The sequence below is a fragment of the Motacilla alba genome, chromosome 28 (genome assembly GCF_015832195.1).
Source record: "Motacilla alba alba isolate MOTALB_02 chromosome 28, Motacilla_alba_V1.0_pri, whole genome shotgun sequence".
Taxonomy (NCBI): Eukaryota; Metazoa; Chordata; class Aves; order Passeriformes; family Motacillidae; genus Motacilla; species Motacilla alba.
The window spans coordinates 4411351-4478561 of NC_052043.1; the positions used below are offsets into that span (position 1 = coordinate 4411351).

The window sequence follows — 67211 nt, forward strand, 5'->3', positions numbered from 1 at the left end:
GGGAGCGTCCCCGCCGCAACGCCGCCGGTGCCCCGGGCGAGGGGAGGAGGCAGAGGAGGAGGAGGAGGAGGCGGGGGCGGCGGCGATGGGGCCGGGGCGCTGCGGGCTGCGAGGAGGAGCCGTGCCCGGCCGGAGTGGGGCTGCGCCGGGGGGGCGCGGGGGGGATGCCCGCGCTGCTCTGCCGTAGGCGCCGCCCGCCCGCCCCGCTCCCGGGCTTTATTTTTAATTTCTTTTTAATATTTTTTTTTTTAATTATTAGAAAAAAAAAATTTTTTTTTTTTTGCTTGCCTTCCAAAAATACCCATCGCACCCCCCCCGCCATCCCCCAGCCCCGCCACCCCCGCAGCGCATAAGGCCGGGCCGGGCGCGGGCTCCGCGCTCCCGCCGCCCGTCACCGCCGCCCCGCGCCCCCCGCCCGCAGCCCGGCCCCCCCCCGGAGCATGGCCCCCGGCAGCGCGACGGAGCCGGAGCGAGGGTGACCGCCCGCGGGGGACACTGTGCTGTGCCGCTGGCCTCGGAGGACTTTTACTATAATTACCATCATTGTTATTATTATTATTATTATTATTATTATTATTATTATTATTATTATTATTATTATCGGGGGTTTCATTTTTCAATTCTTTCGCGGGGCAGCAGTTTTTTCCTCCTCCTTCGGCGCGGTGGAAAACACACGTTTTAGACCAAAATCCCAAACCAGCCCATCCATCCTCTTTGCTTTGCGCTTCGCAGCAACTTGGAGCCCGTTAATTGCACTTGGCGATGGTAGGTCCCATGACACTTTCGTTTTCTCTTCTACTTCCCCCCTCTCCCCTTCACCCCCCCGTGTGCGTGTGTTTGCGGGTGCCCCCAAGAGCAAAGTTGCAGCCGGGGAGGGGGCGGCGGGGCGAGTTTAATACGGTGTCGGGGCGGGGGGGAGCGGGGCGGCGGGGGCGGGGGGGGAGCTGCCGCCGTCTCTCCTCCCCCTGCCCACCCGCCCCGCGGTACCGGGGGCGGAGGCGGCGGCGGGAGCCGCCCGGCGGGGAGGTCGCGGCGCGGCGCGGGGGGAGCCTCCGCAGCCAGCGGAGGACTGGATGGAGCTGAAAATGGCCGCTAAAAAAGGGGCGGAGAGGCCGCCAGCCGCACCGACTTGAACTTGGAAGTGACGCCCGGGAGGGTCGCGCTCAAGTCCGCGCTGCGCGGGGCCGCCCTGCCCGGGCTGGGGTGGGAGAAGGGAATCGCCGTGCTCGATGTGAGAATAAAAACATTTCCCCCGGCCCCGCCGTGCGGGGCTTCGCTCGCTTCTCCTCCTGCCAGGCCACGGGGGGAGCGCGGCGGCGCGGCCCGAGCCGCCCCGGGAGGATGCGGGGACCGGGCCCGCCCGGCCAAGTTTGCGGAGCCGCCGCATCCTGCGGGGACGGGGACGTGCCTGCGGGGCGAGTGTGCGGGGCGAACCCCAACCCCGAGCGGGGATGGGCCGCGGGGTCGGCAGAAGTTGAGAGTGGAAATCAGTTGTGCGGGGAGAGGCGCTGCGGGGGCTCGTCCCTGCAGGGAAAAAAAAAAAAAAAAAAAGAAAAAAAAAAAAACGGTTTTCTTATTTTTGGGGGGGAAAGAAGCAGCGCTGGAAGCGGCCGCGCTGCAGGTCAGGGTCCGCGAAGGAACGGGCGACCCCCGGTGCGGGAGGGGAGCGGGGCGCGGCCCCCCCGGGCCGGGAGGTGCCCGGGGATCCCCTTTGTGCCCGCCCGTGGCGCTCCCCGCGCTCTCTAATTAGCGTCATTAGCGCCCGCGATCGGCCGGGGCCGGGGGGTGCGGAGCGAGAACTTGCGGTTCGGAGTTTGCCGGGCGCAGGCTCCGCGTTTCTCGCCTCCCGCTCTCTCTGTGCGGGGGGAGCTGCGGGGCTCCCCGGGACGAGGGAGGGGCGCGGGACTGCCCGTGGCGCTTTCTCCCCCCGTGGCTCCGTGATGCTGCCGGTGGTTAAATAACGCGGGGGGGTCGGGGATAAGCGTCTCCGTGGGATGAACGGGATGCGGCGGGGGCAGCGCGGGGCCGGCGGGGCGGCCCCCCCGCACCGGGGCTGAGTGCGGGGAGTAACACCACAACCACCCCCCCGCGCCGGGGCCGCTGCTCAGAAGTTGCACATGAATCTGCGGGGTTTTTTCTCTCCCGTCGCCGGATTGGCTCCGTTTAGTTAAAAAAAAAAAAATAAAAAAATAAAACCCCCAAAACAAGCAAAGGCGGGCGCGCTCCGCGCTGGCCGCACCGGGCCGAGGGGGGATTCGCCGTCCGCGGGGGCCCCGTCCCTCCCCCGCCCCCCCTGCCCCGCAGCGCCTCGGCCCTGCGAGCCAAAGGGGGTTCCTACATCTTTAAATGGGATGTAATATTTTGGGATGGGCTTTTTTCATAACGTCACTTCATTCCTCGCTCTTTTTTTTTTTTTTTTGTCTTTTTTTTTTTTTTTTTTTCATTTTCTCATTCTTTCTTTCCTCTCTCTCTCCGCTGCCTGGGTCTCGGATGGAGCCGCTTCCCTTCTAACTTCCCCGCCGCCCGTGCCTGCAGGCTGGGTGCGGACCCCCGACCCCCCCCCGGGGCGAGGATGACCCTCCTGCCTCTTTAAACCGCCCCCCCAAAACGCTAAACAAACAACAACAACAAAAAAAAGCGCTTCATTTTCCAAGTGGGGGGAGAATTTTGCTTTTTATTTTTTAATTTTTTTTAAGGGTTGGTTTGTTTTGGTTTGGTTTCTTTTTCTTTTTTTTTTTTTTTTTTTTTTTTTTCTAGTTCTTTTGGCGGGGGGGTGGAAGTTGGAATCTTTTTATTTCCTCCTCGGCCCCCCCTCCCGCGGGGCCGCCCCCCCGTGCCCGGCTGCCCCCCCCCGGGCCCCGCAGAGCCGCTCCGGAGGAGAGAGAGAGAAAAAACGCCCGGACTGCTCCAGCCTCCGAAATGACTCAGTAACTTTTACGCCTCGAGTCTCAGCCCTGCAATTAGGCACTTTCCCAGCACGGCTCGGGATGTATTCGTCTCCTCTCTGCCTGACCCAGGTAACCGGGACCCCCCCCCCCCCCCCCGCGTCCCCCTCCCCCCAATTTGCTCCTTTTGCCGCAACAGACTTTAGCAGTTGCAATACAAAAAGGAAAAAAAAAAAAAAAAAAAAAGAAAAAAAAAAAAAAGAAACCCCAAGAAAAAGCAACACCTCCCTCCCTAAAAATAATCATAACAGAGAAAGGCGGGTTGGGGCCGTGCAGGGCTGCTCAGAGGAGCCGTGTTCCCCTCCTGTCCCACTCCCTCGCTTTTTGCAGGGTTTTTTCATGGTGTTTCTGGTGCTTTTTGGGTTTTTTCAGCCTTCACTTTCACTTGGGGCGTGGGGGGTTGGAAGATTGCGTTGTGGTTTGGGTTTTATTTTTTGGTCGCTGCGCCCAGAGGTGGGTGGTGCGGGGAAGCCGCCGGCTCCGGGGGTGAGGGGGGACACCGTGGGGTGCGGGGGGTCCTCGGTGGGCTCGGGGAGCCGGGGGGGGTCGGTGCTGCGGGCTTGGGCTCGGCCGTGCCGCCTCTTGCGTAGCATGAAACTTTTTCCTTCCCTCCCCCCAGCCCGGCTGCACATGGTGGGGTGCGAGGGGCGGGGGGGCACGGGCGTTTTGTTCAGAACCCTCCAGCTCGGGACGCGCACCCGGCCGCGCCGACGGGCGGCAGGGCAGGGGGGCCGTGCGCGGCAGGATGTGGGGGCACCCCGCGCTATCCGAGGTGAGGGGCGATGCCGGCCCCCGCCAGGGTGTCGGGGTGACGAGGGGCAGCCCCAAGCCGTGCGTGGGGACGCCGATGTCACCCAGGCCACGCCGCCGTGGTCCGGTGGCACGCGGCAGGGCGGCTGTGCCTGGGCCCAGGGTGCAGGCGAGCGGGGTGTCCCTGCAATGCCCCCAACAGCCGGGATGGCCGCGGGGGGGGGATCCAGGAACCCCCCCCTGCCCACAGCACGACCACTGCGGCTGTGCCTTTGCATTGTGCTTATTGATCGCTGATATTTATTTAATTATTGAGCAGGCAGCTTTCTCTGCCTCGTAACCTGTTCCTTGCTGGCAGCCGCTGCCCGCGCCGGACCCGGCCTCGTGCTGTGCCCCATGGGCTCTGCTCTGCTCTGCTCTGCTGTTCTGCTCTGCTCTGGGGAGGGGGGGCCGCTGTAGGACCCCCGCCCCTGCCAGCCCCCCTCCCTCGGCACAGGGCTGCGGGTCTGGCTCTGCCTCGGGGCTGGGGCTGCGCTGCCCACGGGGGTCCCTGGGGGTCCGTGGGGTCCCTTCGTGGCCGCTGAGGTGCGGGGCCAGCGCGGGGTCTGGCCCCGGCTCCCCCAGGCTGCAGCGTAAGGCTGCTGAGGACATGGCCAGGGTGGGCAGTGCCAGGGCTGCTCAGATGACCCTGAGGTGGTGCTCCCTGTTGTGTGGTTGACTTGGCAAGGGTCACACCTCAATCTGGCTTATTTACTTCTCTTTCTTCCTTTTTCTTTTCTTCTTTTTTTAATACTCTTTTTCTTTCTTTTTCTCTTTCTATTTTTTATTTGTACTTTTTCTTTTTTTTTTTACCTTCTAATTTTTCCTTTTATTTTTTCCCTTGCTCTTTTTCTTTCTTGCTTGCTTTTTTTCTCTTTTCTTTTTTTAAAATTTTTTTCCTTTTTTTTTTTCTTTCTTTTTTTCCCTTTCCTTGCCATTCCCGCCTTTCCCACCCTGACTCCATCCCTCCCAGGGGTCCCACGACCTCCCACCCCTCGAGTCTCCAGCTGGTGCTGGCTTGGTCGCGCCTGTTGTTGCCAGCTCACGGTGCTGGGGTGATGTGGGAAGCCGTGCGGTCGCTGGCCGGGCCGGGGCTGCCAGGAGCCCTTCTCCTCACGAACCCGCGCTGTTCCCAGCTCTCCTCCTGGCCGACGGAGGGGAGCTGGTTTTTCCTCCACGGCTCCTCTGCCCCGCTTGCCGGGCACGGGGCAGGCTCTGGTGTCCTGCCCCTGAGCCCGGCGCAGGGCTCAGCTCCGATGGAGCCCGGCTCGGATGGGACCAGCCCTCGTCGCCAGCTCCAGCCCAGCCGCCGTTCCCGTTCCCGTTCCCGTTCCCATTCCCGTTCCCATCCCACCCGCGCGGCGGGCAGGCTCGCCCGGGCTCGGGAGCTGCGGATGGTGATGTGGATACATTGGAACGTGCGCGGGAGCCGCCCTGCCTTGGCCTTTGCGCATCTCCCCGCCAGCAGCACCGCCGGCCCCGGAGCCCGGCACGGCCCCGGCACCGCGGGACCCGCGGCCAGGCGGGCGCCCTTCCCAGCCGGAACGGGCCCGAGCCGGGGAGCCCAGAGGCACCGAAATAGCCCCGGCAAAGGGCTGATAGCCCGGGACACGCTCCTGGCCGCGGCCTGGGCCGTATCTCCCGCCAGGCTAGGGGTGGCTCTGTGCCCTCCCAGCTCTGTGTCCCTGCTTGGGGACTTCCTCCCGCTTCTGCAGCTCACCTCTGTCCCCCCTCGGGGCCAGGCCGGGAAGTCAAGAGGGAGCTGCTGAGATTAGCAGGGAAGCAGCACCGGAACCGCCACCACACACGAGGCCTCACCCTGCCCAGGGGGAAGCGGGGTGGGGGCCGGGGGCTGTCCGGCCGCCCAGGCTCCAAAATAACCCTGGAGCTGAGCACCTGCCAGGGACCTGCACGTGTATCCCCTGGGAGCTGCTGCCCAGAAGCCAAAGGGATTTCCAAAGTGGTAACAGTTATCCTTGGCTCCTGGATCCGCAGTGGGGGGACATTTGGGATACTTCTTGTGGGGGAAAATTGCAAATTTTATGACTGGTGATGCTCCTACACCTCTGGCTCGTGCCTGGTACCTGGCAGTGCCTCCAGCACACCCCCAGCTCCCCACCCTGCTTCCTGCAGGATGGGAATGAAGTGAGATGGGCGCCATCCTCCAAGGCCGCTGCAATGCTGGAAGCCGGGCATCCCAGCAGGGTCTGCTCAGAGACCCTCTTCCCTCTGCCAGGATCCATGCTAGGGGTCCAGAGCTGATTTTGGGATGGCAGAAGCAACGCACCTGCACTGCCTGACCAAGAGTCAGTGGCCAGGCACGGACCCCCGTGTGTGCCCCGTGTGGCTCGGGATCCGAGGGGCGTCGGGGAGCGCCTGGCTAAGCTGGCCTGGCACAAACCTTGGTACCAGCAAACGGGCACAGCTCCGGGCCAGAGGGGTGGAGCTGTGCTGCCAGAAGCATTGCAGCCACGTGGCACAGTCACAGCCACATCTCCAGGCATCCAAGCGGATCCCACCTCTCCCCGGCCACGGCCGGGCTCCGCACATCCCTCGGCTGCCTCCGCTGCTGCAGGCATGTGGCTGGAGCAGGGAGCTGCCTGCTGGGCACATCTCGTGGGGCGTCCTTTGGCAAGCCCCCTTCCCAAAAGCGCCGGGGCTTTTCAGCAGCGGTGCTCACCCCCTCCACCAGTAGCTCCGGAGAACTGGTTTCCAGCCGGGAGCTCAGATCAGCTGCCAAAGGATGGGAGCAGCAAGCCGGGCATGGCGGGGGAAGAGAGGGAAGGTTGCAACACACTTTCAATTCTCCCATCTGCTGAGTATTGTTTGGGAAAAACAATGAGGCTGTTCTTTAAATGCAACCTTCGGGAGATCCTCGCTTTCCCTGCGGCGCCCGCCGTGCCCGCCTGCCCTGGCGAGCCCTGCCCCGCTGCTCCTGCCCGATCCCATCTTAAATCCTCACCCGGGAAAAACAGATCTTGTTTTCAAGGAGGTTTCTTGTGCCAGGTCGGAGGGCCAGAACGGGCACGCGGGGAGGGACGGGATAAAGCCAGCTGCCTGAGGGGCTGCCGGCCGGCGCTCACGCTGCGCCGCTCTCCCCCTCATCACCTTGAACTTGTCTGGGTCCTCGTGCGGTAAATCAGCCACCCTTTTTCCAGGTACCTGCCGACTGCTCCCTTCCCTGGGCTGCTTTGCCCTGCCCACGGTTCCCTCCCTGCCTGTGGTTCAGGCCCCTCATGCCCACAGTTGCCTCGATACCGGGGGCAGGGAGCGATCCCACCGCGTGCCCGGCGCTGCGGGTGTGCGCACGCCTTTGCAGACTGCTGAACAAAGCCCAGCTGCCAGAGCCCTGCCCAGAGCTCTTGGAGCAATTGGGAATAGCTCCCTTTTCTATTCCCCTGAGCCTGGCAGGGCTGGGGATGGATGCTAGGAGGCATACCCTGATCCTGTTTGGACCCGGCGGTGTTCCCCCCTGGCAGGGGTGGCCGTGGCGTGGACGCCGTGGCCAAGTCAGTGCTGGCGTGGCAAGGCTCGCTGGGCAGAGGAACCACAGCAAGGGCTGGCCGAGCCAGCCCTTATCAGGGCACAGCAAAGAGCGAGAAAGGCAGCTCCCCGTGGAGCCCTGGGCAGCCCTGGAATGGAGAGCTCCAGGGCCCGGGGGAGAGCTGCCACGGTGGCACCGAGGGATCCATCCCGAGCCCGGGCCGTGCACAGCAAGGAGGGCCTGAATAGGGGTTTGGTACTCATGGGGAAAGGGAGGGTCAGTGATTCCCGTCTTTGGAGGTGGTGGGGGCAGGTCCCTGCCAGGCAGGGCTCTCTGGGAATGGCCCCAGGGACAGGGACAGCTTGCCCTGTCTGCTCACCCACCTTCCTTGCCCGATGGTGCCTGTGCCAGCCATCCCTGTGCCTGGCCCCTGGACACGTCTCTGCAGCCCAAGGGGTGCCCGTTTTCCTTCTATCACTGCTGTTGTGCCTGCACCTGTTCTAGCCACAAGCCAAGCCCTTGGTGGCAGGATGGGGATGGTGACGGTGGTGGGGAGCATCCCCAGAGTCCCTCACTGGAGGGGAAGAAGGAGAGTTGTCAGGGAGGTAAAATCCCTCCCTGTGAAGTTGGCACACTGCCTGCCACCCCCGGCCGTGCTGTGGCTCCTCAGCACAGGGATGGTGGTGCCAGCACAGAGCACTCCAAGGGGGCTGGCTGCCTGTGGGAGAGGGCTGGGGGGGCTGCTGTCCCCATCAGTCCTTGCACCCAAGCTGAGAAGGGCAGGCAGGGCCCTGGGGTGGCAGGGATGTGCTCCTTAGGGACCCATGGGGAGAGGATTTCTCCCACAGCACCTTGGGGTGTGCCGGGCAGGTCGAGGCAGGGTGGCAAAGACGATGGGAGCAGTCAGGGCATCAGTGGGTGCCGAGCCCTGCCAGAATCATGTGGCATCACTGGTGACGTCCACACGGCATGGCTGAGGGCTGCTGGTAGGGCTGAGTCTGAGTGGGGCAAAGCTTCCTGGTGGGCCAGGAGTGCCCAGTGCGAAATCCTCATGGATTTTCGGTACCAAGATGGTTTTGGATGCAACAAATTGGTGCAGGCAAAAGCCTGAGCTCAGCGTCCCTCCCTGCCCTGGCAGCCAGACACTCTGAGATCTCACCCTCGAGGGGGGGTATGCAGTCCCCTGGGACGTGCCAGCTGCAGGGAGGGGATGCACAGGGTACCCCCAGGCATCCCGGGGCCTGGCTCGCACCCGGGCGGGCGGCTGAGCTCGCCGTCCGTCACATCGGCCCTGGGCAGGCATCCCCCGCGGCCGGGCGCTCTGTGCCAGCTTGGCCGGGACCCAAGGCCCTGCGCTGGCCGCCAAGACCCGGAGCTTCCCAAGTCCTGGAGAGGAGCTGGGAAAGGATCCCGTGGCTCAGGTGCGGCAGCGCTCACGCGCTGGGGGACCTGGGGCCAGCCACTGCCAAGGATTGATTTCTTGGTTAACTCACCACTGCTCTAAAAGCGCATTAATCCTCCTTCCCCGGCTGGCAGCCAGCGCTGGGCAGCGTTTTGGGCGAAATCCCCAGGTCTGGGCTTTGGGCTGCCTGCCGTGGATGTTGCCCTCCCCGCCGCCACCACCACTCCAGCAGCACCGCCTGGCACGGGAACACCGGGATCCGGCCCTGCCGCTGACCCCTCTTCCCTGGGAGCTTATTCAAGTCCATAGCCGTGTGGATTTTTTTTAAAAACTGGGGGTTTTACTTTGTTTTTTAAGAAGGTTTTCGCTCTCCTTGCAAAGGGCCCCTGCATTCCCTTCAAGGGGAAATGGTATTTGACCGGCTGTTGTCCAAAAAACCCCCAACATGTTTCTGATCATGAAAAACCAAGAAATATTTTTGCTTTCAAAGGAGGGGGAAAAAAAAAAAAAGCCCATGAGAGAGAAATGTTGATTTTCCACCCAGACATTTCCCCTTTCCCCAAACCAGCCCCTGAAAAAGAGAGGCATCACTGCTCCCTCCACACCCCAGGATGTCATTCCAGGGGTACAGTCCCACGGTGGATGTCACCCAGAGCTCATCTGGGTGCTGGCGGGTGGTGGCGACGCCAAGTGTGTGCCCCCCTCTCTGCTGAGACCCCCTTTTCCAGGTGCTCTCACATTGCACAGGCACGTGGGGCTGCCGTGAGGACGGCGAGCGCCGGTGACCTGCTGGCTGTCCCCAGGGAGCCACCCATCACTGTGTGCTGCAGAGCCGCCGCCGCCAGCCCGCCTCGCCCCGCTGCCACAGGCGACGAGGCCGCTTGGTCCCACGGTTGCCTGGCGGGAGCTGCGATGTGCCGGATCCTGCACCCCCTCCCGCCGTCCCTGGCTGCTGCCCAGCGATTTGGGAAAGCGAGACGGCGCAGGCTGAAATGTGACCCCCGCCACGCTGCGCCGCAAAATCTCCTTTAGTAACCTGTGCGCCAGGACAGCGAGAGCGCGGCGTGAATACCAATGAGGGGAAAAGTGCCGAGTAAAGAGTTTTTGATGGAAATGGCATCGCATGAGAAAGAGAGCGGGAGCGAGCGGGCCGCTGCGCGCCCGGAGCCTGCGCTGGGCGCGGGCACAGCGGGGCACACGCGTGTGCGCACCTGCGGCCGCGCGGTTGGAGGCCGAGCGTGGCACGGTGCCAGGGTCGCGCCACCCCGGGGAGCCCGAGCGAGATGGCGATGGGGGTGATGAGAGGAGGGGGCTGCGAAGCAGCAGCTGAGGGGACACGTGGCAAAGGGCTGCCACGGGCAGCGTGTCCGCGGGTCCGGGGCTCTTCCGCGGCACATCGCGGCCCCGGCCGCAGGGAAGGGCTCCCGTCCCCCCGCGCAGCGCGCTGCTGATCAAAGGCGCGGGCGGGAGGGAGCGGGCCTGTGTGAGCAGCGCCCTGGCCGCGCGCCACCCCACCTTCCCGCTCCGCTCCCCCGGGAGTTTGTTAAACAAATTTCTCTAATTGCACAAGCCGAGGAGTTTGTTGGAGAAAAAAGCTGGGGAAATTCCCCTCCTCTGGGCCACCCCTTTCCCGCTTCCCTCGGGGCAGCCGGCGCAGAGCGAGCAGGTCCTCCCCACGACCCCCGGCTCTGCGGGAGGCTGTGACCCCGACGCCTGCGGGGCGCAGCTGCTGGGTGTCCTCACGTCACCCCTGCCTACGCAAGGACGTCCCCTGCTCGACCTCTTCGCAGCCGGGTCACACACATTCCCTCCCGTCCAGCCCCCGGGGTCAGAGCCTGTCACCCAACGCGGTGACACCCAGGACCGCCGTCTGCCCTTCCCGGCTGGCGTTCTCCATCGCTTGGCTGGGCACCCCTGGAAACGGCCTTTGTGAGCCTCCCGTGGGCAGCCCCTGACATCGAATCCCGCCGGATTAGCGAAAGTACGGGATAAAAGCCTCGGCTTGGCGGCAGTTCTGTGCCGGGTGGGGGCTGAGGCGGTGGCCTGCCAAGAAGGGACGATGTGCGGCCGGGTCCTGCCCCGGTTCTCGCTGAGGTCACGGCTATAGATAGCCCGGGAGGGCACAGAGCCGAGGGCAGGATCCTGGCGCCCTTGCCAGCTGCACCGAGAGCCCTGTGGGCACCCGCTGCCTGGGAGGAGACACTGCCAGGGCGCTGGGGGTTGCTGACGGACGGGTTGGCTGGGACAGCCACTGGCCATCGCCAGGTGACAATCTGGTGCTGCAGGGTGTGACCCTACACCTGCAGCGATGTTCAGACCCAGCCGCTCTCCATCCTCCGTGGTGACTGGGGTCCTGCAACCTCCGGTGATGCAATGACCTGGGGTGGCTTTCTCTGTTGCTTCCCACCCTGTTTCTTTCTTTCTCTGCTCCCAGGCAAATGCCAGGCTGGGGCACCCCCACCCCCAGGGTACACCCATGGGTGCAAAGCTGCTGGGTCGGGAGTGCAGGGCCAGGGTTTGTCCGCTCTGGCTGCCCAGTCTGGGTGCAGCACAGCTCCCCGCAGAGCCAGGCAGGTGTGTGCCCAGGGTGCCCCCGCCAGCCCCATGGGGCTCTGGAGCGCCGGGGTGGCTGGAAAGGCGTTGTTGATGAGGGCACTAAAAATAGAGTGGGACTGGGATCTTAATGGGACTTTGTGGGAAACCTGGAAACATTTTCTCATCCCCATAAATGAGTCCAGATGCATTAACGATGACTGCATCGCATCCTGAGGTACCGCCGGAGGGAACCGGGACGCGCTCACCAGCTTCCTCGCCTTGCGGTGGGGAATTGGTTGGAGAGAGCCGGGGCTGAGCCGCGACTGCTGTGTCCCATGTGGGGACAGGGACGGGAGCTTGCCCAGCATGACCTTGGTGAGGACCTCAGAGCCCATCCCAGGGTCTCTGTGGCCGGTGCCCGTGGCGCTCACAGCTCTGCTGGCAGGCAGCGTGCCAGCGTGCTCGGGTTGGTCGTGGCACCGCAGCCCCGCGAGCGCTCTGGAGGCCCCAGGCCGTGAGGCGGCCAGTGTGGGGAGGGTGAGGTGATGCAGGAGGGCTCCCAGTCCCAGAGCCACTGGTGCTGGTACCCCAGCGTGCCCTGTGGTGGCATGGAGCCGGTGGGATCCGGCCTGTCAGGGGTTTTTCCTGTTCCGTCGTGGAGTTGTGACAGGGGTATTGGCTCCCAAAGCGCCGACCCCACGGCAGGACCTTGGACTCCCCTAGAGGATGGCTCGGGGCCAGCCTGGGCAAGTAGCCCAGGGCGGGTGGCTGTTGGAGCCCACGTCACGAGGCAGGTTGGCACAGCCGTCTCCGCGGTATGGCAGTGTCACTTAGCGGTTACAGCAGCACATGGGAGGCAAGCGCAGTCCCGCCCTGGGCTTCGGTTTACGTCCGGGCACGGGAGGAGGGCACTCGCCCCCTGCCCAGCCCGGGCTGCTGACCCATCACGTGGGGAGCAAGGGGACCGGCCACAGCCACCGGCCTCTGCGCCGGGCACCACCGAGCCAGCATCCCGAACAGAGTCCCTTTGTGCAGGTCAGCCCCCACCCACTTCTGTCACTTGGGAGGCGTCCAAAACCCTCCTGAAATAGGACCCAGCCGGGCTCAGCCTTCGGATCTGCCCAGGACCGCTCTGCTGAGCTGCCGAAAGCAGATGAACATTCCCCTTCCACCCCGTTGAACTAGTCCCATCCTTCAGTGCTCGGCGTGCAGGCTCGGAGCTGACCCTTTGGGGACACGCCCAGCCCCTTTGATCTCCAGGCCCCACCCCGTGCCTCAGTTTCTCCATCTCTCTGTGGAGGGTTCTGGCAGGTTGTCCCGAGCACCCAGGGAGCCGATGAGATGCTTGAGGAGGGGCTGAGCCTTTGGCACATCCATGGCACAGCAAAGGCGCTGGGGCCGTGGGGGGGCCATGAACTCTTCACCTCCAGGGTGCCGGGGTGGCCGATCCTCCTGCGAGGTCGCCGATGCCGCGGCAAAAGGCCGGGGCTATTTTTAGCCACTGACTTGCTCCAGGGACTGGATTTGCAGCGGAGTGAGCCCTGCAAGCCCATCACAGCGCTGCCCATCATGGGGCGCAGAGACACCTCCAGCACCAACCCTCCCCCCCCCACCAGGCACCCCCAGGAGGGAGCTGGGGACACCTCTCTGCACCCCCCCACCTTTAATGGTGCACGATTAATCCTCCTCGGAAAGGCCAGGACAAAGCAGGCAGGGCTAAAAATATGTTGGGAGGGAAATAAAACCTCCTGCGTCAGGGGCTAAAGCCGGGCTCAGAGCCCTGGGCCCGGCATGGGGGAGTCTGGAGGGACCCTTTCTGGTCGTGCCCCCTCCCCGCAGTGAAGAGAGAGGGTGCTGCCAGCCCCAACACATCTCCTGCCTTGGTTTCCCTTTGTGCTCCTGGGAACAAACTGTCCCCAGGTCACATCCTGGCAGCTCCCGGGCTAAGACCCTGGGATCTGGGATTGGTAAAGCGCTGGGTCCCGGACACTGCAGCCCCCGCCGTGTGCCAGGAGCAGGGATGGGGGCACGAGCCACCCCCAGGGCCCCACACTGACGCAGGGCAGGGTGGAGGAGCTAGCAGCGCCAGGACCCGTTGGCAAAGCTTTTTTTTTTTTTTTTTCCAGTTCCATAAAACATTTCCCTTCCTTGGAGCCCCGGGGGTGGGGGGGGTTCGGCTGGGAAGCCACGTGGCTCTGGTGCTGCTGGCCACGGGATGCTTCCCAGGACGAGGGGACATCGCCGTGGCCATGGGCTGGGTCCCCCAGTGCTGCTTCCAGATCTCTCCCAGACCTCAGCAGTCTGTGGGCTGGCCTGGCAGGTGACATGCCACAGTTTCCTTATTTTTGGAAAGGCAGCGCCTCACCCTGGGGGCAGGTGGGGTCACCCTGGGAAAGTGTCTGAGCCGTCGGCTCCCAAACCCCAAAGGGGACGCGCAGAGACGGCACCTGACGAAGCTGAGGCACCTGGGAAGTCCAAGTGAGTCTCCAGGAAGGCAGCGAGTGGCTTTGGGCTCTCACACTGTCGAGTCTCCCCCAGCAGAACCCTCCTGGCCCCTCCACCACCCAGTGCTAGCCGTGTAGCTACCGGGAACGTCCCTGGGGCATCCATACCCCTCCCTGCATGCTGGGCACGCCGCTCCCCGGTTTGGGGCGCGTGTAGGAAACCCGGGGACCGGCAATGCCAGTTGTTGTTGGGGTGGGGGTGCACGCAGGCAGACCCGAGGCGGTGCTGGGCACGGTGTCGGGACACGTACCGTGCAGCCGGAGAAGCCCCCTCCGGCTCCATCCCACCTGGGCCACCCCCAGCTGCCGTCTGCGGGGCGGGCTGTGCTGGCTGGCGGGGGCCCAGGCAGCGCTGGCACCGGAGCCCGGGGCTGCCAAGAGAGCTGCTTTTCTTCCTGATGTTTTCCAAAGCAACTGGCAGGTTCTCTGCCGCCGCGGCCTCCTGTGACCCGCGGCCTCGGCGCGCTCCCCGCGCCCCCGCTCGCAGCCGCAGCACCTGCGAGGGCGAGCGCCGGCACCGCTCCCGCCCCGGCACGTAGGCGCGGGCAGGTGGGCACCGGCCCGGCCCCGGGGGCGGCGGGGACCTGCCTGCTCCGGGATGGCTCAGAGGACCAGGCGGGGCGTTTTTGGGCAGCGCCAGGTGTGGGGACCCCAGGGCAGCTCAGTGAAGGGTGCGTGGTCACCGTGGTCCTGGGTGCGTGGTGAGCGCCGGGGGCTGTAGGAGCCCACCCACCCCCTCTGGGCCTGATCCTGAGCGGGGCTGAGCATTGCGGCAGCAAATGAGGGCTGGGAGTCCCTCTCTGCCCCATTCCTGCTCACCTTTCCACCAGAACCCGTAGTGGGAATGGTCCAGCCCACCCACAGCCCCCAGCCGTGTGTGGCTGTTGGCTGGGGGATGCTCTTGGCTCTGGGGGGGAAAAAAACACAGGATCTGGAGAGGGAAACTGCAAGGAGGCTGCACAGTGTCCTGCCTTCACCTCCACCTGTGCCGGTGGTGCCAGCCAGATGCCCTGGGCGCCGAGGCTCTGTGCCCCGGCGTGGGCTGCAGAAGGGGTTTTGCAAGTGAGGGGCTGGGTCAGCCAGGAGCTAGGGGAAAACGTGTAACAGAGTGTTCTGCCCCACGGGCAGCTGTGTCGTGGGGCCGGGTGTGCACAGGCAAGGCCTGCACAGCTCGTACCTGCCCCGGGAGCCTCAGCTGCCCCCGTGCCCCCTCGCTGCCCCGCCCCAGCGCTGCCGCTCTCTCTCCCGGGCCGGGGAAACGCGTTCCGATGCAGAGCAGGCCGGGACGCCCGGCCGCGCCACACCGGCGAGCAGCAAAAATTATGAATAAGCTCTTGTTAATAAATACTTTATGATGAATCCAAATAGATTTCCTCCTCTGGAGCAATTATTGCAAAATGGGCTCTAATGGGGTGCAGGGCGGCCCCGGGAAGGGCTGGGTGCCTTTCAGGGCCTAAGTGCCTCCTTCCATCCCCTCTAATGAGCACTTCCCAATCATTTGCATCTGTCTCGGCAACAGGTCTCATTACCAGGTTAACTCATTACCCAGAGCCGCTTCGGCGAACAGTTATAAGCGGCTACCGGCGGCTCCGGTCCATGCTAAGGGCATCTGTGGGCTCTGGTGAGGATAAAGCAAGTCCCCGCCGTGCCCTTTTAAGGTACCGGGATTTTCAGGATTCCCGGAACCTCTATAGCCGCATCCCCCACTGCCACCACGCCAAGGCTTCCCATGGGGGCACGCAGCCCGGCGCCCGACTTGCCAGCCCCTGCCCGGGCTCGCAGGGCCGCGGGACCTGGCAGCAGCAGTGGCCGTGGGAGCCGGCAGCGGTTCGGAGGTGTGCGGCTGCTGGAGGGGCGGCCGGGCATCCTTTCATGGAGTAAAGCCTGTGTGGTCCCTGCAGGGCTGCCATGCGGCGAGGCTGTCCCGCGTCGCGCCCTGCCCGCGATGGGGATGGCATCCCGCTATGGGGATGGCATCCCGCTCCTCCCCGCAGCCGAGGCCGTGCTGCTGGGAGAGCAAAACCAACTGCCGAGGTGTCTGACCCCTCCCGTCCCGCTCCTCTTCCTCCGCCCCTCACCCCAGCGCCTCCCCCGTGAAAACTGCTCGGGAATTTCCTGAGGAAATGTTTTTTTTTTTTTTTTTTCATTGGAAAATTCAGGCTGTTTCACTGAGCCCGACCTGTTTGGACAAGGCGCTGGAGCGGAGGATGCTCGGAGGGTGGCCAGCCCATGCCGCAGCGCCCGTGCCAGGTGCCCTGTCCCTGCGTGGCACAAAGCATCCCTCCTGTTCCCGGAGCGCAGAGCCCCGGTGCTGCCGGGCCGGCGGCAGAAGCGCGGGAAGAGGCAGCACCTCAGCTGTGCCCCTTCCCAATCCCTGGCGCTGCCAAACCCTGTGCTGCGGAGGAGTTAATCCTCCATGGCATGCCCAGCTCCACACAGAGTATCCCTCCTTCCTCTCTCTCCACTCCACCGCAAGACAGAGCCGGACTTGACCCGTGCCTCAGTTTCCCCTCATAGCACCTGGCATGGAAAGCCAGCGCTCCGGCAGCTCCTGGAAAGGGGGTGCAGGGGGGTCCGAGCGGGGCCAGCAGCACCCGGCGCAGGCGTGCTCCTGCCTGGGTTGCAGGGCTTTACAAGCCTAGGTTGGATGAGGCCCAAGCGCAGGCTCTGCTGCCAGATTCCCATCCGGAAATGCCCCGGGAGCAGCCTCGTCTGGGGTATTGCAGCACGTCTCTGCTTCCCAGCCCCGCAAAGGAAAAACAGCAGGAGAAACACTTAACCAGTCTTTTGCCGGCGCTCGGGCTGCTGTGTTGGGGGAACCCGGTGGGAATCTGGACCTGGGACGGCCAGACAGACAGACAGCGCATCCCCGTCTCTGCTTTCCCGAGTGGATGCGGTGTGAAGCCGGCTGGTGCCAGCCGGGATGGTGTGCCCGGCTGCGGGACCCGCTGCCCGCACGGCTGGGAACGGTCCCCACCGTTCTGTAGCGGTCCCCTCAGCCCCCAGAGCAGCCGTTCCCGCGTGGGTGTCCTGATGCCCCCCGGCCGCCCTCGCCTGCCCCGCTAAAGCCGCTTAACCGCGGCAGCGCGGCGCGGCTTAAGCCGGGCGGGAGGGAAAGTTGGCGAGGGGCTGATTGGCTTTGGGTGCAGCTCCCGGCCCGCCGTAATCCCGGGCAAGGCGGGGGGGCTGCGATGGCTTCGGGGGCACCGAGGGCTGCAGGGGCTCCCGCACGCAGCGGGTTTTTGGAGGGTCTCGGTTGTGGGTCCGAGCGAGAACTGTAAATTCTCGGCACCGTGGCGTGGGAGGGCACAGAACCTGCGGCTTGCTGCTGCCGTGCCGAGGCAGAGCACCGAGCAGCCCCCGGCCGCCACAGCAAGCGCAAGCAGCACCCGAGGGTGCTGCCTCACCCAACCCGACCCGGATAACCTGGTTCCCGCCACGCTTCCCTACAGTGGTGCCTGGGGTGGCACTCCCCAAGCGGGAGAGCGGGGACGGGGACAATGGCGCGGTGTCCCCCCGGCCCTGCGGCCAGCCCTGCCGCCGGCTGCCTGGGGAGGGTGGCGGGGCCAGGGGATGGCAGCAATTTGTCGGGCTCGTCTGAATAACCGGCCACCAAGGAAGATCAGCCGCCCACCGCCCCGGCCAAGTATTGTTTTTGGAACTCACTGCTGCTTTTTTCGGCTCCTGTCTTACTTTTCTTTGACCTTCTTCCCTGATTTAAGACACATGCCCAGCCCTTGCCCAGCTGCACTGAATTAGCGGCTGCTGCTGGGGAGGGAAGAGGCAACCAGACCCTGCGGCGGCCCCGGGAGCAGCCGGTGGGGACAGGTTCCCAGGCAGAGACGGGTCCTCCAGGCAAAGAGGGGTTCCTCTGGCAAGATGAGTCCCCTGAGCAGGGACGGCTCCCCGAGGTTAGGATGGGTTTGCCTGCAGATTTGGGCCCCTATGGGCACAATGGGCTCACCAGTGAGAGGACAGTCCCCTGTCGGGCGTGGGAGGGACACCTGTGGGGCCACAGCTCTGGGTCCAGAGAGGGGCAGGTCCAGAGGCGGCAGGGTCTGTCCCATGAGGAAGGATCTGTGCGTGCAGGGACTTCTGGGGGGTTAGTGGGGCTGTGCCAGGGGTTGGGGCTGGCAGTTACTGGTGTCTGTGCTGTGTTCAGGGACAATGGGGTCTGCACTGGGATGTCTGTGCCAGGTGACAGCAGGGTCTGTGTAGGGGTCACTGGTTCAGGGGACACCCAGGGACCCACGCTTGCTGTTGTCAGGGCTTGTGCTAGGGGAGCAGATTTAGGGTTAATGGGATCTGTGCTGGACTTGGGAACAAGTGGGAGTAGCAGGGGTCTGTATGGGGCCGATCCTTGCCCCTGTTTCAGGAGACATTGTTCCCTCCAGGCAGGGTCACCCTGGGACACAGCTGCTTCAGCCAGGGCATGGCATCGCTGCTCTGGGATGAGTGGGGCTAGATCTAGAATGCTCACCCCATCCCACTGCCACAGCTTGGTCTTTCCCAGCTCCTGCCTGTGGCCACCTCCTCACCTCAGAGCAGCGCTTGCCCTTGGCACCCTCCCCAGGAATGACCCTCTGGCATGGCAGTGGCAGGTGTCACCAGCCACCCCCCTCTTAGCCCTGGCAGGAATCCAGCTGAGCTCCTTCATCCTCCTCCTCCTCCTCCTCCTCCCCCTCCACAGTCAGGAGGGACCCCAAGGGCCAAATCCTGCCCTTGGGGACCAGCCTGGTGCTGGTTACACACGGGGATGTTCCACCCTCTGCCTGCTGCTTTCTAAGCTGTGCTGCTCCTCACCAGGAAGGCTCCCAACACCTTTCCATCCCATGGTGGAGTTGTGGGCCCCCAGCCAGGAAGCACTGATTTTCCAAATTGGAAAAAAAAATGGGATGCGGGAAGGAGGGGCCAGGGATGGGGATGCATTTTCCTTGTTTTCTTTTTGGGGCCGGACTCATCCAGCAGCGCTCACCAAATGGAAAAAGGCAGTCAGAGCACGTCTTGTGTGCCGGGCCAGGCGCCAGCCGCCGGGCTGGCTGCAACTGGGGCAAACTGGGGGAGTTTCTCACTGGTCCAGAGGGAGTGGAGAGGTCCAAGGCACCCAGAGCTCGTGCGGGAGCACCCGGCATGCTGCAGGCATGGGGGACTCGGCACTGGGGCGTTGTGGTCTGGCAGCGCCTGACACCCGTACAGCGGCTCCGGTGGGCACAGTGTCAGCTGGGATTTCAGGTGGGATTTCTGCACCTGGCGGGAGCAGATCCTGGCACGCAGATCCTGCAAAGGGGAGAGGGTCCGCGTGCTGCTGAGGTGGCCGACCTTGTGCCGGAGCCCGTCCCCTTTGGCACTGGCTCCAGTATTGCCCAGCCACTCCCTGCAGGTTGTTGGTCCGGGAAAATTGCAGCCGGTGGGATTTATGGAGGTCTGCTGGAATGGGGATAACCTCGCTGGGTGGTGAGAGGATCCCCAACCCTGGCGGGCATGTGCCTCTGCCACAGCTTTTTCTTCTGGTTGCACTGGAATGCAGCCCAGTGGGAAAGAGCCTGGCAGGTCCCCAGGGCTCCACAGCCACCTCGGGAGGGAGCTTGGACGGACTCGGCCGGGAATGACCCTCTGTCCCTCTGCTCCCACAGGATGAGTTCCACCCCTTCATTGAGGCGCTGCTCCCCCACGTCAGAGCGTTTGCCTACACCTGGTTCAACCTGCAGGCCCGCAAGCGCAAGTACTTCAAGAAGCATGAGAAGAGGATGACAAAGGATGAGGAGAGGGCGGTGAAGGACGAGCTGCTGAGCGAGAAGCCGGAGGTGAAGCAGAAATGGGCCTCGCGCCTCCTGGCCAAGCTGCGCAAGGACATCCGGCCCGAGTGCCGCGAGGACTTTGTGCTCTCCATCACGGGCAAGAAGCCCTCGTGCTGCGTCCTCTCCAACCCCGACCAGAAAGGCAAGATGCGCCGCATCGACTGCCTGCGGCAGGCGGACAAGGTGTGGCGCCTGGACCTGGTCATGGTCATCCTCTTCAAAGGGATCCCGCTGGAGAGCACCGACGGCGAGCGCCTGGTCAAGTCAGGCCAGTGCACCAACCCCATCCTCTGCGTCCAGCCCCACCACATCAGCGTCTCTGTCAAGGAGCTCGACCTCTACCTGGCGTACTTCGTCCGTGAGAGAGGTGGGTGCTCGTCTGCCTGCAGGGCAGAGCCTGGCTGTGCCCTGCTACAGCTGTGCCCTGCCACAGCCAGCTCTGGGGGGTTTGCTTTAGCTTTCCCTCCCCACCTGTCCCATCCCCATCTCCACCTGGGGACACTGCTCCCAAACACCTTTCCCATTTCAGACCTTGCAGTGCTTCCCTCTCCAAACTGCTTCTCGGGTGGGTGCCCCTCACCCTGGCCCCTCTCCCCCAGTTGGGACTGATCCTAGCTGCCCAGGAGCAGGAGCCACACAAAGGTCCCTGAGGATGCTGCTGTTTCTGGGCATTCCCAGCATGGAGTTTTGGGGGTTAAACCCAGAGCTAACCCCACATCCTGTGCCTAGCTGAGAGGAGTGGGTGGGCAGCCTGGGCAGGGAAGGGGCAGCCTGTTCCTGGTGCATCCCCAAGGGCTGGAGCTGGAAGAGGTCCAGCAGTGCCCATTTGCCATGGACTACGGTGCCAACCCCTCGACACCAGAGCAGGGACAGGGCAGCGAGGCCGGCTGGGGAGGGCACAGCAATAACTGTCGGTGGGGGCAGCTCCTGCTGTGGATGCTGCTCCCGGCCCTTCACCTGCCCGGGGGTGCCATGGACTTGCTGGGAGAACTGGTCGCTTTCATTGCAGCAAGGAGGGTCAAACCTGCTCTCAAAGCCGTCAGTCAAAGGGGGAAACCAAGTCACAGAGTGCAGCACAGGCAGCAGTTCTCCATTTGGGTCCCTGAGCCATTGTCCTCTCCACCAGCTCACGTCACTCCCCACATGCTGGGAAGGGGAAGCTCCGAAGTAGGGATTTTACCTGGGCAGGTTTGTTGTCCCCAGCTGGTGACATGCTGGCACAGACACTCTGCCAGCAGCTGGGGTCCCCCACTCACCCTGCCATCCGCCAGCACCCCCACGTGTGTGAGGAGCCAGGGGAGCTGCTGTGTGATCCCAGCTGAGGGCTGGGCTGTTGCACAGGCCTGGTTCACGAGACAGGAGGGTCAGTGACTTGCAGCCCTAGGGGCAATCAAGGGTCTTGTGGCCACCTCTGGCCAGGCCAGGCTACCCAGGAGTGCAGGGGTGGCAGGATATTGGTCCCCTCCTGGCAGCACCTTCTGCCCATGCCCACAGCATGAGGTGATGTCCCCCCAGCCCTATGAGCCCACCCTCATCAGCACCATGGCAGGGGGAATGTGGGGCTGTGGCTCTTTGCCTGGTTCTGGCCAGAGCCCAGGGACAGACAGTGACACCACAGAAGCCACTGTGGTGCCGGCAGTGCCAGCAAATCAGGTGCCAGTGTTGTGAATCACGGTGGGCACATGCTCTGCCCAGCCATCCGTGGGATATGCTGGGTGTCACCAGGGAAACTGAGGCAGGGCAGGAATGTGACCTCCCCCACTACCCAGGGAAGGGGTTTGGCAGGACTACCAGGCCCTCGTGGCTTTGGGGGAAAATGGGGCACAGCCTCCAGCAGGGAATAGCCAGGGCCAGACGCTGCCCCAGGGCCCAGGTGGGACCCTGGGCTGGCGTGGGGCACATCCGTGGTTGCACACGTGTGCAGCCAGGACCTGCCTGCCCAGCCGTGCCCCCGGTGTGTGAACACGTGTGCTGCCAGCACCCAGGCCCACGCACGTGACTCGCCCGCTCCATGGCACCAAGGGACCCACAGGGCCCTGAGAAGGGTGGTGTTTGGCTGGGAACGAGGGCCCAGGGTGAGGCTGGGGGCTGTGGGTGTCCTGTGCCCCCGGGCAGGGAATGGGGTGTCGTGTGCTGGGCTGAGACATGGCCGTGCTGGGCTGAACTGGGCTGCTGCATGCTGTACTTGGGGGCACCCTGTACTCACTGGGATGGGGTTGCTGCATACTGGGCTGGACTGGGGCACCCTGTGCTGGCTCAGCTGGAGGTGCCGTGTCACACTGGGCTGGAGTACCCTGGACTGGGCTGAACTGGGAGCACCCTGATGCTGGACTGGGAGCCCTACAGTAGCCAAGCTGAAGGCAGGGACCAGAACCCCCACAGCCCTGCAACGGGGTCCCCATTGCCACCTGGTGTGCCTCCCTGGCCATGCCGTGTCCAGCTGCTGTCCCTGGAAGGTGGCTGCCCCTCTCCCACCCCCCCTTGCCCCTCCACCGGCGACCTTGACCCCAGTGTCTGGGTCCCCAGCAGCCGCAGTCACCTGACTGTCTAATTGGGAACACAGCGGCTGTAAATACTCTCTGATAAGGCCTGGCAGCCTCTCACTTTCACTGTTAAGGTCGCTCTGGCCCTGGTTAAGGGGGACCAGCATGGGCCAGGAGCAATAGCATGGGACCCCTGGGGTGCTGCAGGGTGCTGGGCGCTCGGCATGGCCTGGTCCCAGCCCACAGTGGGCATGTTCTGTCAGGCTGTGGCTGAGGGGGAGGGGTCTCCGGCTCCCACCTTGGTGGGGAAACTGAGGCAGGGAAGAAGCCACCACATCGATGCGACCCTGCATGGCATGGCCAGTCTAGTGACAGCACTCGAGGGGTGCCGGGGATCATTGTACCACAGCCTGGTGGGCTCAGGGATCTTCTCGCTGCCCGATATGCTGCCCTCCTGCTCCCTCCTACCTGCTCCTGCCCGGCACACTGCCCGTTCTTACCTGCCCCCTCCTGCCTGATTCTGCCTCCTCCCTCCCACCTGCTGCCTCTGCCTGCCCGCTCCTGCCCTCTCCTGCCTCCTCTCACCTGCCCGCCCGCTCCCCGCGCCGCCCGCAGCATCCCCAGCCTCAAAGGCAGGGGGCTGGGAGGGTCTGTCCCGCGCAGGGCCCCCCCGGCCGGGCGCTCCGGGCTCCGCGCAGCCCCCGCAGCCCCGTTATCAGCCCGAGCACGTGCGGCCGCGCTCCCCCGCCCCCGCCGCCCGGTTTTGCCGGTGTCAGCACAATTTCCCAGCCGCTGCTCTGGCAACGCCGGGGATGGGGGGATGGAGGAGCCCCCGGCCCTGCGCTCCCCACCCGCGGTCTGGAGCAGCCTCGGCAGGGGCTGAGCGCCCGGAGGGCCCCCCAGGCCCGTGTCAAAGGCGAGCTCTGCCCCTCGGCTCTTCCCCCCTGTCCTCGGCTTTCCGTGCCCCCGGGTGGGCAAACTGAGGCAGGACCTGTGTCAGGCTGCGGGGAGGTCCCGTCACAGCCCTGCTGGCCCCGGGGGTGACCGTGGGGTGCAGGGAGCGCCGAGCGCCTGGGTCCTCCCAGAGCGGAACCGGTCCTGCTCCCATCCTGCACCCAGCCCTGCGACCACCACCCCCGGTACCTTTGGGGCAGGATGGGATCAGGACGGGTGCGGGATTGGAGCAGGGCTGGAGGCAGGAGGAGCAGGGTTTGATGAAGGATGAGTGCTGGATGGGAGCAGGCTGGATGCAGGATGGGTGCGGGATGAGTGCGGGGCTGGGTGAGGGCTGGGCTGTGCACACCGCAGTGGGGGAGGGGACGGCGCTGCAGCCCAGAGCTGGGTGTGCGGCGGGGGGGGCGGGGGGGCTGGGGGGAGCTCGGAGGTCGCTGGTGAAAGTCAAAAGCATTGCAGTAAAATGGTAATCAATCTCCCCAGCCGATGGTGCCAGGACCTTCGGAGCATTACGGAGAGATTCCTCCCAGCAGCTCCTGTCGGCAGCAGCCAGTCGGGAGTTGGGGGGAAACAGTGCCCCCCTCCCTGCACCCCCACCAGTGCTCCCCACCTCCACGGGCTCCCTTGCTGCACCCTCACCATGGTGTCTCCATCTCTGCAGCCCCATCTATGCATCCTTGTATCCCCATGCTGGTAGCCCCCATCCTTGGACCCTACCCCCCTCCCACCCAGGTTCCCAGAGCCGGAGAGAGGCAAAACAGGGGCGGTGCTGGCCCCTCACACCCTCTGAGGTTCCCCGCACCCCCCTCCCCAGCCGTCATGCTCAGGGGGCAGGGGGTCCAGGCTCTGCCCAGCAGTGAGCTTTTCCCGGCAGTACCCCTTGGCTGAGCACCCAGGCCGAGTGGGGTGGGAGCAGATGGGTGCCCAGGGCAAGCAGGCAGTGGGCCCCAGGGTGGCATCGAGCTCCTGGCAGCCCCGGCCGTGCTGCTGCCAGAGGACAGCACGCGGGGGGAGGCAGGGACCCCTGCGCTGTGCCAGCATCTGAGTCTCCCACCGCCTGGCAACCCCTTATCTCCCCCCACCAGCCTCACCGCTGGGTGCGGCGTGAGGCAGATGGCACCAATCTGCCGGGGAGCCCGTGCCAGGGCTCTCGTCCCAGGCGCGCTGTGGCCGTGCCAGGCCAGCCGTGCCAAGCGTCTGCTCAGCCCCTCCAGATGGAGGGGCAGGCGTTTCCCCGGGCACCGCCACTCCGCCAGCCCCCGTGCAAATATTTATCGCCAGGGTCATGAGAAGATTGATGGGGTTCACAATATTTGGGATCTGTCATTCGCAGAGCGGGGCACCGGCGGGCAGGCAGGCTGGAGAACCCCCCAGCACACAGATGAACACGAGCGAACCTCCCCCCCCCCCCCCCATTCCTGGTCTCTCTACTCCCAGCCAAACAGCCAGGGAAGCCGGGGTTAAGGGGAACGGGGCAGGCAGAGTCCAGGAGGAGACCCCCCGGGAAACGGCACAAGGGTACGAGGCAGCAGAGAATCCGCAGGGGCTGGGTTCCTGCCCCCACGGCTGCGTGCTGCAGAAGCGGGATGAGAGGGGGCTCCCAAGGGTGCCAGCCCCCCGCCACCCCTGACTTCTGCAGCGTCACTGCCCGGGGAGCCGCTGCTCCTGAGCCCGGCCCCGCTGCGAGCCCGGCGCTGGCACGGCCGGGGCGGTTTCCATGTGCTCGAGCTCTCCGGATCGATGTGCCGGCGACCTTGGGGAGGTCAGGGCTTCCCCGGCTCTCCCGCAGTGCGCCGAGCCGGCGGCGTGCCGGAGCCGGACGGCTTCCCCGCAGTGCCCGCTGCCAGCCCCGGCCTCGCGTCACCGCTGAAGCGAGCTGCGCCCTGCTCAGCCCGGCGGCCCCGGCAGCGTGAGCGGTGCCTGCCGGGGACCTGGCACGGGGTGCCACGTCCTGTGCCGCCGGAGGGGACAAGGGGCCAGAGTGGTTCCGCGCACCGTTAGGCACCCGATGAATAAAAGATGAGCGAGCTCCTCTCACGAGCACCTGCCGTCCCCCGCCCTCGCCACCCGCCGTCCCCCCGCGCTGGCAAGCGCCGTGCCCTCCCCGGGGCCGCAGTTGCCATCCTGGCCGGGTGCCCGGCTTCGTGCTGCGCTGGCAAGGGACAGCTGGGGCGGCAGATGCCCACGGTGCTCCCTCCCGCCCGTGGCCGCGGGAGGGGGGGAACAGACGCCGGCAAGCCCCCGGTGTGCCCCTACACCCCCGATCAGGGTTGGCACTGCCAGTTGGGCATGGGGACGGTCCCCTGTCACGCTGGCCCCTGCACTGGGGTCTTGGCCAGTCCTGGGGAAGGGCTTGAAAACTACTGCCTCAGCCCTGTGGTGGTGGTGCAGAGACTGGTTTTGGAGGACCGTCGGACGGGCCATGTTGGGGGCACATCGGACTCGGGGGGGGGGAGGCTGGCTGTGCCGTGGGGCTCTGCCATGGGGCTGGAAGTGCTGGGGCAGCAAGATAGTGGCAGCATATTTCCCTGTCCCTGTCCCTGTCCCTTTCCCTTTCTCTCTACCTTAATTTCTTCCTTCCTTTCTTCCTTCCTCCCTCCCTTCCTTTCTCTCCTTTCCCTCTCCCATCCGTCTCTCCTCTCTCCCACCCCCTCCCTGCAGCTGCGCCCCCAGGTACCCCCAGCCCAGGGCGCAGGGGCTGGATGCCAGCACCCCGCAGGGGAGAATCCCAGGGAAGGGGGGGCTCAGCCTTCCCTTTGTCTGTCCCGCTCTCCCCATCCCTTTCCCCGCTGCCATCTGTCCCCGCTCGCCTCCGCGGACGCCGGCAGCCCTGGATGGAGCCCAGGCCTGGCAGGGCTGAGCGAGGGGGCGGCCGCGCCGCCCTCCTGTGGGGGTTCCCCCCGGCCGCTGCCATCTCCCCGTGCCGGCCGGGGTCGGCCGAGGACAAACCCGCTCGCTCCCAGCGCCGCTCGCTCGCAGCCGCCGGCCAACGTGCTCGCGCCTCCCAGGCTCCTGCCCGGGCCAGCTGGCCGCGGCCGGCGTACGTGGCAGCGGGGCGCGTCCGTCCCCCCCCCGCCACCGCCCCGCCACCTCGGGGGATGCCTCCGGCCAGGACCTCCCCGGGGCTCCGCTCGGCAGGGGGAGGAGAAGCTGCCGCCCCCGCAGCGCTGGTGGCCAAGGCCCAGCAGAGCCGCCTCACCCCGCGGCCCCGCAGCGCTCCGGGGGGGTTCGGGGGGCATGGCGGGGCGCTGCAAGGAGCAGGGAGGGGGGTCCCGCGCCCCGGCGCGCCGGCCGGCCCGGCTCAGCCAGGATTTACCCGGCACACGCGGCGGTTCAGGGTATTATATAAAGGAGGTTACACAAGCAGGACTGTTCCGGGTTTATGTAAGGGCCACCCCAGCCTGGCGGCAGAGGGATGGACAGTGGGACGGGCAGCGGAACAGGCAGTGCCGCTCGGACTTGGGGTCACTGTGAGACTGGGATGAGGAGTTCTGGGGGTCTGGGGGTCCCCCAAATCACACCCTCCCGCAGCCTTGCTCGCCCCAGCCCTTGCAGTGGGATCTGCCCCACGGCACATTGGCTCCCTCCGGTTTCCAGGGGTCTTCCATCCTGACCAGGCTGTTCACTCCAGGCCCTACTGGTCCACGCTGTCGCCGTGGGCAGCGGGAGGAGTGCAGTGACACCTGAGGAGGTGCTGGGGCTGTGTGGCCACGGAACATGAGGCAGGGGGGCAGTTCCTCCCCAGCCAGCCCCAAGGGAAACTGAGGCACGGGGCAGAAGCCTGCAGGCAGCAGTGCTGAGCCCTCTCCCATCCCCTGCCCTCGGCTGGCAGTGCTGGGGAAAGGGGGGAAGGCTGCTGCCCTCGACGTGGGGCTGGGACTGCTCCCACCGGCGCCAGCAGCTCCCCCAGCCCCCGGCATCCTCCAGCCTCTGCGCCTGCGCCCGCGCCGCTGCCGGTAACACCGTGCCCTGTTACCGTCAGCGCTCGGGCACCGAGCCAGGGCTCTCCCGCAGCTGCGCCAGCCCCGGGGGGCACCCGGCCTGCAGTGACACCCCCCGGGGCCGGCCCTGCTGCCCGGGGGTCGTTCCCACGCGCTGAGACCGCGGGCGGGTGTCGCTTGGGGCCCGGGGGCACCGTGCCAGCCAGCGGGGCCGGGGTGCGGGATCCGTAATTCAATGGGTGGCACGGGGCCAGGCTGCCAGCGCGGCCCGGAGCCCAGGCAGCCTGCGCCCCCACCGGGCACACACTTGGCTATTTTTAAAAGAGATTGGATCGACCTGTTTGGGCACTGAGCACTCTCCTCTGCCTCGCCGGAGACGACCCCGGCACTGAATCCCCTCCCCCCTGAGCTCCCCACAATTTGGCAGCAAGACCACCCCCACCTCCATCCCCCATCCCGGCCTCCCGGGGGGGTGGAGGGCGCAGAACCAACGAAGCAGCGGGGGCAAGGGGGAGCTTTACAGGCTTCTTTCTCTTCTGTGGTGCTGGGGACTAGTTGGGTCCTGGGTTTGGAGTCTCCCCCAAACACCCCTTGTGGGGAGCGCGGCCCGTGAGCCCAGGGCTCCCTTCGCCATTTTAGCGCGCCAGCCGGCGCAGGCGGCCGTCACATGGCGGTGAGAGCAGCGCTTGGCCCGGCCGCCCCGCGCCGAGGAGGCAGCCAGAAATCTGCTGGCGAGGGAGCTCCCCCAGCCACGGGGAGCGCCGGGGGTGCCGGGCCCCGGCCCGGGCCTCGCACCCACCGCCTCCATCAGCCCGGACACGAGGGGGCAGGGAGGGGCCGGCCCCGCTGCCAAGCCTCCGAGCTCGGGAAAGTCCCGGCTGCTGCTCGGGCTGCTGCGGGTGGGAGCCGAGAGCCCGGTTTGGGGGCGGGTGCCCAGGGTCCCTCAGGAGCAGGGGTCGGTTTGGGGGCGGGTGCCCAGCGTCCCTCAGGAGCGGGGGTCGGTTTGGGGGCGGGTGCCCAGGGCCCCTCAGGAGTGGGGGTCGGTTTGGGGGCACGGGCGGTGCCGGGTCAGGGTGGTGCCGTGCGACGGTGTGGGGGTACAGGAACGAGAGGCCCCCCTGGGGCACGCAGGGCCAGTGATGGCCCTCCCGAGTGCCCTGGGGAACGGGGACCAGGCTGGGGTGGTTTGGTGCGGGCAAAGGTCCATGTGGGGCACCTCGGGACGAGTGGTGGGGGTCCCTGGGCTGAGCCCAAGGCTGTGTGGGCACCTCAGAGGCACCATGGCCTGGGGAGCTCCCCAGAGGCCAGGCATCCCAGGACGGGGCAAGTAGGGCCATCTGGGAGGCAAGTGGGGTCCCAGGGAGCCCTGAGGCCACGGTGGGGGGCTGTGGGGAGCCAGGCCGGCTTCAGGCTGTGACCGCCAGCCTCCGTCCCGCGCCTTGGCCGGGCTCCACGCTAACCACTTCCAGAGCTGCCGCCAGATTTGTTGTTTTTAGAGGCGAGGAGGGGCCGTGTCCGGCCACACGGTGCCCGTAGATGCGCAGGGGGGGTCCCCAGCCACTCCCCCATCCCAGCTGATTTGTGCCCTGCTCGCTCCCACCACCCGCACCCCAATACTTGGGCACGCAGCCGCTTCAAAATGGGGGAATAGGGCTCAAAAAAGAGAAATGAAGGGAAGGGAAGGAAAAAACCCTGCGCCCGTCTCCAGGGGGAGTTTCTGCTCCCTAAAATGGCTGCCTGGAGGGAGCCTGGGGTGCGGGCATGGGGGGGGCTGGTGGTTGTGAGCAGCATCGGGGCAGGATGCCATGGCGCTGCCAGCATGGTGCCAGGCTGGCACGGGATGGGTGGAGGGGATGACGGCAGCTGGGCAGGGAGACAAAATGGCTGATTTGGCATCGGTCTTGAGCAGTCCCTGGGGAATGTGGGCACACGGGCTGGGAAGTGGCACAGTCCCACTGCCCCCATGGATTGCCTGCCTGGTGGGCAGCACACAGGGGTGTCAGGGTGGGGTGTGGCATGGGGCCCACATGGATAACTTGCCAAGCCAAGGATAACCAGTCTGGGAGCCACATGTGAGTGCAAGGGAATTGAGGGGAGAAAAAGGAGGAGAAAAGCAGGGAGAAAGGGAAAAATCCCAAGGCAGGCACATGGGCTGGCAGTTGCAGCTGCGTGGTTTTGTTGGTGTTTTCGGATTGTCTCAGCCCTTTCCTGACATCTGCCAAGGCTGCCAGAGAGAAATGCCGGAGGCCAAGGGGTGGGAGGAGGAGGAGGAGAATGGAAAAACGGGGAAGAAGGAGTGTGGGGGAGAAATACATGGCAAAAGTTATGGAGGGGCTTTGGCAGCAGCCAGGTGAGGAAGCATGCTCCTGACTGCAGGGTCTGGGCTGTGCCAGGCCGTGCCAGGGCTGCTGAGCTCAGCGTCTGAGCTGGGATATTTTTAGCCAAGAGGGAGCAGGGCTGGACAGGGCTCCAGGGGTCAGAGCAGGTGCTCTCCCAAGCCCTGCTGCCCTGCAGGAGCTGGACAGAGGCAGAACAAGGTGCCACAGGTGGTGCCATGCTGCGGTGTCACTGCCTGGTGGGGCAGCACTGGGTCATGGCTGTGGCTGGAGAGAGGAGGCAGGAGCAGGGCCAGGTGACCATCATGCAGCCCTGCCCTGGGGTTCCCCTCATGCGGGGAGCACTGCACAGACCCTGCATGTGGCGCTGTCCCTGCTCCTGTCGCTGGCAGGGAGGGCAAGGGGGGTTGGTTGGTGACTGTTCCTCAGCGGCTGGGGACATGCCAGCTTGGTGGTGGCCCTGCTGTGGTGAGAGCTGCTGGGCAGCCTATGCCTCAGTTTCCCCCAGCAGGGCAATGGGAGGGCAGTCAGCTGGTGGCAATCCTGGCTCACACCGGCATGGAGGCTGCCACTGGCACGGGGGGCTCACCCTGGGCTTTGCCTCTTGCAGATGCAGAGCAGAGCAGCAGCCCCCGGACAGGCATTGGCTCAGACCAGGAGGACAGCAAACCCATCACGCTGGGTGAGTCCAGAGGGCAGGGCTTGGGCAAAGGACAAGGGACACCCCTGACTGTCCCCAGGGTCCCTGTCATGGTGGGGGAGGGGGGGCCTATGACATACGGTCAAGCTGCCAGCCACTGCCAGCCACTGCCTGGCCCCTGCAATGAGCTGAGCATAGCCTTAGCCTTGTCCTACACCCAGCAGAGTCCCGCAGAGGCCACAGCCCTTGGGGACAGCAGCTGCCATGGAGCTCCCATGGTGGGGGTAAAGCCTCAAGCCCTGCCAGCACTCTCAGCCCCAGGGAAACTGAGGCACTGAGCAGGTCCAGGCCATCTTCAGCAGAGAGAACCAATTGGGGCGGTCTCTTGCTGGAGCAGGAAGTGGAGTGGAAGCTAAGGAGAGAGACAGATGGGATTTGGGGTGCCCTCGAGCATCGCCACAAGGCAGTGCAGGATGGGAGGGGTGGTTCTGCTGCCCCCTCAGCATGCCCTCCTCTCTCCCACACAGATTCGACAGACTTCCAGGAAAGCTTCGTCACCTCAGGGGTGTTCAGTGTCACCGAGCTCATCCAGGTGTCCCGAAGTGAGTGTGACTGTGATGCCACAGCCCAACCCTCGGCTGCCTGGGCACAGCAGTGTCCCAACAGCCCCCCCAGCCCACTGTGGGCTGGGGCTCCCCTCCCCACCGAGCCCCAGTGACCCCTCTCTCTCCCTGCAGCGCCGGTGGTGACAGGCACAGGGCCAAACTTCTCCCTGGGGGAGCTGCAGGGCCACCTGGCCTATGACCTGAACCCCTCCAGCACCGGCATGAGGAGGACACTGCCCAGCACCTCCTCCAGCGGGTAGGTGCCAGCGGGGCTGTGCCAGGGTGGTGCTGGGGCCAGCCCGAGCACGGCTGTGGGGAAGGCGAGGGGCAGCCAGGTCCTGCCACGGGCTGGCACTGACCCGTGACAAGCTGGGAGAACTGGGGGTGTTCAGCCTGGAGAAAAGAAAACTCCAGGGAGAGCTCAGAGCCCCTGGCAGGGCCTAAAGGGGCTCCAAGAGAGCTGGAGAGGAAGCTTGGGTAAGGGATGGAGTGCCAGGACAAGGGGGAATTGCTTCCTACTGCCAGAGGGCAGGGCTAGATGGGTTCACTTCCCTGTGAGGGTGGGCAGGCCCTGGCACAGGGTGCCCAGAGCAGCTGGGGCTGCCCCTGGATCCCTGGCAGTGCCCAAGGCCAGGCTGGACAGGGCTTGGAGCACCCTGGGACAATGGAAGGTGTCCCTGCTTATGGCAGGAGTGGAATGGGATGAGCTTTACGGTCCTTTCCAACCCAAACCATTCTGTGATTCTGTGACCCTTCCCTGTTCCCAGGAGCAAACGGCACAAGTCGGGGTCCATGGAGGATGACATCGACACCAGCCCTGGGGGCGAGTACTACACCTCCTCCAACTCCCCCACCAGCAGCAGCCGCAACTGGACAGAAGACATGGAAGGGGGTAGGTGCCACCTCCTTACCAGTGCCCTTCCAGTGCCCTGGGGCCCCCATCCTGCTCCCAGCATTCTGCAAACCACTGCCAGAACCCCGTGTGACCATCTGGGCACTGTCTGTGCCCCAGTGTCCCTATGGGCCTTATGGTCAGGACACACTGGCCATGGGGGCTGTGGTGCCACCCTCAAGTCCCTCAGAACATTCCTGCTGCTTTTCCATGGGGTGTGTGGGGTTGCTGTCAAGCCCCCCTGATTTAGGCACAGGCTTTCCATAGGTGTCTAGGTGTGTCTGTGGCCCCCCACTTTTGGCAGGGCTCTGTGGGGACTGTGGTGTTGCTACAGGAATCCCAAATTCAACACACGGCGTCTCTCTGTAGGGCCAACCCAGCCTCCAGCCCCATGTCTGGTCTGGCAGCCCCACACCAGCCTCTCCCAGCCCCAAGTCGGCTGCCCCCAGCCCCACATCACTGTGGACAGCTTTCTGGCTTGGTGGTTTTTTTCCCTTTCCTGTCTAGACAAGCCCCAATTAGCTGTTCATTAAGAAAGGGGGGGGGCTGGGCTAATTAAAGCGATGCTGCAGGGCTGGCACAGCAGCTCCCACACCCCGAGGTGCAGGCAAAGAAGCTGCTCCTCTTCCTCCTCTCTTGGCTCTTCTCCTGCCTCCCCCAGCAGCAGGGTGGGTTCCACAGCAGCCCCCAGTTCTGCCAGAGCCTGGGGGTGCCTGGCTGGAGGGCTGGAGGCACCGATCCTGTTGGAAGGAGGTTTGGGGGATGCAGGTCTAGCCCCTAAACTGTGTCCCGTGTGTGCAGGGACTGTACCCCATCCTGCCCCGTGGGGCTGGTGCAGGGGCAGTCCTGGGGAAGGTGCAGCCCCCTCCCCAAAATGGTGCATGGAGGCAGGAGGGAGCTGTGCCAGGGCATCTGTGCCCTGCTGGTGGCCTGACCCAGGCAGGGGTGAGGGTGGCTGGCAGGGGGGCTCAGCCTTGGCGGCGGGGAGGGGGGCTTGGCAATCCCGTACGGGATGTTCTGGGAAATCCTCCTAACGCCCGACTGAGAAAGGGCTAAACCCATTACCAGGCCCGGGCCAAATGGCCAGAGCTAAAGCCACAGAGGCAGGAGATTAACGTGCCTGCCAACCCCCCGGCTCAGCCCCATGCCCTGGGGTGGCCTCGGGGACCTGGGCAGCCACTCCTGCCAGGGGTCTCTGGGGTGGTCACACCCCTGCTGGCACCTCTCTGCCTCCCCTGCCCCCCCCCTGTCGCCCCCAGCCCCAGCCAGAGGACGTGGGTGCCATGTGGGGCTGCAGGGTCACAATGGCATCCATGAGGGCGCCCATTCTGCCACCAGGGTGGGACACACACGCACAGAGCTGTGTGCACCTGCATGCACACACCTGCAGGAGCACACAGCTGTGCACAGCTGTGTGTGTACACACACAGGTACAGAGCTGTGCTGGTACATACACACATGCACACACAGTCATGGACACAAATGTGCCCCCAGAGGTGCCCACCCTCCTGCCAACACACAAACACACACGCTCACACCACCCTCCCCCTGCCTACACTGACCCCAGGGTGCCCCTTGCCCCCAGAATGAGCTCCCCCAACACTGCACTGAGATGGCAGCACCCATGGGATTTGGGGTCCCATGGCGGGTCCTGACGTTGCACCCTGCTTTCCCCAGGCATCTCCCCCACTGTGAAGAAGACAGAGATGGACAAGTCCCCCTTCAACAGCCCATCACCCCAGGACTCCTCGCCCCGGCTGAGCAGCTTCACGCAGCACCATCGTCCCGTCATCGCTGTGCACAGCGGTGAGTGTCCTGCCAGGGAAACCGAGGCACAGAGTGAGCGCTGAGGGGTTGGGGGGCTGGGGCAGCCACCAGCTAGTGACACAGGTGCGTGTCCCCTTTTGCTGTCGCCCGCAGGTATCGCCCGAAGCCCGCACCCATCATCTGCGCTGCATTTCCCCACCACCTCCATCCTCCCCCAGACAGCCTCTACCTACTTCCCGCACACGGCCATCCGGTACCCGCCTCATCTCAACCCGCAGGACCCGCTCAAAGATCTGGTCTCGCTGGCCTGCGACCCGTCCAACCAGCAGCCCGGACCGGTAAGGACGCAGGCTTGTCCATGGGCACTGGGGGCTGCCCGAGGAGAGTCCCCTGGACCGGCTCCACCGCCGTCACCTCTGCCGCCACACGAGGGGGTCGGGGTCTTCCGGTGGCACCGGCGGAGTGTTCTCTGGGGCTGAGCTCCAGCCGTGCCGTGCGTTGGTTCGGGAGCGCTGCTGCGCCTGCTCCGTGTTGGCACTTCGTGTCTGCAGTGATGGAGGTGCTGTGCCCCGGCGAGAACGGGACACTGCGAGTGTTGGGGTGCTGGGGCTGAGCCGTCAGCCCGTGTTGGGGTGTTGGGGGAGCAAGGTGTCTGCCAGGGTTGTGTGACCATCTCCTGGAGATACCGTCCGCCGGCGTGTCCGGGAGAGTGATGGGCTTGACGTGCCCCATCCACCTGCAGAGCCCACGGGTGACCCATCAGCTCCTCTGGAGCCGTACCCGTGTCCCCAGTGTCCCCACACGGGTGGCAGAACCACACTGTGCTGCTGTGGGTCTTCCCTTGCCACAGTGCCCTGCACCCCCATGCACCCAGTGCACCCCACAGATATGGGACCCCACACGCTCCACACAGCCATCACCCCACACCCCACATCACCAAACAACCTCCGTAACAGCACCATGCACATGCAGCACCCAGTGCGTGCAGCACCCTAACCCTAACCCATACACCCAGAGCTACCAACGCACCACACACCCTGCACCACCAGCACTCCACACACCCCATGAAAGGCACCCTTCAAACCTAAAGCCAGAGCCTGGGAGTGTTCCTGCTCCCATACTGTCCTGTGCTCCCCTTTGTCCTCCCCGATGCAGAGCTCTTGGGGAACCCCTCTGACCTCTGCCCACTTGCCTGTTTCCCCTCTCCAGCAGGGGCTGATGCCAGGGTGAGGGGCATGGCCACTGTTCCCCTGTGCGGTGGCTCAGTGCTGGGCTGATGGACACCGGATCAGGAGCAGCCCACGGCCAGATTGGGCATGGAGCAGTTGTGCGGGAGCCTTTGGGGGCTCTAGGTGCCCTCACCCCTCCAGGGAGTGCTTCAGAGACCCCCCTGCTACTGTACAGAGGGGTCCCAGCTGCAGTGTGCGCCACTCTAGGTCATGACCTCCATGGAGCATGGCCTCCACAGCCCCCCAACCCCTCCTGTCCCGCCGTCATTTCCTGCCTGCTGCCAGCGCCGACCATTCAGGGCTGCTCTGAGACCCACCAAACTCATGTCTGCAATGAGGGACACCCCGTGCCTGTGCCGGGGGTGTCCCTGGAGCTCCCTGGCCATGCTGGTGTGCGCGTGCATCCTAATGGCTTGTGCTGTTTGTTTTTTGTCTGTGTTGTCCCCAGTTAAATGGAAGTGGTCAAGTGAAAGTGCCCAGCCACTACCTGCCCACGCAGATGCTGGCGCCGCCACCTCCCCCCGGCATGCCCCGCTTGGCCGTCTCTCCTGACACCAAATCCACCACGACAACTTCCGAGGGAGGGACGACCTCGCCGACATCACCCAGTAAGCACCCGCGGCGCCCACCCTGCTCCCCGGCCCGGCTGGCCCCCTCCTCTCACAGCCCCCCAGGGTGTCCCCCTGTCCCAGTGCTGGGGGGATGTTGGCGGAGGTGGCCTCCCCGCAGCCGGGGAGAGGGCGGCAGCTGGCACGCCATGAGTTTGCTGGGTCTCAGGCAGGTCGGAGCGGACAGGGTTTGGGCAGGTGGCCGCTGTGGCCGCTGAGCCAAGGGGTTGTGTGCTGGTCCCAAGGACCAGCTCGAGCCCCTTGTCCCTCTGAGCATGAATGGAGCCTTGGCAGGGCTCTCCAAAGCAGTTCCTGCCCAGACCCTCGGTGTGAGCAGTGCTGAGGGGGAGGCCATGGCCTCTCCATGTCTGTTTATCCCACCATGGTGGTGGCTGTGCTGCCGGGAACAGGGAGCAGCTGGCACGCGGGTGGCACTGGGACTAGGGACTGTGTGCCTGGTGTGTTGTGTGGGCTGTTGTACTCTTGCTGCCATGGGGGTCCTTGGCGCCGGGGATTCTGGTCTTGTTGGGGGCGTGAGGTGACACCAGAGCAGAGACTGTGTGCGGGTCCCCCAGAGTGCTTGGCAGGTGGCACCTGGGATCTTCGTTAGCATGGTGGCTGACAAATTCTTTGCCCTCCCCTCGACCTCAGGGGCCATAAGAGCCTTGGCCAGGAGGGTTTTGGGTGCTGGGCCCAACAGCCAGAGGGGAGCTGGTGTCACCCCAGCCTGGCACAGGGGTGTGTGCTGCAGTAGTGGGACACTGTGCCGTCACCACACACTGCGAAGGGGTTGTTCCTGTTCCCATCCTGCTGTACCCATGGGACACGGTACCCCAAGTGGCTGCTGTGTCCCCACACAGTCAAGCCCTGCCTGATCGAGCCATTGTCCCTGGGTAATGGGCCATGGCTGATTGTCAGCAGCTGGTCAGAAGGTGTGGCGATCCCATGGCCTGGAGAAGCCAAAGCCTGGACAATCTGGAGGGGACAGCATGGGATGGGCTGGCTGATAATGGGGTCCAGCCTTGGGGAGGGACGGAGGAGTGCAAGTTCCTGCAGGCTCAGGGCAGGATGCATTAGGAGGACACTGGCTGTGCCCAAGAGGTGCAGCTGGCTCCCAATCCCCCATTCCCCTTGGCAGCACTCTGCTTTCAGCAGGGCTGAACCCAGAAGCTCAGCAGGGCTGGAGGTTCCACTGCTGAGAGATGGACAAGGCAGCAGGGCGACGTGGCCAAGTGGAACTCGTGGCTGCCATTGTTCTCCCCGTGGCAGCTCAGCTCTGGGAGCCACAGCGCGGGCACAGCCAGGGACACCATCTGCGCCTGCACCCCGGGGCACCTCGTCCCTCCAGCCTCAGTCATCGCCCTGAAAGCAGGGGTGGTACCGTCCGAGCACAGCACCCCTGGGTGCAGCATCCCTGGGCTCCATTCACCTGCCATCAGGTCACAGCCAGGGATGTCACCTGGTCGCCAGCACCGGGTGCCAGGGAGCTCAGTCCCAGCAGTGCCAGGGAGAGGGCCGGGCCTGGCCCCTGGGGGGACAGTGGCAGTGCCACCCGCAGCCCCGTTAATGAGCTCTCATTTGTTCCCCAGCCTACTCTGCACCAGGCACGCCCCCTGCGAACCGTTCCTTCGTGGGATTAGGACCAAGGGATCCTGGGAGTATCTATCAGGCACAGGTGAGAGCGGGGATGCTGCTGGGGGGGACCCTCCTGCCCTCGCCGCGGACACCCTCGCCATGGCATCACCATGGGCATTGCCGTGGGCATTGCCGTGGGCATGGCCAGTGCTGGCATTGCCATCGTGGCTGTCGCTGACGTGACATTGCTGATGTGGGCTTCCCCGCCATGCCCCTGCCGTGGCATCACTGCTGTGGCATCACTGCCGTGGCATCGCTGCTGAGGGCATTGCCACCATGGCATCACTGCCGTGGGCCTTGCCACCACGGCATCACCGCCGTGGCATTGCTGCCATGTTTATTGCTCCCGTGGGCATTGTTGCTGTGGGCACTACCGTGGGTATCGCCACTGTGGCATCACTGCCATGGGACACTGCTGCTGTGGATGTAACCTCTGTGGCCATCGCTGCTGTGGCCTTGCCACCATGTCTGAGGCCACAAGGAGTATCACCATAGCAGCAGCATCACCGCTGTGGGCATTGCCACCACTGGCCTGGCCACTGCAGGCATTGCTGTTGTGGATGCCCCCACCACGGCGTCACTGCCATGGCTGTTGCTACTGTGGCAATGCCACTTTGGGCACCACTGCTGTGTACATCGCCATTGTGGGGTTATTTCCATGGGCAGCGCCGCCGTGGGCATCACCACCGTGGCACTGCAGCTCTGGCACTGCCACTGCCAGCTTTGCTGCTGTGAGCATCATTGCCTTGGCATCACTGCTGCGGCCCATGGGCATTGCTGCCGTGACATCCTCGCTGTGGGCACCCCGTGTCAGGGCTTTAGGCGCTGCTGGTGGCTCAGGGCCACTACGAGTCCTCCATCATAGAGGGAGGTCACTGCCGTGCTCTGGCTGAGTCCTGCCTGGCACCACCTGGCACCACCCTGCCTAGGTGCCCAGAACATCCCCAAAGGAGGAGCACCAGGGCCATGGGTCCCTCTCTGTGTGGGCACAGGCCCTGCTCTCGCTCCCCTGTGCCCGTGGCCACTCCAGCTGCAGCAGGAGGTCATGTGTGATTTTCCGTGGCCTTTCCATTAGTCCTGGATTCCGGAGCTGGCACTGGTGCTGCAGGCAGTGCCACGGCGCCAGGGCAGGGGTGGCAGCTCCTGGCCTCACTTGTGACACAAGTGCTCTGGCCTCAGCACTCCCTGCAGGGGCAGCTGCAGTCCTGCCTGGCAGGTGACACAGGTGACAGGACAGAGGGATGGGGTGTGGACGGTGCCATGTTGGGGCACCCTGGGCTGCTGCCCTGGCTGGGGGGAGTACCCAGGGTGCTGTGCTGTGCCAGGGTGTGGGCACCTGGGGGCTGTGAGCAGTGACACAGGATACCTGGGGGTGCTGTGCTGTGCCAGGCTGTGAGATTTGGGACCCGTGAACTGGGACACCTGAGGGTGCTGTGCCGTTCCAGAGGAAAAACATGGGGGACCCGGCTCTGATCACAACCCCCACGCTGCCTCAGTTTCCCCAGTCCTGCACATGGGATGGGCAGCACTCCAAGGGCCTTGGGTCCCCGAAGAGGAGACCTGGGGCAGCAGCAGGAGAAACCTTGGAGGAGCAGGGGGCCAGAGTCCCTGTCCAGAGATAGGGGTCAGAGCCCCTCAGGATCCCCAGGGTCCATGTGAGAGGGTGTCCCTGGTCGTGCTCGGGGAGGCTCCCCAGGGCTCGAGGATGCTCTGCCTGGGGAAACTCAGGCACGGGGCTAGGAGGCTGTGACCCAGAGGGGGCAGCTGAGACCTGCCACGCTCTGGTCATGTGTGGCGGGGCCTGGAAGAGTTAAGGGAAGCAGCGGCCCCGAGCTGTCTCGTTTCCAACGGAAACCAGACATGAGGTAATCGGGAATGAACTTGAACTTGGGGCTGGGGGGGAAACAATGGGAGGGTGGCAGGGGGCCACCTCGCGGGGTCCCCAGCCGTGCCACCCCCTTACCTGTCCCCAGGCGGCACCGGGGAGCGCCTTCCTTTGCCGTGAAGGTGCGGAGGGCCGGGCCCCTGGGGAACGCGGGTGGCCGCGATGCGGAGGACGGACAAACTCAGCGCAGGAGTGGGGCGCCAGCCCCGTGGGACAGCAGGGACGGCGCAGGGACAGTTGTCTCGGGCTCTGGGGACCGGCGGGAGGACGGGGCAGCTCCGGGGGCAGAGCACTAACGCCGGCCTCTCTCCTCTCTCCCGGCAGTCCTGGTACCTGGGATAACCGCCGCCGTGCCGCCCCTTCGCCTCCCTTCTCCTCTGCTTTAGGCACCCCCAGAGGAACATCCCCGTCCCCGAGCACCAGGCCCAGCCTTGCGGTGACGACGGAGAGCGCGACCTCACGACGACGACGACGACGACAAGCAAAACCCACACCCGAAGGAAAGAGCAAGGGAAAGGAAGAAGGAAAAGGGTCAAACTGTTTTAAAATTTAAAAAAAACAAACCCACAAACAAAAAACCAACAAACCAACAACCCATCCCAGGAGGACCTTCCCCCCACCCCGGCGATGCGCCAGAAAACAAAGAAACAGAAAAAAAAAAAAAAAAAAAGAAAGAAAGAAAGAAAGAAAAAAACACTATTCTTTACCCCGTCGGCCGGCGCCGCGCTGAGACCTGACACAAGCGGTGCCAGCAATGCCTCCCGGAGCGGCTGCAGGGCCGCGGCGCCAAGCCCCGCCGGCCGCTCGCCGAATATGCAAACGGCTTTGACTCTCTCGCTCTTGCCTCTATGTGAGTAAAGCAGATCAAAACCTCCCCCGGCCCCGGCCTGCCGGGGGTCCCGGGGCTGGGGCGGGGCGGGGTGGGGGCTCCCTCCCGCTGCCGCAGCCCCGCGGTCGGGCGGGGGACGCTCCGTGCTGTGCCGGCGCGCCGGGGACGGTGACATCGTGCTGCGGTGACACGGTGACGGTGGTGCGGTGGCACGGTGGATCGAGCGGGTGGCGCGGGAGGAGGGGGCTCGTGACCGCAGAGGGTGCGTGGGCGCGGCCGGAGATGGGGTCGCGGCGGCGGCGGCACCGCGGTTCCCGTTCGGACACGGTGTCGGGACGCTCCCACCACGGCCCCACGCGTCACAGCGGCGGTGGCACCCCGATGCCGTCGGGGACACGGCGCGGGGACTGTCGCGGCCCGGCGGCCGCCGTCGCGCCGAGGCAACCGGTCACCGTCTCTCCGGTCGCCTTCCTCCCCGAAGCCTGCACCGGCCCAGGCCCCGCGTGTCCCCACCCGTGTCCCTGTGTCCCCGGCGTGTCCTCGCGCCCAGGGGGTTCCGTGGGGCTGGGGAGGGGGGCGTGCGTCCGTGTGTTTGAGCTATGCATTCCTGTGGACAGGTACCGGCTGGGAGGCAGGGTGCGCTCGTGTTGCACATTTTATAGGAAATGCACTTTTAAGAGGGAATCATCAAAAAAAAAAAAAAAAAAAAAAAAAAAGGAAAAAGAAGAGGAGAAAAGAAAACAAAATCACAAAAAAAAAGGTGAAGAGGAAGAGGAGGAGGTGGAGTCCCCGGCACCGGCTTGCCGGGACGGCTGGTTTGGGGTTTTTGGGTTTGGTGGTTTTGGTTTTTTGGGTTTGGTTGGGGGTTTTTTTTGTTTGTTTGTTTGTTTTTTTGGGTTGGTTTTTTGTTTTGTTTTTTTTTTTTTTTTGGAATATAAAAGGATGGAGCAAAGAAGCCCGAGCGATGCCGAGGGCAGAGCCAGTCCCCCGGAGCCCCTCGAAGTCCCCCGGAGTCCCTCGGAGCCCCTGGCCCCGCGTCAAGTGCCTGAACTGCGGCGGGGAGGGGTCCCGGCCTTCCCGGAGGAGCCCCCGGCCGGGGCAGCGCGGGAGGAAGCGCTCGGCCGTCCCCGTCCCGTGCGGTGACAGCGCGGCCGGCAAAGGGACGCAGGGACGTGGCAGTGCCTTAGAGCAGAGGGACCCGCGACGGCCGAGGCGAGGAGGAGGAAGAGGACGAAGGAGCCCGTCCCGTTGTCCCCAGCGAGGAGTCCGGTCCCCAAAAGATCTCCTGCCCAGGGGACACCCGAAGGGCGGTGATGGAGAGAAGCCACCGTGGGATGTCCAGGAGCTGGGGATGTCACCGAGGCCACCGTCGCCACCCGCCTGGCCCCGTCCCCTGGCACCCAGAGCCGCCCCGAGGACCACCGGCACCGCATCCCCCATCCCAGAGGCCCCCGCCTCGCCCCCGCTTCCCCCGCTTTCCACCCCCCCGGGACGGCACAACGAGACACCGGGGAAAGGGCTGATGCAGGAAATCCCGGGAGACAGAAAAATAATAAAAAAGGACAAGAAAAGGAGAAAACCCACCAAAAAAAAAAAAAAAAAAAGAAAAAAAAGAAAAAAGGAAAAAAAATACAACAAAAAAGCGCTCGGCGGAGAGGGAAACCTGTTTGTTTTTTTTAAGATCTGAGAAAAGAAACACATAAAAAAAGACAAAAAGACAAAAAAAAAAAAAAAAAAGACAAATAAACTGCATGGTGCTTTAACAGGATCTGGTGACCTGGCTCAACCCAGCTGCGGCTGGCTGATGCTGTGCATGGCAGACTCTTATTAACCGGCTCTACCTTCCCCTTCAGCAAAAGAGAAAAAAAAAAAAAGAGGAAAAAAAACAAACAAAAAAATCTGTATAAAAGAAAAAAACAGCCGTAAAAAAAAAAAAAAAAAAAACCACACACAAGAAAAAAAATCCATGTTTTCCTAATTTGCACGAAATTTTATACCACATGATGTGCCTTGCCTTCGAAGCCTAAGTATTACTGGACCCGATATCAGTGCGAGGGAGTCGCTGCATGCCCGGGGCTCCCGGGGGGCCGGGGGGGCCGGGGGCCGCTGCCCTCCCCCCCCCGCCTCCTGCATGGCTTCTTCTCGGCCGGAAAAGTCCCTTTTTCTCTCTATTCTTCTTCTTTTCTAACCGATTTTCCCCCTCAGAAACGTCTTCCAGTTGGTAGTACCGATGCATCCTCTGCGCCAACACACCGGAATATGCAATAGCTGCGGGGGGCCGGCCGGGGGGGCGGCCATCCCTTTGCTTTGCCTCTCTTTGCTTTGTTTTCCTTCCCTTTTGGGGGGTTTTCATTTGGTTTTTTTCTGCTTCCAGCAACCAAAGGCAGCGAGGCGGGAGGCGGCAGGGACCCCAGGGCCAGAGACCCCCCCAGAAGTCGTGGGGGACGCGGTGTCCGGGCGCGGCAGGGCTGAGCGGGGTGTGCCGGGCTCCGCGCCGGAGCGGGGATGGGGACCCGCAGGGCTGATCCCGGGGCTCCCACCGCTGCCCCTTAGGGGACCCCCACTTTTTAATTGGTTTGCAACGAGGCGCAGGGCCCGGAGCGCTGAGCCCGGCTGCTCTCGTGACAGGAATGGAACCGTGTGAATGTAGCTGTGCCCCCCGGGCTGATGTCAGGGGGGTCACAGCCTCCCTGTGTCCCCCGGGCTGATGTCAGGGGGGTCACAGCCTCCCTGTGTCCCCCGGGCTGATGTCAGGGGGGTCACAGCCTCCCCCCCACCTCCACCCCATCGGCTTCATCCCCGGGGTCCGGCCGGCGCGGCAGGGAGCGGCAGGACGTGCCTTCCTGCCGCCTCTCCCTGCTGTGCCCGCTGTCGAGCAGGGCCCGACACCCCCTAAACCCCCTGAATTTGCCTTAAAACCCCAGCGTTCCGCCGGCTAAAGACCCCCCGAGCTCCCTGGGGCTGAGAACTGACGCGGGTTGTGACACCGGTGGGCGGGTGGCCCCGGCATCGCTGCTGCTCGGGCGTGAAGAAACGTCGTCGTCAACAGTTTTTAATTTTTGTTTGTTTGTTTGTTTGTTTGTTTTGGTTTTGTTCTCCTTTTTTTTTTCTTTTTTTTTTTTTTTTTTTTTTTTGGTGTCCGAAAGTATTAGTGGGGGATGAGGGGTGGTCGCGTCCCGCCGGGTTTCGCCCACAGTTGAGGCTGGTTTGAGGGTCCCAGTTCCTTGGGGGGAGCCTTGGGAAACGCTTCTTTATGCAAGGTGCAGTATTGATTTCTGCAAGGACAATGCAAGGAGGGAGTGGGGGCGGCGTCCAGCTGGGGGCGGGGGGGGGGGGGGGAAGGAATGAAGCATTAGAATTAAAAAAAAAAAAAAAAAAAGAGGGGGGAAGAAGACAAAATTTAAAAAAATTAATAGAAAAAAGAGAGGGGAGTTAAGGCTGGAAAAAGGTTCAGCAAAAAAATATTTAAAAAAAAAAAAAAAAAGCATTTTTAAACGGTGACAGTGACAGCGGAGGGAGGGAGCGGGGGGCACCAGGCAGCCCCTTCGGCCAGCCCCGGGGAAGCGAGGGGCGCTGGCGCCCCTCGGGCCTGGTCCCCCCGCCCCGAGGAAGCCCCGGAGGCCCCTGTCCCCGGGGGGACACCGCCGGGGCCGTCCCCTGCCCCCTCTGTGCTGACTCCCCACCCCCCGGGCCGGCTGCAAGTCCGGCCGGGCTGCGGCCGCAGCCCCCCAAAACCCGCCCTCGGCAAGAAAAGCACCTTAAACCAAATTTTAAAAGGCAAAAAAGAATCAACTCGACGCCCCCCAGCCCGTAGGGCGGCACTGGGGAGGGGCGTGCCGGGGGCTTCCCCTTGCGGGGCCGGGGAGCCCCCCGTGCTCCGGGGTCTTTGCACTGCTCCCCCGACACCCCCGGGCCGCACCCCGGCTCTGCCCAAAGGGAATATGCAACAGCCCCGGTCCCTCCGCGGGGCAGGGGGGCACCGCTCATTTTTATCATTTCTATTTTTTTAATCATTCTCCCTTCTTTTTTTTTATCTTCTGGCGGCCTCGACGGCCACGGTCGGGGCGAGCGCAAAGCCAGGGTGGAGAACACCCCTTCCCTGGGGAAGCTCTGGGGGGTCCCCCGCAGGATGGGGATACGATGGGGCTCCGCTCGACAATCACCGCGGGGGTTTCATGCACTACAGTCTCTCCTAGAGGGTTTTTAGTCGGGCTCGTCGGCTTAAAAAAATTAATTAAAAATAGTCCTTGCGACCTATAAATAAAACTAATAACCTGTACATATATATATATATATATCTATATATATATATATATCTCCACATATATATATATATATGGGGCTGCAGGGCCGGGGGGGGGGAGGGGCGCGGGCCCCCACACAGTTAAGGTACTTAAAATCGCAAAGGAATATATATATATATATATATATATATATATATATATATATATATATGTCTTGTTTGGTGGGGTTTGGGCTTCTTTTTTTTTTTTTTTTTTTTTTTAATTTGGGTTTTTTTTTTGGTTCTGGTTTTTGTTTTGTTTTGGTTGGGGTTTTTTTGTACTCGGAGTTTGGAATTTGCTGCTTTCTGCCCCCCCCCCGGGTATCCCGCCACCGGCTGGGATGGGTGCCCCCGGTGATGGGTGCCCCGGGAGGCGCCCGTGGTGACCCTCTGGGTCCCCTGTGCGGCGCCCGTGGGTATCACTGTGGGTGCTCCAGGTGATACCCGCGGGTGCCCCCCCGGGCGCCCCACCTGGTGCCCATGGGGGTCCCACGGGTGTTCCAGGTGATGCCCCTTTGGGTGTCCCCGGGTGATGCCCATGGGTGCTCCTCCGGGTGCCCCAGGTGGTGCTCACAGGTGCCCCGCAGGGCGCCTCGAGCAACACCCACCGACGCCCCTCGGGGTGCCCCAGCGATGCCCAGGGGTGCCCCGGTCCGTGCCCGGGAGCAGGCGGGAGGTGGAGCCGGGCTTGGGGGAAATCCCACCCCTGGGCAAAGAGCGGCAAAAGGACAGAAACCGCCCCAAAAAGGCGCCGAGGCGGCAGCCGGCCGGACCGCGCCTCTTACCCAAACCAAAAATCCCGCCGCAGTGCCTCCGCGCCGCCGGCTGCCCGCCCGCCTTTTCGGGGGTCCCCGCTCCCCCGGGCCGGGGGTGCCCCCTCCCCGCAGTTATATTTTACTCGTTCGCCGGATTCTCGCTTTCGCTTTGCCGCAGCCGATACACACCGCGAGCGCACCAGGGCCGCCAGCCGGGGCCGGGCCCCCGCGCCCCCCGCGCCCCCGGCCCCGCATGACCCCCCGACCCCCGCTCGCCTCCCTGGTGCTTCACGATATTTGATTATACCATTGTACGCAGCCATTACCGATAGCGCCGCTCCTGCCTACATACACTTACTGACCCTGATACGGATTTTGGGTTTTCTTTTTTTTTGTTGTTGTTGTTTTCTTTTTGTTTGTTTGTTTCTTTTGTTTTGTTTTTTTTTCTTTTCTTTTCCTTTTTTTTTTTGTTGTTGTACCCCCCTCCCCTATGCAAAAAAGAGAAAAAAGAGACAAAAAAAGAAGAAAAAAAAAACAAAAAAGAAAAACTGACACACAAAAAAAAGATTAAAAAATGAAAACGAAAAAAAAAGACAAAAAAAAAATGTATAAAAATTAAACAAGCTATGCTTCAACTCCAGCTCGCCTCCGCCCTTCCTTCGCTGCCCCAGGGGAACTGAGGCCCGCTGCCCAAGCGGGGAGAACACGGGCGTCCCAGCGGAGGAGGGGGGCACGGGGGAGAGCAGAGCCCTGCCCCACAGGGGGCACCCAGAGGAGGGACCCCCACCCACGGCCGCCCTTGGCCCGGCACAGGAGGGGGACGGAGGCGGGAGCAGGGAGGGGACATGTGGGGACAGGACATGGGTGGGGCAGCCGCGCTTCACGTGGGACTTCGGAGCTGCTGCCACTTCCTCTGCTTCAGCCCTTGGCCACGGGACGTCACCGCCTCATGCGCGTGACGTCACCGCCTGGCGGTGTGACGTCACTGTCGCCACCCGTATATCAGCGTTGGCCGAAGCTGCGCTTCACCCCCCGCGGTGCCCAGGGTCCCCAAGCACTGCTCAGGACGAGCCCCCCCACCCCCCGTGTCCCCTCGGTGCCCACCCCTCGGTCCGGGCTGGCCCGGCAGCGATGTGGCGGGACACCGGCTCCCGCCCTGCCGAGGTCGCCGGGGTCCGGCAGCTTGGAACTTGCCATTGTCCCCTGCCCGAGTGGCACCCAGGGGTGCCGGACGGCCCCCTCCCCCGCACGGTGACACGACACGCTTGACGCCGGGGTAGGCTGGGGGAACCTTTAGTGGGCACGTCTGGGGAGGGGGCTATCCTCGTCCCCCCGGGCTGGGACCCCCGCCGGCCCAGGCTCGGGGGCACGGGGAGGCCCCCGCTGCCGCCTCCGGCCGCCGCCCTCCCGCTCAGCTCCGGCGAGCGGGTGATCCGCGCCGGGTCTTGGTCACAGCCGGGCCGGCCGCGGGGCGGGAGGTGCCACGGTGGCCGCGGCTGTCGCCGAAACCCGGCGCGGATCCCCGCTCGGCGGACGGGGTGAGGATGCGGCGCCCGCCAGAGGCGCTCCGGCGCGGGCAGAGGGTGCGGGGGACACTCAGAAGGATGTGGCCGTGGCCTTGCTCTGCTGCTTGTCGTCCCTCAGCTCATCCCAGTCTTCAGCCGCCGGGTTGACGTGGCCGGAGCGCTCCAGCCTGCGGTGGGGAGGGAACGTCGGTCAGCCGGGCACTGCGCCGGCACCGCGGCACGGCCGCCTCCAGCCACGGCGAGGGCACAGCCGGGACGCGGCAGCCCCGAGGGAAGCCGAGCCCCGGTGCGGGGGGGGGGATCCCGGTGCTGCCCCGCGGCACCCGGGCTGTGGTACCTGTCAGTCTCCAGGGTCTCCGGGTGGTCGTTCTCCTTCCTGCGAGGGGAGAGAGGCTGAACTGTGCCCGGGGACAACCCTGCCCCAGCCCATGGCGACCTTCCACGCAGTTTTCCCCTGGCCAGCACCCCCCGCCCCCCACACCAATCCAACCTCTTCTTCCTGAGAGTCCAGATCCGGTTAACGAGCAGCACAACGAAGACAATGAAGAGGAAGACGACGACGGCTGTGAGGCCAATGAGCCACGGCTGCAGCACTTTGGGGCCCGTGCCTGCATGGCCAGGGGACAGGCAAGGGAAAAGACAGGGATGGGGACAGCTTCAGGGGAGCTCCGTCCTTCAGGGGATGGGACCTCCCCACGAGATGGGACCCTCCCCCCCACGAGATGGGACCCCCCATAGGATGGGACATTGGCAGACACTTACTGTTCCCCCTTCCCAGTGTCCCTTGGGTACCAAGGAAGCCACTCCCGACACAGCTCACCTGTCCCCAGTGCAGTGGGGAGCACTGGGGCAGCAGGTGGGTGCCTCCAGATCTTTCTGCTCTGTCCCCAAAAGTTACTGTTGGAGCACTGGGACAGACTGGTCCCATTGGAAAGGTCTCCCAGGAGCTGATCTGATTCCTGCGGGGAGGCTTGGCCACCTCCCCAGGTACCCCAGGGCACAGCAGCCCAGAGGGGCACAGGGCACCTACCAGCCTGTCCCTGGGCAGTGGGAGCAAGGACGAGCAGGACCAGGAGCGAGAGGGACTGCGAGAGCTTCGGCATTTTTGGCCAGAAGGCTGGGGCACGTCTGGATCCTGCTCCTGGAGGTGAGCTTTTGTCACCTGCTGCTATCGTGCCTGTACTCTGCACCCAAGGCAATGGGTGCCTTTATTGGCCCCAAGAGGACAAAGTGGCGCCAAGCACCATGGCAACATGACTCCTGTCACCTCTGGCAATTGATACCACTCCCTTGGCTCAGGCACCGGCAGCCCACCGCACCCAGCGGCCACCACCTCCGGGAGCACAGTAGCAAAGGACAGGCATGTCCCTGTGCCCAGGACTGGGGACCACCCCCAGGGTAGGCAGGTGGGTGGAGGCAGAGACAGGTGGGCGGGTGGAAGAACAGATGGGTGATGGGGTGGAGAAGTGCCCACTCTGCCTGGTTCCCCCTATCCCAGCCGACAGGGCTGGCAGAGATCCCATGGGGATGGGGCGGCACAGAGGGGTGGGCAATGCCAGGCCACTCCCAGCCCTCCCCTGGGCACGAGCCAGCTGCCCCCAGACAATCCCAGGTGGGACCCCATCATGTCCTCAGGGAGTGTGTGCCTGCATACCGTCAAGAGTGAAACACTGACAAGGTTAGCTCAGGGAGACCGTGGCAGGGTGCCCACCCACCAGGGCACAAGGAAAACTGAGGCAGAGGGTGGCTACCAGCACCCCAGGGAGGGACAGTGGACTTTGGCAGGGCCACCCTGCCTGTGGCAATTCCTCAAGGGGTTAAGAAGAAGACTGGGAGCACGGGGATCCAGCCTCACCCTGGGTTTAAGACAGGGGCTGCAGATCCATAAAACAGCCCCCATGCCCAGTGCCCTCACCCAGAACCCAAGTGAGGCTTCAGAGTGCCTTGTCCCCCAAGACTACTTTGGGGCCACCTGTAGGTGCCACTGAGCATGGTCTGGCAGTGCCAAGGCACTGAGGGGGTGGTAGGGACACAGCCAGCCTCAGCATCCAGCTGTCCATCCGTCTGACCCTACCCACGTGCCCATGCTGGCTTGCCCCATCCAGAGGGGTACCCATGTGCACCTATGTCTGTGCCCCCTGCCATCGGCTGTGGCCCCACACCACCCCAAGCACCCCCTTTAGACACTCATGTGCCCATGGCCAGGGATGGCACGGCTGTGCCAAGGGGTGCTGTTACCCCAGGGAAGGTTGGGATGCCCCAGCCCTGCCGCCCCCCGTGCTGTGCTGGGCCAAGGGGTGAGCAGGGCTGGGGCAAGTGGTTTTATTGGTGTGACAGCCCAAGAGGAGCCCCGAGAGCAGTGCTAGGGCTGGGAGGGAGGGGGAGGCTGTGTGCCAGTGCTGGGCAGTGCCCACGGCCAGGGCCACACCGTGACCCAAAGGTCAGGCAGGGCTGCAGGGTTCTGCTGGTGGCAGGGGTGTCCCCTGACCCTAGAAGAACCTCTCAGGGGAGTCAGCAAAGGAGATGGAGCTGCGAAGAGCGAGCAGCCGCAGCGGGATGTCTGTGCCGGGCAGGATGCCGCTGCCTTCATCCTCCACCTTCTGCTCCACCAGCACCTCGTCCTCCTTCAGCCACTCTGCCTCCAGCACGGGGCCTTCAGTCATCTCTTCCTTCTCCTCCGGCTTGGGCCCAAATGCCCAGTCTGCAGGAGCAGAGACTGAGCTGTCAGCAGCACCAGCTCTGCCACAGCGCAGCCTCAGGTGGGGGGATCCCCCTGGCCCCTGCCCACCCCAAAGCCCGACCCCGCTGTGGGTAGCACTCACCGGCAAAGTCGTGCACCAGGTCCTTGATGAGGTGCCCCACGATGGCATATGCCACCACCAGCACCAGTGTTGCTGCCATCATCAGGTACAGGACATAGCGGGGCAGGTGGATGCTGTCCAGGGCAGGGGGCTTGTAGTCCACATACAGCACCCCGTCCTCCTCAAGGGGGGACTGCAGCAAGTGCCGTGGCCCCTGTGCCCCCCCGGTGCCAGGGAGGGGGGTACCCCCTGCCAGGGCCATGGCCAGCTGGCCCTGCACCCCCACCCCAAGCTACTGAAGCCTCTGCCACGCAGGGGACTGTAGTGGGGGAAGTGGCATCAGGGTCAACCAAGCTCCTCGGTGCTGGCAGCTCACAGGGACAGTGGTGTCCCTATAGCTGGTGGCAGTGCCACTCACCCAGAGACAAAGCTGTGTTGCTGAGAAGGAGCTTAGCACCTGCTAATCCAGGCACAGCCTGGCTGCCTCAGCATGGGAGGTGACCAGTGGGCTCTGATGTGGGTCAGGGTCCCCAAATCCTGCTCCTCTGGGAGCACCACTGGTACCCCTGCCCCCCTGGGAGTGGGGAGTCACCTGCAGCTGGAGAACTCCCAAAGACAGGAATGGGGAGGGATGCCCGAGGCCTTTCCTCCCTCCCCTGGGCTGGGTTAAATCCCTCAGCAGGCCCCAGATCCCTGGAGCAGATGGCTGAGATCCCAGAGGACACAGCACCCTTGGAGCCGGAGCCCATGGGCAGAGGGGATGGGGACGCAGCCTCAGCTGCATCTCTGCTGTACAGGGAAGCAGCCCATGGCAAGAGGCTGTGACCTTCCCAGATGGCTGCCATGGGTCACCCCAGCACCCAGTGTCACCTCCCCAGGGCAGAGCAGCCAGCAGAGGGGGACCGAGTCTGTGCTTCTCCCAAAAGCAATTCCCCCTACACCAAGAGGGTGCAGGTTTTAGTCCAGACCAGCAGCAGCTTTGAAGAAATCCCAAACCCTTCCCAGCACAGGCTGAAGGTGCTGGTGGAGTTCAGTGCCAAGCCAAGGCTCAAGGCTGAGTCCTGCTCCACTCCAGCACCTTGCAGCTCTGCTGCACCAGGTCACCCCTGCCCAGATCCCAGCCTCAGAAATGCATTTTGTTCCAATTATGTCTTGAAAGGTATTGGGGGAGCAGAGACAAATGTTGGCACAGAATGATTGGGAAACAACCCTGCAAGGTCTGAGTGAGTCACCCCTGGCAAAGCTGGAGAGAAAAGGTGGGGGCAGCCAAGGTGATAAGTGGGGACAAAGCCTGGCAAACTCCAGGGTGCTGGAGCCCACGTGCCAAGAAGGGAACAGTGGAAATGCTAACGTGGCCTGGGAGAAGTCACCCATCTCACTGTGCTGGGGATGGATACGACACAGGAACACCCCAGAGCCCGAAGTGCCAGCTGGGTCCTGCCCATCACCCACAGGCTATGGATGGTGAAGGAAGGGGGACAAGAAACCCGTAACAGCTGCTGACTCCAAACAGTGGGAAAACATCAGATGTTTGTCCCCAGTGCTGGGGAAGGGCAGTCTGGAGCCCCTCACCCTCCACATCACACACAGGCGTCCCTACCCTCAGCACTCAGGTACATGTCACTGACTCTTAGTGTGTACAGATGACCAAAACTGGTCACATCTTGACTAAGAGCCCTTTCCATGGGGTCTTGAACTGGATCAGAGTGAGCCATGGCCAGGGGCTGCCCTTTGGCTATGGCCCTGAGCACCAGAGCCCTGGGGATGCTGAGCTGGCTTCAGGGACTAAGAGGATTAAGCCTGGGAGTGACTCACAGGGAGCCCTTGGACAAGGGGAAAAGGTATGCCCAGCAGGATGCCAGGCCCTGCAGGGCAGTGGGACCTACCAGGGCACCTCAGACAGATCATTCTCATCCCCAGGGCTGGGGGTTTCACCTCATGCCATCAGGGACCCCACTCCCTGCTCCTCCCGATGTGGCTGGACTCGATTTTAAAGGTCCTTTCCCATCTTAATGGTTCTATGACTTCATTTTGGCAGCCTCCTGCCCAGGGTTTGACCCCACGGCACTGGGTGCACTCCACACCTGGGCACAGGTAAATCACAGCTCAACTCACTCCAGCTTCCTGTGCCAGTGTTTTATTCCCAGCCAAACCCCAAACCCCAGTGCCCAGGCTGGGCTGACTGAGGGATTTGGGTGCCAGCAGCAGCCTCAGCCTTCCTGGCCCTGGTTAAACACAGGGGAAAGCCCAGGCAGGCTCTGCCACACCCTGCCCACCCTAATGGCAGCACCCTTCCCTGCAGAAAAAAACCCAGCCATATCTTCCCAGCTTTGCCATGAAAACAACCCCCATCCTGAGGCGGAGGCTGCCACAGGCTCGGCTTCAGCTTGTCCCAACAGGAGAAGCGAAACCCACTGTGCAGGCGAGGAGGGCCCCGGCTCGGCACCATCACTGAGAGCAATTTCAAAGCATCCTAACACCACAGCCCACAAGAGCGGGTGCCCACAGCCCATCCTAGCCCCCAGCAAAGCTCAGCTGTGGAGAACAGAGCTGCCAACAGGGCAGCACCAACCCAGGGCAGGCCCAAGCCCTGCAGAGCCGCAGCAGGCTCTGACGTGCCAAGCAGAGCCCACCTGGTCTAAGCCCCAAGCCATGCTGCAGGGAGGCAACGCTGATCCTGGCAGGGAAAAGGGGGCAGATCCAGGAAACGGCGGCTGGCGAGGAGCGGTGGGGAGGCAAGTAGCAGCTCGGCCTGGATTTGGAGGGAAAAGGTGGTTGTATTTGTGCCAGAGAGCAAACCCAGTCCCTCCTCCGGCTCGGCGCGGCACGGCACGGATCCGCCGCTGGCAGCAGGAGGGGGCGGCAGGCAGCACGCCCACCCCGGTGCCCCCAGTCCAGGCTCAGGAGGAGGCCTGCAGCTTGCAGAGCCCGTCGGCGTACTGGAACTGGGCGCCGTTCTCATACTCGTACATGTCCAGGGCCACCTGGCAGCTCTCGCGCACCACGCGCTCCTCGTCGCCGGCGAAGGCGCGCAGGGCCCGCAGGCAGGAGGGCCGGGCGATGGAGCCCAGCGCCTCGGCGCACTCGTGCCGCACCATGGGGCTCTCGGCGCGGCTGCACAGCGTGGCTGTCAGCTGGGGGACGCACGCCTCGTCCTGCAGCTGTCCCAGCACGTACCCGATCTCGTGGCGGAACAGCGCGCTGCCGCAGCGCAGCCCTGCGGCGAGGGGGAACAGTCAGCTGGGACGCCCCAAAATTCACCACGATGCCCCAAAACATGCTAGGACGGCTGGATGGAGCCCCCACCTGAAAGCTGGGGATGCCAAGGGTCACCGCCGCAGCCCCATGTACAGGAAGGGGTGTCCCACCCCGCTCCCCGATCCCAGCCCTGTCCCAGCGCCTCCTTTGATGGCAGCACCCATCCCCCAGCAGAGCTGCTGCCCCCTGCCTGCCCCGGTTCTGCCCCACCACATGATCTTCCAGGGGATGGCAACGTGGCCAGGGACTCCAACCCTCCGGTACAAGCAGCTGGAGCAGGAGCTGACAGATCCCATCTTATGGACCTCAACAGTCCAAGATGGCTGGAGAGCCTGACCCACTTCCCTTGGGCTGGGGTGGGTCCAAACAGTTCCTGGGCTGTGGTCTCCCCCTTTCCCACTCACGGCATTCCCCTCTCCAGAATTATTCTCAAACACCAGCAGCCCCTGTCCTTCCAGGCCAGGAGAGCATGACCCCAAAAAACCCAGGCCAGGTCTGACATTGGGTCAGACCAGCTGGGCCCAGACCATCACAGCCAGTGCCCTCCCTCCCTCAAGGAAGGGGGGTCTGGAGGATGGCAAGGGGACTCTGGAACACCAGAGACCACCCAGCACTCTGTAATGTAGCAGGGAACAGCAGCCCTAGACACAAACGTGAGAGCAGCTCTGGCAGTCCTGGATTTGGGAAGGGCTCGTCCCAGATTAGTCTGGACAGACGCACAGGAAGGACAGGCCCTCACCTTCTGCCAGGGCCAGCACAGCAGCCTGGCCCCCCATATTCCGTAGAGCAAACATGGCCCGGTAGCGCTCAAACAGCTCCTGGGACTCATCCAGGAGGATCTCCCGGAGCTTGGCAACATCCGTCTCCTCAGCGGGGGGAGCGGGATCTACAGAGAGGTACGGGCTGCTGCCTGCCTGCTCCTTGTTGTTCTGCAGCCACTCCAGCCTCCTCACGGCCAGCTGACACGTCTCTGCCACCTGTGGGGACGGGGAGACGGCCCTGCAGAACAGCACTGGCCAGCGCCAGGAGAACCCCAGCACACAGCAGGATGTCACTGCCATGTCCCCACCCACCTGGCCAGCACGGGACCCGCCTCTGAGACCAGCAGTGCTGCATCCCAGAGGAAATGGAAAGCTCACCTCGACCACAGGATCCTGGGAATAGCGTTTCAGGATATCCAGCACGTCAGGATTCCCGATAGCACCCAGGGCTTCACCTGAAGGATGCATCAGGATGTAATCAGGGTGTCTGTGTCAGAAGAACCCTGCTGTGTCCTCTGGCAATGCCTTGCCTTGCTCTAAAGCACAGATGCAGGCCTAACTGACTGATCCCAAATGGGGCAAACGTGGGCACAGGCCGGATTGACCGATTCCAAAACAGGGCAAACACGATGGAAGAAGGCCGTCCTGGCCAGCAGAACAGCAGAGCCTGATCAACCTGTCCTGTCAGCTGCGGCCAGGGAAGCTGGTGAGATGTTACGTGACTCAGGGTTTGACATCCAAGCCCGACCAGGCCTCCATAGGCTGCCCTGTACAGTGGGGGAAGCACCCCAAGCCCCACTTGCCGGCTAACCCCCTTCCCTGCCCCCAGACCCGCAGGAGCTGCAGCCGTACCCGCCTCGTGCCTGACCATGGGCTCCTGGGCCGTGTCCTCCAGCACGCGGATGAGCACCGGGATGGCCGCCTCGTCCTGCATCTGGCCCAGGCAAAAGGCCAGCTCGTGCTTCAGCAGCGCCGAGCCGTCCCCAAAGGCGCGGCTGATCCACTCCACGGCCGCGCGGCCGCCCAAGTTCCGCAGGGTGAAGAGGGCCCGGAACCGGGCGGGCAGGGGCTGCGCCGCGTCCACCAGCGTGCGGCCGATGGCCTCCACCTCCTGCTCCGTCACCATGGCGCGGGCGGGTCCGGGCACGCTGGACGCTCTGGGGGGCTCCTCGGTCACACTCCTGCGTCAAGGGAGTCAAGGTGCGCCCTCAGCCGCCAGCGGGTCCCGTGGCCGGGGCAGGGCGGGCGGGAAGGGCCGCGGCCCGGCCTGTGCCGAACAACCGGACCCCGGGGCCGCGGCTGCCCCACAGCGCGTGTCCTCGGACACTCGGCTTCACCGGATACCCGGGACGGACACAGTCCGCCTGCCGCGACCACGCCGAGTCAGCGGAAGCGGGGCCCGAGAGGAGCCGGGGGATGCCGGGGGTTCGGGGGGGCCGGCGCTGCCGGCGCTGCACTCACCGCGCGCCGCCATCTTGCTGCTCCGCCACGTGACCGCCCGGCGGCCGCGCCTGCGCAATACGCACGGGCGGGGCCGCCCACGAGGGGGCGCTGCCGCCCCTCCGCCTGAGGGCGCGGCGGCCGCCAGGGGGCGCTGCGGGAGGCCGGGCCCGGTCCGGGGCCGCAGAGCCGGGCGGGGCCGCGGGGACCGGGAGCTGAGCCACGGCCCCCGCCGGAGAGGGGCGGGGGTGCCAGGCTGGCCTAACCCCGCCAGAGAGGGGCTAGGGTGTCCAAGGAGGGCAGAATTCCTCTGGAGAGGGGCAGGGGGTGCAAGGCTGGCCAAACCCCTCTGGAGAGAGGCTGGGGATGCTGGGCTGGGCTGGGCAAGGCCCACCCTGAGAGGGGCCTGGGGGTGTTCCAGGCTGGGAGAAATCCCACCGGAGAGGGTTCAGGCAGTGCCAGGCTAGGCAAACCCCAGCCTGAGAGGGACCTGGGGTGTGAGACTGGACAAAATCCCTCAGGAGAGGGTTCAGGCAGTGCCAGGCTAGGCAAAATCCCACTGGAGAAGAACCAGGAATGCCAGGCTGGGCAAACCTCTCCAGAGAGGGGTCAGGGTGTTCCAGGCTGGGTGAACCTGTCTGGTGAGAGGCCAGGTGTGCCAGGCTGAGGAAAACCCCTCTGGAGAGGGCCTGGGGGGTGCTAGGCCGGACAAACCCTCAGGGCAGCACGTCTCTGGGTTTGTGGATGCAGTTTAATTTCAGCCTGGTATCAGCCTTTGCAAGCCACTGCTCCGCCTCTTCCTTCCCTCTCCTTCCCATGTGTGTTTACACAGCAAGTTTCAAACCTCCAAAGGAATTCTGCCTTATTTCAAGGCTCTTGCTGATTTTGGTCTAATGGAGAGGCTTTGAGACAGAGGAAAGAGAGATCCCAGCAGCTGCCCCCTCCCAGCCCTAATCCCCAGCGTACTCCCGCAGCACACAACACACCATCGAGCAGTTTAGATCCTGGGAGAGAGAGTGGGCACAAAATACATTCCACTGCCTGAAACCTGAACAGCAAACCCAGCACGAGTGTGACACGGCTGCCCCTCCCTGTCCTGGGCCCGCCTGGTGCAGCTGGTAGCGCTGGGCCAGTTTGCCAGAGTCCACGGTGAGTCTGCGAGCAGGGATGTGCAGGGCAGCTGCTCCCTGGGCCCATCAGCCCTCTCCACAGCTCTCGAAGTACTGGCACATCAGCTCACGCACTTGCTCAGCCCGGTTGTCCTCCATGGCAGCCGGTGCGGGCTGGCAGGGCTTGGGCAGCTCGGTGGGCTCGGTGCCCTCCAGCCACTCCTCGTTGAAGGGGTTGTCGTGGGCCTCGCAGACGTTGTGCAAGATGCAGCAGGCGAGGACAAGGGTGGGCAGCAGCTCCAGGCTGCAATCGTCACACTTGAGGAGGATCTGCCAGCGCGCCTTGAGGCGCAGGAAGGCGTTCTCGATCACGCTGTGGGCCCGCTTCAGGCGGTAGTTGAACTGCAGCTGGCGCTGGGTCAGGTTCTCATCCTCCTGGTAGGGCTTCAGGATCCAGTCTTGCAGGGGGTACGTGGCATCGCCCAGCAGCACGTACTTCTGTGCCTTCCCCATGAAATGCTTGGGAGGGTTGGGGCACAGCCGGCCCTCCTTGGCCAGCACCCACAGGCTGGAGCTCTCCAGGACCGCGCTGTTCTCCATGCTGCCTGGAAAGGCGGTGGAGACGTCCCAGAACTGCCCCAGCCCATCCACGGTGGCCTGCGTGAGGATGGAGTGCCAGCCCTGGCCGTTGCAGTAGTCGGCGGTGAGGCGCAGGGGTGGGTGGATGGGGATGTGCAGGCTGTCCAGCGCCCCGATGCAGTGCGGGAAGCCCCAGCGTGTGCAGAAGATGCGCGCCATGTTCTCCAGCTCCTTCTCGTCAGGCAGCCGGAGGTAAAGCGGCTTCAGCAGCAAGACGACAGCATAGCTCACCTCCCGGACACAGCTCTGCACCGTGGAGGGCCCTACGCCAAAGAGCGGGCTCAGAGTCTGGTACTCCACGTTGGTAGCCAAGTGCCACAGGGCCACAGCCACCCTCTTCTCCAGCGGCAGGGTGGGGTGGAAGTGGGCGCTGTGCGGAGCCAGCCCAGGCCGCAGCTGGTTGCAGATGTAGAAGAACGTCTCCTTGGACATCCGAAACTTCTCCAGCCAGTCCTGGGGCCCAAACTCCTTCAGGACCACCTGCTCCCACCAGTCCGTGCTCCTGAGGCTGGGCCAGGCACGGGGGTAAAAGCAGCAGCTGGTTCTCCTCCGGTGAGCAATGAGGAGCTGCAGTGCAGGGGGGAGACAACAGTGGTGTGAGACAGCGCTTCCCTGCACTTCACTGGGACCCCCTTCTGAAGATCACCCAGCTCAAGAGACTTGCTCAAGGCAGGAGGATGGCCAGTGGTCCCAACTGGTCTAACACCAGTCAAATCTTTCTGTTCCTGGGAAACCTCACTGCAGACCCACCGGGCAGTAGGTGTGCCTCCAGACAAGATGCCCAGGTGCTGCAGATGGAGTTTTCTGGAAAAGCCCTTTTTTGGGGTGGCCATTCCCTCTGAGGGTTTGTATTTTAATGAGCATTGCTGGATTTCCAGCCACCAAGGGAACTGTGGGCTAAGTCCTGATCCCTCGAAGGTGGGAATCATGATTTGAAAGGAGAAGCTTCTGGCCTCTCCACAGGAATTGTTTTTCTGTTCTTAAATTCTACAATGCAATTTTAAACTAAAAAGAGGCTTTAGTCACCTTCTTCAGCCGCTGCCCAGGCCAGCAGGTTCCTCATGTTCCCCCCCCAGCTTGTCCTTGCAGCCAGGGATCCCTCGTATCCCCCATTGCATCCCCCACCTTTGATGCCACCCCCATGTCCGCTGCATCCACCATCCTTTGTGTCCAGGATCACATCCCATGTCTTTCAAGTCCTATCCTTTGTGTCCCACAGAACCCCCACGTTCCTCATCCTTTGTGATCTCTGTATCCATGTGTCCTTCCTGTCCCACATCCCATGTTTTGGGTCTCACACGTCTCCCACTCTTTATGTCCCTCTTGTGACTTCCCCGTGCTCCCCATCCTTCCCGCCACTGTCCTTTGCATCCCGCACCCCCTCCCCCCGTCAATTTTTTGTCAGGTTACACTCCTGTGACCTGTGTACCCCGCGCCCCAAATCCCCCACGTCCATGTCTGACGTCCCCCATCCCGTGTCCCCGTGATCTGTTCCGCATCCCCCATCCTCCATGTCGCCGTGACCTCCGCTTCGTCTCCCGTATCCAGCACCCTTCGCGTCCCCGTGATTTCAGTGACCCTCCCATCCTTTGTGTCCCCGCGATCTCCACGCACACCCCGCATCCCCGCACCCTCCGTCCGCCGTGACCCCGTCCCCGCCCGCGGTTGTCCCCACGTCCCGTCCAGTCCCCCCCGGCGGCCCCGCCCCGGTCACCGTCATGAGCCGCTTCTGCCGCTGGCTGTAGTAGTGGCGGAGCCAGGCGCGCCGCTGCGGCCCGTCCCAGCCCCCGGCGCCGCTCCCGCTGCCGGCGCCGCTCCCGGTCCCGGGGCCGTTCCCGGCCATGGCCCCGGCGCGCCGCCGCCGCCGCCGCGCCAGCGCGCACAGGAGCACCAGCAGCCGCTCCCGCATTTTCAAATCGGGAGCCGGGGCCGCCCTGGAAGTGATCGGCGGCGGGGTCACGGTGGCACCGCGGGGCGGGACGGGACGGGGTGGTGCCGCTCCGCTCCGCGCGGCACGGCTCTGCCCTGCAGCGGACAGACAATCCCCATCCCTGCCTGCCGGTCACCGTACAGACATCCCCATCCACACCGCACCGCACCGTCCTCCCCATCCCCATCCCCATCCCCATCCCCATCCCCATCCCCATCCCCATCCCCACAGCACCACTATCCCCGCCCTCATCCCCGTCCCTGCCTCTCCGCACCGTTCTGCACAGCTCTGCCATCTCCATCCCCACCACCATCACCAACTCTCACCGAACCACACTATCCCATCATCCCCACCCTCACCACCATCCCCATCCCAGCCCATTCCCTTCCCACCTCCAGGCTGGGCTGGAAAAGGGTCACTGGGCTCAGCTGCAGCAAAGACTGACACTAGAGAAACAAGGAAAACTGCAACCACAAAATCCCAAATCAGCCTTGGATTTACAGGAAGGCTAGAAAAGGCTGTAAACGACTGGACAAAGCTCACTGGGTTCAGCTTGGGTAAGGACTGGCACCAGAATGACAAAGGGTCCAACGACAGACAGACAGTGCCCGTGTGCTGACGGTGCCTGGTGAAAGGAATTAGATGAATGTGTCTTTACAAACAGACTGTGAGAATCTGCTTGTAGATAGGGCCAGGGACTTGTAGATAAGGAAGTAACTGGAGAAACCATCAGTTTCAGAAAGTGTTCCTAATTCACAAGGACTGCTGCTCAGCCAAGGTCCTGCTAAATTCCTGAGCTTGGAAAAGAAGAACAAAGAAAATAGAACTATGAATATCATAAGTTAAACAAAGGGGGGGATGCACATTAGAGGGGGACATACAGTAGGCAATTAAGGAAGTTTGAAGTTTCTCCACTTCAGCCAGTGGAGAAAGGGAGAGGGTAATGTGGCCATGAAAATTAGGATAAAAAGAGGCTGTGTCCCCCAACAATTTGAGAGCCCCACGGGAATTGCCCCATGGCCTCTCCCTTTGTTCATGAATGAAATTACAGGACTCTGTCTCCTTTTTGGACATAATCCTCTGGTATCTTGAATTCTTCTGTACACGTGGGAGTAATACCAGAGCCTGGATGGTACCCCAAAAGTGGTGCCTACTCTCCCAAAGTCTGTTGGGTTTCCAGATGTGCTATGGCAGGGCAGATCCCACAGGTCTCCTGAGACAATGGAGAATGTGGGGATGCCTGCAGGGAATTTGCTGGGTTCCTCACAGCCTGAGCCCAGGATCTGTTAGGGGGAATTATCTTCAGTTCTGGAGGCACTTTGGGCACCACAAGATCAGAAGGATTCAAAGGATCCATCACCCATAAGGATGTTGGAGAGTGCCCAAAGGAGGGACACGGAGCTGGGGAAGGGGCTGAGGAGCAGCTGAGGGCACTCGGCTCGTTCAGCTGGAGCACAGGAGACTGAGGGGAGGCTCCTCGGGGCTGCAGCTCCTCCCCAGGGCAGGCACAGGGCCAGGGGCTGAGCTCTGCTCTGGGGCAGGGACAGGAGGCCAGCGAGGGCTGCAGCTGTGCCAGGGCTTGCCATGGAGCTCAGGGAAAGGTTCTTCCCCCCGAGGCTGCTGGGCACTGCCCAGGCTCCCCAGGGAATGCTCCCGGCCCCAAGGCTGCCAGAGCTCCAGGAGCGTTTGGACAGCGCTCTGTGGCCGTGCTCGAGGGTCCCCAGGATGAGGGAAGAGATGAGAATCTTGACTCCATGTTTCAGAAGGCTGATTTATTATATTATGATATATATTATATTAAAAATGCTGTACTAAAACAATAGAGAGAAAGGATTCACCAGAAAGCTTGGAAGGAATAGAAAGGAATTAATAACAAAAACCCGTGACTCCTCATAGCCTTGGCACAGCTGAATCAATGATTGGTCATTAAATAGAAACAATCTACATGGACCAATCAAAGATGCACCTGTTGGTAAACAACGTCCAGACCACATTCCACAGCCATCAGATTGTTACTGTTTACATTTCCTTTCTGAGGCTTCTCAGCTAGAATAGGAGAAAAACCCTAGCAAAGGATTTTCATAAAAATATCATGGTGACAGTGCTCTCAGGGATGCTCAGGGTGGGGTTGCTGGGGTGGCTGTGCAGGGACAAGGGGCTGGACTGACGATCCCCGTGCGTCCCTTCCAGCTCAGGATATTCCAGGAGCCGTGAATGATTCTGTTCCTTCTCAGGACTGCAGTTATCAGCTGTTTCTTGTTGACAATAACATACAAGGGAGCCTTAAAGAAAGACTTGATTATTATGGGAAGTTGAGCTGCATGATTGATAGCCCAGGAGTCCAAGGTTAATATCAGGGATTGCATATTGCAACGCTGAGATGGCCCCGACAAGGAGAGAGAATCATGAGGATTCTCTTAATTAGCCTTATCAGAAGGCTAATTAAGTGCTTTATTACATTATATTATTCTATACATCTAAAACTGAATCTGCCATGCACTCGCTCTTGCTCACACTGCACTGAATCTCGTGACTCTCAGGTGATAGTCCCGACACACACACACTCTTGGCCCTGACAGGCCAAGGAAACAAAACATCCTCACTTTGGGTAAACAATCTCCATATTGCATTCTACTTTGGCACAACACAGGCACAGCAAACGAGAGAAGAGTTGTCTCAGAGCTTCGCTCTGCTCAGAGGGCATGTGAATACTGCAGATTGCACGCAGTGCTGCAGTAGGGCCAGAATGAGTGGCTATGCTGGGCAGGGTGACAGTGAGATGGTCACTGGGATCACCAGAGCAGGGACAGTCTGGGGGGAGGCATCCCTCTGCCCCCGACAGGCACCCCAGGCCCCGGCACCAGCCCCTCCGTGGGCATGGGCAGGAACTGGGGGGTTCCAGCAGCACTGAGAAGGGCACAGGGCTGAGAGTCCTCCTGCAGCACCTGCCCCTGGCTCCTCCCAGGCCATGTGGGGCTGAGCTGGGGGAGCAGCAGCCCCAGTGCCCTCCCAAGAGAGGGGTGGACACACAGCTGGCTTCCCCCCACTCACCCCACAACTCACTGGGAAGAGCAATGGGGATCAGAGACCAGGAATGGGGAGACACAGACACTCTGCAGGGTCATGGGGGGTCCTACACCGAGTCACAGACAATCTCTGCGGGGGCACAGGAATCTCACACCCTCTGGAGGGGCCAGGAACAACCCCCAGAACCCAAGAGGCCCCCCAAGGACCCAAGAACCTTCCCCAGAGACCCAAGAACCCCTTCAGGGACCGAGAAACTTCCACTAAGGAGCCCCCAAAAGACCCAGGCACCCTCTTAAGGACTCAGGGAGCCCCTCGGGGACATGATGAGTCCCCTCCCGGGATCAAGACGCCCTCCTAAGAGCCCCTCAAGGCCCAAGATAATTCCCTTAAGGACCCAGGAACACATACACCCCCCAGCGACCAAAAGAACGCTCTAAACCCCAAGAGCTGCCCCCCAAGGGCCTCCTTAAGGACTCAAAGGACCCCTCAGAGACCCAGCAGTGCGGGCCCGGAGCCCGCTCGGGAGGGACACACAGACACCAGAACCCGGACATGACGTCATGTCCCGGCTGTGACGTCAGCGGCCCGTTGCCATGGCGCCGCGCGCCGCCGCTTCCTGTGTGTGTTCGAAGCGGCGGGCGGGGCGCGCTCCCGTCGTGCCCCGCGCGGGGGCGGGGGCGGCCGCCATGTTGTGCAGCGGCGGGGCCGGTGGGCTCTGACGGAGGAGGCGGAGCTGGGCCGGGCCGGGCCGGCTGGTGGCACCGGCACCGGGGCAGGTATGGCCGGGGCAGCGCCCGGGGCACGGTGTGGAGCATGGCACGGCACGGCACGGCACGGCACGGCGAGGCGGGGGACTTGCGGCAGGCTTCGGCCCCGCACTTTCCCCTGGGGGCACGGGCCTGTGGGCCGGGCCGAGCCGGGCCGGGCTGGGCCGGGCTGGAGGTGCCTTGCCTCCTTTAGTCCCATTCTCCTTCCCTTTCTCCCTCGGCAGCCGGGCACCGAGCAGCCCCGCTTCTGCTTCGCTGCCGTTGCGGCCGGGATTGGGCCCAGTCTGTGCCGGTTCCCGCGGGCCCAGGCGGGCTGTGTCCCGTCACGGCGGGGCCGGTGAGCCCCAACGCTCCGGTGTGTTTAGTAACGGGCATCCCGCAGCTGCAGCCGGAGCCGGGGCTGTGCAAAGCAGCTGGAAGCTCGCGGTGTAAGCCCTTCGCGCGGTCCGTGTGCCTGGGGAAAGACGCGAAAAACCGGAGCCTGGATTAACTCTGGGTTCTTGATCAAGTTGATAACGCAGACGGTAACAGAGATTTCAGTGGTGTGCATCTGCCAAGCAGCAGCAGCAGAAACTTTGGCCGGCAGTCTGTTGTTTATGTACAGCACGGGTGGAGGTGCCCCTGCCCACCCGATGGCTCTGGGGTCTGAGGGAGCTCGTTATTTGCGTGCTTCATCAGGGTGTTTGTAACCTGTTGGTGACATTTTGCACGTGGGATTTGTATGCAGGATCAGCCTGAGCTGAAGGTCCTCCAGGTGGTGAGAAGGTTCTGCTGGGGCAGGGAGGTTTGTTAGGTCACATTGGAGTCACCTCGGGAAGGTGTTGTTGGATTCGTGGCATGGAGGATTTTTCTCTTGATTTGTAGCTCTCTTGAAGGCTTTGTGCCCGTTTTCTTGTGAGGTGCTGATTCCTCCCGTGTGTATTTAATGATAACACCCCAGTATTTTGTGCTGAAGGCTCTTCAGAGAGCAGTTGTGCTGTGAGCAACAAAACCTCACAGCAGACTTCTAGAACCTGAAGGAGCTGACAAAAAAGATGGAGAGACTCTGTAGAGGAGGCTGGAGGGAATGGCTTCCCACTTACAGAAGGCAGGGCTGGATGGGATCTTGGGCAGGAATTGTTCCCTGGCAGGGTGGGCAGGCCCTGGCACAGGGTGCCCAGAGCAGCTGGGGCTGCCCCTGGATCCCTGGCAGTGCCCAAGGCCAGGCTGGACAGGCTTGGAGCAGCCTGGGACAGTGGAAGGTGTCCCTGCCATGGCAGGGGATGAAGCAGGATGAGCTTTAAGGTACCTTCAAGCCCAAACTATTGTGGGATTCTGTAATCTTGTATTAGTCTGATTTTGGTTTTTTGATAATTATAATTAATACAGAATCAGAGTTTTCTGGGGCTGTTGACTGAGGCTGTCATGTTTTGTAAATTCTATGGTTTATTTTTGTAGTTTGTCCAGGAGCACCGTTGCATCTTCAGTACCTTAGGTGTTGTAACGAAGCAGAGTTTTGGATGCCTGACCTTTCAGTGAAGCTCCGAGGACAGGGCTGCTGGTGAATTTTTAATCTTTGCTTATAGTGCACTGACTTCTCCTTTACTAGAAGCCTTACCAGAGCGTGTATCTATAAAACTGCTGCTTTCAGCTGTCTTTACCCACTTGGAGTAAGATAATTGTACAACTGTCTTCTGTGGGTTTTTTGAAGGGAAACTGAATGTTATTAAAGTCAGTAGCCATGTGAAAAATGTGCTTAGGCAGAGAATAGAAACTACTAAACAGAAGCAAACAAAAAGCCCTAAAGGTTCTGTAAGTTGTTATAAAATGCAGACTCTGTAGCCTTTTCTTGTCCTTTTTCCTGCTCGTAAGTCAGTGCTCTTTGAGTCTGGAGTGACTGACATGTAAAAACTTATTCAAAAACTTCTAAGGACCCTGTGTCTCTAAGATCCAAGTGCTTCAGTCTCTCCATCCCCACTTCCTTTTTATTAGCTCCCAGGTTCAGGCCTGTGCCCAGTGTTGTTTAACTTGTCCATCAGTGGTTGGATGAAGGGCTTGGTGCCTCCTGCTGACTCACAGTAAGGGCAGTGGCCAGTCCCCCCCAGAGCTGTGCAGCCCTGCAGAAGGGCCTCTACAGGCTGGAGGGGTGGGCAGGAAGGACCTGTCAGAACTTCAGCAAGGACAGGTGCTGGATCCTCTAGCTGGGGAGGAGTAACCCCGGTCCAGTCTTGTAGGTGATTACCAAAATAGGTGCCATTATATGCTGGTTGAAAGCAGAACCTTTGTTTCTCTCTGCAGCTGGGGAGCAGCTGCAGAGAGCCCTGGGTGTCCTGATGAACAACAGATGGTTCCTGGGCAGCCGTGTGTCCTGGGGCCAAGGGGCCAGTGGGATCCTGCTGTGCATTGGGAAGAGCATTGCCAGCAGGCTGAGGGAGGTGATCCTGCCCCTCTGCTTGCTCCTGGTGAGGCAGATCTGGAGTGCTGTGTCCAGTTCTGGCAGGAGGGACATGGAGCTCCTGGAATGGGTCCAGTGGATGCTGCGGAGCTGCTGAAGGGACTGGAACATCTCTCACTGCAGGAAAGGCTCAGTGAGCTCAGTCTGTTCAGCCTTGAGATGGAGACACTGCTGAGAGGGGACCTCAGCCCTCATCTTCTCTCTTGGTGTCTGCAGGGAGGGCTCAGAGTAGAGACCAGGCTCTGCTCTGTGGGGTCCAGCAATGGGACAAGAGGAAGGGGCAGGAACTGATACCCAGGAAGTTCCACCTGAGTGTGAGGAAGAGCTTCCCTGTGCAGTGACTGAGCATTGGAACAAGGCTGCCCAGGGGAGGAGTGCAGTCTCCCTCACTGGAGATATTCCAGAAGTGTCTGGACACGTGCCATGTGTTCAGGGATGACCCTGTTTAAGCAGGGAGGTGGGACCAGCTGATCACTGTGTTCCTTCCAACCTGTCCCACCCTGTGATTCCCTGTAACACTGGGATATGCAGGGCAGTGGTGGAGTCCCCATCCCTGCAGGGATTTAACAGACATGTGGATCTGGCACCTGGGGCATGGTTAGTGGTGGCCTTGACAGTGGTGGGGGAACAGTTGGACTCTGATCTTAGAGGGCTTTTCCAACCTAAATGATTCTTTGAATCTACACAGAATAATTAAATAAGTCAATGTCTTCTAGGTGATTACCAAAATAGGTGCCATTAATATATATATTATATTATGTTATATAAATAAATAAAATAGGTTGAAAGCAGAACCTTTGTTTCTCCTGTCTGTCCAGTGACTTGTACAAAATGTGTTTGTGTGAGGAAAACTGCCTCCAGGTGAGAGGGGGAACAGAAGTGCTGTGACTGTAACTGGCCCTCTGTGGAGGCCAGCAACTACCCAGAGCTCATCTCCTGTATCCAAGGGGAGTTCTGGGGGCCAGGCAGTGTGGAGAGAACTGTGGGATTTGATTGGGCCCTGCCTCGTGAGGGGCACGTGTTTGGCACTGGTTATGTCCTGGACTGAGATGAAATCTCAAAGCAGAACATTGTAAGATTTGTGCAATGTCCTTTCCTTGGCAAGAAGTGCCTTGGGGAAATCATACCCAGCCCCTTCCCCAGCGCAGGAATGAGCCTCCAGCCCCTGCAGAAGGGGTGAGGTTCTGGACTGTGCTGCCTGAGCACACGGGGACCAGCAGGAGCCTCTTCCATTGACAAATGGGAGCAGTAGAACTTGCTCAGTACTTGGCGTTTCTCAGGCAAGACCTGCTGGAGCTGAACCTGCTCTTCCCTGCAGCCCTGGGAGCATCCCTGAGCCAGTGCCAGCCAGCACAGCCCAGGGGTGCAGTGCTGCCTCACCAGGTGCCTTGGCCAATTACTGCATCTCTGAAATGGGAGGCTTCCTGCTGCTGCCTCTTGTTTGTTTTGCTTTTGTAGCAGATGAACCTCTTTAAGGAGACTTCCAGTTAATTAGGGGCCTTTTGGCCCATGGGCAAGAGGTACCATCAAAGTGACCCCATGTGTTGTGCGTTGTTTCCCAGTGCAAGGCTTCCTGCGCTGCTGAGGGCTTCATGCTGTATTGTGTATACCCTGGCAACAAGTGTGTCCCTCTTATTTACAGAGCATCATGGTGAAAAGGTGAAATAATCACCACCTGCAAGCAATAAAAAAGGGGCTTAATAGTGGTGATTTTCTGAGAAATCCCCCGCTGAGTGCGTGGTTGTCATGTCTGCTTGGATAAGCTCTGCACTGCCAAGAGACAATGGTACGCTGCGGTGGGATGTGTATTGAATGAAAACGTCATTTGTGAAGGTAAAATAACAACCCTACAATTCTCCTGACTTATTAAAAACTAGCTGAGGCAAATTTGGAACCCCTCAGCAAGGGGCCTGGCTGCTGTGTGGCTGCATCGGTGGGGCAGCTGCTGGTTCTGATTGCTGTAGTTGCCATCACTTGTATTTGAGTTTTAGTTGAAAGGTTGAAAATAGCCAGGTCTTTGGAGTACAGACTTGACTATCATCTTCCCTTTTTTTTTCCTTTAGTTGTGGAGAAAAAAGGGATTTAGGAAAAACATCTATGCTGAAAGCAGTGGTGATACCTGAGCATCATCTGTGTGAGAGGCAGCAAGAGTCATGTTCCTGGTGGGCTTTCTGGAGTGTCCTCTTCGAGGAGCACTTGCATTTAAGAGCAACTGTTGTGCATGCAAAAATCCTGGTGACAACCTCTTGAGCTTGTAATGGTGTATTGAGAAGATGTATTAGACACTAGGAAGAAATTGTTCCTTTTGAGGGTGGGCAGGCCCTGGCGCAGGGTGCCCAGAGCAGCTGGGGCTGCCCTTGGATCCCTGGGAGTGTCCAAGGTCAGGTTGGCTGGCACTTGGAGCAGCCTGGGACAGTGGGAGGTGTCCCTGCTCATGGCAGGGGATGAAACAAGATGAGGTTTAAGGTGCCTTCAAGCCCAAACCATTCTGGGATTCTGTGATTAGTGCTGCCAGTGTTTATCTTTGCTAAAGGCCCTTCCAAAGACGGAGATTTTGCTGTTTCCTGAAGGCCTTACAACCCTGAGTTTCTGCTAGTTCATGATAGTCCAGGCCACAAGCAGAGCTCTGTGTCATGAGCATTACATCCTTGGCTCCTGCAGGCTTCCTACGGCCTCGGTCATCAGAGTGCCCTAAATTTTTGTGGTTTGCTAGTCAGAGTTTGTCTGTCATTGTGGTGGGATTGTGCATCGCTTTGGGATGGTGGACGTGAAGCTTTACCTGAGCTTCTGAAGTTGTCGTGGAGGGCTGTGGAAGCTTGTCTGTGAGTGCAGGTGGAGGTGCAGACGGTCAAAGGTTTGTCACCTCTGATCTGGATTGCAGGTTGGGCCCGTGCCTGAAGAAAGGGGAGTATTTTCTGCCTGTGAGGAAGGAAAGATGTTTTCTGCTGTGGGAAGTGAAGGGAGGCACGGATCACTGTGCATTTCACTTACATCTCCAGCTTCTGTACTCCTGTACCAGACTGGGAGGCTGAGTGCAGGCAGGAGATGCAGTCAGTGTTTTGGCTCTGCCCTTGCACCGCTCTGCCTTCAAATGCAGCTGGAGTTCAGTTTGTGTGTATTGCTGGTCACTAAGAGCTGGCACTTTTGAACAGGGGCACTGGAAGGCTGATGGTAGTGGGTGCATAAAGGCATTTCTGAGTGCCCAGGGCAGGAGGTGTTCG

The 67211-nt window shown here is 62.5% G+C and overlaps 4 protein-coding genes across 7 annotated transcripts in view; 2 read left to right on the forward strand and 2 right to left on the reverse strand.

The window, feature by feature from the left end:
• The first annotated feature begins 204 nt into the window (after positions 1–204).
• NFIC (nuclear factor I C) lies at positions 205–40979 on the forward strand. Of its 4 annotated transcripts, none has more exons than XM_038163810.1 (11): positions 205–765; positions 19293–19824; positions 29782–29853; positions 30339–30413; positions 30549–30672; positions 31184–31308; positions 32986–33114; positions 33229–33413; positions 34753–34912; positions 36502–36587; positions 38757–40979. In XM_038163810.1, exons 1-11 carry the CDS (start codon positions 763–765, stop codon positions 38772–38774), a joined length of 1509 nt encoding a protein of 502 aa, XP_038019738.1. In that variant the 5' UTR covers positions 205–762; the 3' UTR covers positions 38775–40979. The 4 variants fall into 4 exon arrangements, with proteins under 4 accessions (XP_038019738.1, XP_038019737.1, XP_038019739.1 ...); XM_038163809.1 differs by lacking the exon at positions 205–765 and adding an exon at positions 2758–3017; XM_038163811.1 differs by lacking the exons at positions 205–765; positions 34753–34912 and adding an exon at positions 2758–3017.
• A 9767-nt stretch (positions 40980–50746) lies between these two features.
• On the reverse strand, positions 50747–54255 carry DOHH (deoxyhypusine hydroxylase). Its single transcript, XM_038163795.1, has 5 exons — positions 54106–54255; positions 53497–53825; positions 53023–53099; positions 52623–52860; positions 50747–51842 (listed from the first exon to the last, which is right to left on the reverse strand). Exons 2-5 carry the CDS (start codon positions 53768–53770, stop codon positions 51526–51528), a joined length of 906 nt encoding a protein of 301 aa, XP_038019723.1. The 5' UTR covers positions 53771–53825; positions 54106–54255; the 3' UTR covers positions 50747–51525.
• Positions 54256–54638: 383 nt separating this feature from the next.
• On the reverse strand, positions 54639–57891 carry LOC119712497 (protein ANTAGONIST OF LIKE HETEROCHROMATIN PROTEIN 1-like). The gene is made up of 2 exons (XM_038163793.1): positions 57547–57891; positions 54639–56399 (listed from the first exon to the last, which is right to left on the reverse strand). Exons 1-2 carry the CDS (start codon positions 57739–57741, stop codon positions 55281–55283), a joined length of 1314 nt encoding a protein of 437 aa, XP_038019721.1. The 5' UTR covers positions 57742–57891; the 3' UTR covers positions 54639–55280.
• Positions 57892–61482: 3591 nt separating this feature from the next.
• The window catches only part of FZR1 (fizzy and cell division cycle 20 related 1), a 22890-nt gene continuing 17161 nt past the window's right edge, over positions 61483–67211 (forward strand). The window contains exon 1 of the mRNA XM_038163792.1: positions 61483–61565. The gene's annotated coding sequence lies outside the window, so the exon portion shown is untranslated. The remainder of the gene's footprint in view (positions 61566–67211) is intronic.

Excerpts from the sequence above, each read along its gene's own strand:
- NFIC (XM_038163809.1), top strand. The coding sequence starts at position 2,988 with ATGTATTCGTCTCCTCTCTGCCTGACCCAG. Across the intron at positions 33,115-33,228 it reads CGTCATCGCTGTGCACAGCG|GTATCGCCCGAAGCCCGCAC; the intron begins GTGAGTGTCCTG and ends TGTCGCCCGCAG. Across the intron at positions 33,414-34,752 it reads CCAACCAGCAGCCCGGACCG|TTAAATGGAAGTGGTCAAGT; the intron begins GTAAGGACGCAG and ends TGTTGTCCCCAG.
- DOHH (XM_038163795.1), bottom strand. The coding sequence starts at position 53,770 with ATGGTGACGGAGCAGGAGGTGGAGGCCATCGGCCGCACGCTGGTGGAC. Across the intron at positions 52,861-53,022 it reads CCCAGGATCCTGTGGTCGAG|GTGGCAGAGACGTGTCAGCT; the intron begins GTGAGCTTTCCA and ends CCGTCCCCACAG. Across the intron at positions 51,843-52,622 it reads TGTGCTGGCCCTGGCAGAAG|GGCTGCGCTGCGGCAGCGCG; the intron begins GTGAGGGCCTGT and ends CCCTCGCCGCAG.
- LOC119712497 (XM_038163793.1), bottom strand. The coding sequence starts at position 57,741 with ATGCGGGAGCGGCTGCTGGTGCTCCTGTGCGCGCTGGCGCGGCGGCGG. Across the intron at positions 56,400-57,546 it reads GGCAGAAGCGGCTCATGACG|CTCCTCATTGCTCACCGGAG; the intron begins GTGACCGGGGCG and ends CCTGCACTGCAG.